Source organism: Sceloporus undulatus, chromosome 2 (genome assembly GCF_019175285.1).
Source record: "Sceloporus undulatus isolate JIND9_A2432 ecotype Alabama chromosome 2, SceUnd_v1.1, whole genome shotgun sequence".
In the NCBI taxonomy this organism is placed as follows: Eukaryota; Metazoa; Chordata; class Lepidosauria; order Squamata; family Phrynosomatidae; genus Sceloporus; species Sceloporus undulatus.
In genome coordinates, this window is record NC_056523.1 from 85,152,972 (window position 1) to 85,225,060 (window position 72,089).

At 40.3% G+C, this 72,089-nt stretch overlaps 3 protein-coding genes across 5 annotated transcripts in view; 1 reads left to right on the forward strand and 2 right to left on the reverse strand.

Moving 5' to 3' along the window:
* The window catches only part of CYFIP2 (cytoplasmic FMR1 interacting protein 2), a 101,972-nt gene extending 101,811 nt beyond the window's left edge, over nucleotides 1-161 (reverse strand). For all 3 annotated transcript variants that reach the window (XM_042451370.1, XM_042451371.1, XM_042451368.1), the window contains exon 1: nucleotides 41-161. The gene's annotated coding sequence lies outside the window, so the exon portion shown is untranslated. The remainder of the gene's footprint in view (nucleotides 1-40) is intronic.
* Nucleotides 162-6,139: 5,978 nt separating this feature from the next.
* Nucleotides 6,140-52,511, reverse strand: ITK (IL2 inducible T cell kinase). Its single transcript, XM_042452153.1, has 17 exons — nucleotides 52,344-52,511; nucleotides 43,211-43,315; nucleotides 36,754-36,835; nucleotides 33,900-34,028; nucleotides 32,412-32,452; nucleotides 31,517-31,668; nucleotides 30,387-30,452; nucleotides 29,668-29,722; nucleotides 28,134-28,213; nucleotides 26,213-26,349; nucleotides 24,800-24,874; nucleotides 16,480-16,651; nucleotides 14,909-15,125; nucleotides 13,487-13,551; nucleotides 12,137-12,255; nucleotides 9,944-10,101; nucleotides 6,140-6,652 (listed from the first exon to the last, which is right to left on the reverse strand). Exons 1-17 carry the CDS (start codon nucleotides 52,479-52,481, stop codon nucleotides 6,581-6,583), a joined length of 1,863 nt encoding a protein of 620 aa, XP_042308087.1. The 5' UTR covers nucleotides 52,482-52,511; the 3' UTR covers nucleotides 6,140-6,580.
* Nucleotides 52,512-59,121: 6,610 nt separating this feature from the next.
* On the forward strand, nucleotides 59,122-61,424 carry MED7 (mediator complex subunit 7). The gene is made up of 2 exons (XM_042455925.1): nucleotides 59,122-59,260; nucleotides 59,572-61,424. Exon 2 carries the CDS (start codon nucleotides 59,592-59,594, stop codon nucleotides 60,282-60,284), a length of 693 nt encoding a protein of 230 aa, XP_042311859.1. The 5' UTR covers nucleotides 59,122-59,260; nucleotides 59,572-59,591; the 3' UTR covers nucleotides 60,285-61,424.
* Nucleotides 61,425-72,089: the final 10,665 nt, after the last annotated feature.

The window sequence follows — 72,089 nt, forward strand, 5'->3', positions numbered from 1 at the left end:
GAGGGCCAGAGGGCTCCCTCCTCCTCCTCCTCCTCCTTACCTGCTGGTGGAGGCGGCCTCTGCGGCTGGGCTCCTGCGCCGGGATGCAGCGGGGAGGCCAGGGAGGGAGGGAGGCAGAAGAAGAGATGCTGCTGCTGCTGCTGCTGAAGCGCCGCCTCCGCCTCCCCTCCTCCTCCTCCCTTCTCTTCCTGAATGTGTTGGGGGGGGGGCTGTGTCTCCCTCCCTCACACACACACACACACACACACACACAGACGCTCCTCCGTGACAGTCAGGAAATGGCCGCAGCCTGCGCCTTGTGGGCTTCCTGGGCTCCCCTCCAGCAGAGAAGGGGAAGCTTGTTTCTATACACAAACTGCACACACACAGAGAGAGCAGATGTCAGGAGGAGGACAAGGCAGTGCCAAATGATGGAGGGCATCCGAGGGAAAGAGAGGACAGGACCAAAAGTCAGGTCCAACCACCTTCAGGGCAAAGCTAGGCTGCTCCGGGGCCCTGCTCCCAAGGGAGGGAGGGCCTCTGCGAATCTCTCCTGGAGAGGACAGGGCCTGGCCAGGGAAAGAGAGGCCATCTCCAAAGCCAAAAGGAAAGCTCCATACACTCCTATAAATAGGAATTCATGCTTCTGAAAAAGCCATGCTCAAAATGGAGGACATTTTGGGATTCCTCCTGGAAAGAAGGGTAAAATGGGGGGCAGGGGCATGTCCTGAAAAAGGAGGAGCTCTGGTCCCACCCCCATAAGTCCCCCTGGTGCCCTCTTGGGAGTTCTTGCTCTCTCGGGTGCCCCATGGGGAGCTCCACCTGTTCCACAGACAACAGCCCTGGAGCTTTAATCCAAAGAAAGACAGGCTCAGACCGATGAAAACGCCCCCCTCCCCCCATGAGAGAGAGAGAGAGAGAAGATGCCCCCTCATAGATGGGTGAGATGTCTGGGTTTGGGGTGGGGAATGGCCACAAAGCTTTGCACTTTGTACCTTTAAAACATGAGCTGAGTGAACAATATCATATGGCCTGGAGAAGAGAAGGTGAAGAGGTGGCATGACAGCCCTGTTTAAATATTTGAAGATGGGGCAAGCTTGGGTTGAGTGTTTTTTTTTCCTGCTGCTCCAGATAATAGGACTAAGAGCAATGGGTTTAAACTACAGGAAAAGAGATTCCAGATTAGGAGGAACTTCCCGACAGTAAGAGCTGTTCAACAGTAAAGTGTGGTGGAGTCTTCTTCTTTGGAGGCATTTAAGCACCGGCCGGATGGCCATCTGTCAGGAGTCCTTTGGTTGTGTTTTCCTGCATGGCATGGGGTTACATTGGATGGCCCTTGAGGTATCTACAGTTCTATGATTCTGGTCCACAAACATGAGGAAGAAAAATATAAGACTATCCATACTCTTGCAACAGTTAGATTAGATTACTACAAGCAGGTTGTATGAGGTTTGCCTTTAAAGTCAGGTTAGAATTATAGTTCAGCCAAGGGGTCATTCACACACTTTTTTTTTTAGCACGACTATGCAAATAATCTCACTCAGGCATTCCAGTTTTGCTGCTCACACTCTGGAACTGCATCTATCTCTGTGAGTTCAGTTGCTCACACATCTCAGAATTTGAATAAAGATGGAGTCAATATTGTCACACGAGAAAAATAGGGAGATTTAAACATAGATTATCCTGTGAAAATTGTGCAGTTGCAATGATTAACATTTTCACACACACCATGATTAAAGAGCCATTATCCTGGGAATAAACAGGAACAGGAAATTCACGGGATTTTCCCATAAATGATTTGTTGTTTATTGCCTCTTTATTCCTAGGATAATGGTACTTTAATTGCAATATGTGTGAAAATGTTAATTGTGATTGCACGGTTTTCACAGGATAATCGATGTTTAAACCCCTGATTTTTCCTGTGTCCAATGATGTGAATGTACCTGAAACACATTCAAGGCATGCCGTTTTATCCTGGTTTATCCTGGGTCTGTTTACATTGGTTAATCACACAGGTGAGAATGCAGGTATTTCAGAAAACTCCAGGAAAACCCCTGGCATCGATTATCCTGGGCTAAGTGTGTGGTTTCTTTTGGATAGGGCGGTGTACAGACCGCCTCTTTGGGGCAGCCTGCACCCGCCCCTTTCCCCAACAGATCATATGGGCCTCAGTTGCCACAGTGGCAGCCCTGAGGTCCCAATCTGCTGCTTTTCCAAGCTGTGGGGAAGCAGCAAAAGGCCGCTTCCCTGCGGCCTGGAAAGGGGTGTCCTTGGGGCTTCAAGCCCCAAGGACACCCCGACAGCAGCGGGGAAAAAGAGAAAGGGGCCGCTCGGCCCATTTCTCTTTTCTGTCACTGGCGCAGCTGTGTAAAGGCTGCACCAGTGACACAAACAAAGGAAGGAGCTCCCTTTTGGAGCTCCTTCTGGCGCTGCTGAAAGGGCGCCACAGGTGCCCTTCAGTGGCGGCAAGACATCACATCCGTGCTGCCTCATATGGAGGTGGTGCGGCTGTGACTTCGTAATGGCGGTGCCCATGTGAACAGGGTGCCGCCATTTTGTACGTACTCTGTACGTATTAGGGTTGCGGCCGTCTAAAAGAGATGCCCTCAGGCAACTCTAGTACGTACAGAGTACGTACAAAATGGCCCATCTATACAGGCCCAAACTTAAATCATGTGCATGTGAAATGCATGTGAAGAACAAAGATTTAACCCAGATTCTACTTGGGTTGTTTTCACCGTCTGAATTGCAGTTTTGCTAGGACTGACTGGTTAACCCATCTTGACAGTGCCATCAGCTTCCATTCTGTTTTGCAATTCACTTCCAAGTGGGTTGGCTTCAGATCCATATTTGCTCACATGGATGTATGTGTCCATCAAGATTGTGTGTTTCTATTCCATAGACTAGAAGATGAGCATGAATGGGTTCAAATCACAAGAAAAGAGATTATTCTTACACATTAGGAACAACCTTTTTAGTTTAAGAGCGGGAATGGAATGCCTCTGAGGGTAGTGGACTCCATCTTCGGTTATCTTTAAACAAAGGTTGGATGGGCATCTTTCAGGAGTGCTTTAGTTGTGTACAGTATTCCTGCATGGCAGGGGGTTGGATGAGATGGTATTTGCAGTCTCTTCCAACTCTTAAATTTCCACGATTCTATATAATCTGGAGGTCCTGCTGCTGCCCAGCCTCTGTCAGGTTCAACCATTATTAGGGAAAAGCCCATGGGTTGTAGTTCCATAATTTTTGCAATGCTCTCTACTATAGTTAATTTAAAAACGGCAGGATGCTTGGTAGCCATTAGATCTCCTATTTTGCATAAAGATGGGAATGGAAATAGAGAGTAGAAGGCATGGAGTACTGAAGCAGTTCATCTGATACAGAACACTGGCTCTTATCAAGTACCATTACAAGGCTTTGCATTTGTAATGTATTGCACACCATCTATCAACTTTAAGCATCTGGGGTTGCCCAGTAATAATAATAATAAATGAATTACATAGCACAGGAGGTTTTTGGTCCTTCTTTGCTTTCTTGTTTGTGTGACAGTGTATAGTCATTAACTGCATTCTTCTGTTTTATGAGATAACTTGTTATCAAGGTTTGGGTATGCAGGATTATCTCTTGTTGAGATTGGGTGGAATGTCATATTTACATCATGGACTCTACAATTTTATCAATACGAGAAGATACTAATATTGCCACATTTGATGTCTTATTGCTTGCACAACCAGGCTTTATGGCAATTTAAACCTCACATTATAGTACTCTGGGGATGGAGAATTAAATCTAAGAGTAACCTTGAAAAGATTTACAGTTTTTTCTTTATGCAGATGAATAATCCTATTAACTGTAATGGGTGTGCATTCTATCCCCCTTGTATGAAGCTAAATGTATTCACAGGGTAGGAGCCCTGAACATGTTGAATAATGCACTGGAATAAATGTCATGACATTTCTAGGCAACAGAGGTCATTTACTTCCCAATCTTTTGAGGACTACAATCAAGATCAGTGAACTTTTATGCCTCCATATCAGAAATGGAGAATATTTTCCAGTTTTTTCCACCCTGTGATGGTTGATTAAAGTATTAGTGGCATTTAAGAATGCATATTGTCATTACTGAGAGAAACAAAACTGATTATAAACACCTGGCAAGGCAGATTAGGAAATAATGCCCATACATCTATTGTTTGGTTACCAAAATTAAAAAAAAATGGGGGGGGGAGGGAATTTGGTTCACATCTTAGTGTTGTTACTGCCATTGATGTAAGTACAAGAAAGGGGGCTGTGCCACATAGCAAAATGAAGAAGTTTCCAACATAGTGTCACCATAAATATTCTTCCTTGGGGAAGGAATTTCAATATATAAATTACATTTGACTAGAATAAAAACATCTTAATGTCTTCTGATTTGCTCCAGAGTAAATTTTAAATTGTGCATCTGTATGTCTACTTCCAATCAGGTTCCTGAATTCAAAGAAGCATATGTCTCCACACAGTAATAAGAAGAATGTGATTATTACTATATAATATGGTTCCAACAGGAGAGAACACCCAGATACCTCTAAATGTCCTACCAATCCAATGATACCTTGAGGCTTGTACTTATGACAGTTTGCTCTCAAGTTAATTATCAAAGTTTGGGCCTTGATGCAGCTATAGTACAGTCTGTAGTAACTTAATAATAGCAATAATATGTGGTCCTGGATGGTTTAGGCACATCCAGCAATTTAAGCAAATGGAAGAGTGCAGTATTGTAATGTGGATGGACTAAGGACATTTATGCAAACAATAAATACAGACATCTGTTTATTGACATAGCTGTCCTGGCAGAACAAGCGTTTATTTTATTTTTTTAAATGAAGGTCATTCAGGAAGGTCAGTATCCTGTATATAAAAGATTGGCAAAACCTATATATTAAAACATTATATAAGGTTAGTATTTACATAAGAAGAAGATAAGAAAATGCCATCACTCCTAAGTTAACAGTCAATAACCTATAAATATTTTTTCTTATTCCCTATAAGTTTTCTGTATCTTATTATTTCATGGCACCCCTCTCTCTTATTTTACAACTTTAAAATGCTCTGTGAGGATATTAGATTTATGAAATACACACAGTTTATAAAACAAAATCACAGTAATAACACTTTACAAAAACATTCAATAAAAAAGCCATTCAATGACTCTAGTGGTTAAAAAGATGCGCTTTTTACATACACTCCTTTCATTGCTTGCCACAAGGTGAGTATATATAGAACCAGAGAGACCTCCTTTACCTGATCATTCTACAATGGGTGCTTCATAGCACATAACATCATCAGCATTATTCCTCCTACTGGCCATAAATTTTGGTTAAGTGTGAGAAGAGTAGTTTCTAGATGCTAGGATATTCTTTTCTGTATCTGGGTGTTCCAGGTAAAACAGAGAGTGACAGTCAGTTTGATTAATTATTTTTATACAAAGTACAGTTGTTGTTTTTAAAATACAGTAACATAATTTCTTTCTCCAGCAGCAAACTCTACTAAATGTTTAGAAAAATCTATCCCACACCTTTTACTGTGTCATGTAGAATTTGAAGATTCAAGATTCTTCTAATCATTCATTTTATATGCCAGGGTAGGCAGGACCAGTAAGAGCCAGCACGGTATAGTGGTTTGAGTGTTGGACTACGACTCTGGAGACCAAGATTTGAACCGCCACTCAGTCATGGAAATTCACTGGGTGGCCTTAGGCAAGTCACACTCTTTCAGTTTCAGAGGGTGGAAAAGGCAAAGCCCTTCTGAACAAATCTTGCCAAGAAAACCCCATAACAGATTTACCTTAGCATTGCCGTAAGTCAGAGATAACTTGAAGGCACACAGTAACAAAGGCAGTCCATTCATATTTTCCTCAATATTAGATGCAGTGACTTGCTCTCTGTTGTTATTCCATGCAATTTATTTTTAAAAGAAGATTACAGTGGACCCTTGTTATACGCTGGGGTTTGGTTCCAAGATTCCCCTGTGTATAACAAAATCCATGTATGCTCAAGTCCCATTAAATATAATGACGTAGCAAAATGGTGTCCCTAATAAAAAATGGAACATCAAGGTAAATTTATACTTTTTTGGAACATTTTCAAACTGTGTATGTTTGAATCCGTGTATAAAAAATCCGTGCATAAGAAGGGCCGACTATGTTTCAAATTTGCTATCAAAACAGTTGTTTACAAATAGCTGAGTAACTGAATTCAGTTTCAACTAAGTTTGATCAGTCAGAGTCACATTTTAGTTTCCATGATTATTGGACCTTCTTAAAGAAGCAGAAGGTCCCAGCTCTGCAAAGCAGTTGCAGCTGCTTTATCCTAAGTGCTGTTGTTGTTCCTGTCGCCATCACCTTGTGAAAGGAAAGATGGGCTTCTGAAATCTCAAGGAAGAGTTTGTCAGATTATAAAACACAATGTTGACTGCATCTTGCATCTTCTCGGCTTGCACATCTTACAAAAACAGCCAGGATCCCATCCTAATTGGCTACCGCTACAAAATTCAGATAGGAGATCCACCTGCTCAAGACTTGTATGAGAAAGATCATGTCTTCCATACCTTCTCAAACTCCTTTAAAGGTCAGATTCTGAGATTTCATTGAGCTGATACAGCAGGACCGAGAAGGGTGGTCTGTCCTCTTGCTTCTACAAGGAAAAAAGTGGGAAGATAAAAAAATTACTTTTGTGAAGCCACTTAGGAAGGTGATACTGAAACTTTTTAGCAAGGCTACAACAATATATGTTGCACATTCCATGATGAAAGGAATAGACTGAAGTTCTTAAGTAATTACAGTCAGGTCTGTCTCATATAACAAACAATTCCTTTTGGTAGCAATGAAAGCCTCTTCTCATCTTGCGGACTGATAAATGATATTTATTTATTTATTTTAAATAAACTTTTAAAACCATCTGGAAGTAAAAGCCTGAGTAAAATTATAATGGAAGAAGTTGCCCATTTTGACATAGGAAATCTGTTAGAAAGCTTTCTTTTTCATCCCCCCCCCATGTTAGAAGCACAAATATTTAATCCTGTCATGGAACATGATAACAAACTTTTTCTCTTAAAGAGGGTTAAATATAACTTTAAGCATAGGGTGGTGCAGACTGAAGAATAATGTTTACTCATTGAGAAATGATGGGCCTCATGGCCACTTCCCCTCCAAAACTAGTAATGAAAAGTTATTTTCATTCAGCCTTCTCCACTTACTGGGAAAATGTTGATAACCAAGACAAACTGGGAGTCAGTATGATTTTAGACAGAGAGAAAATAATTTTCCTACTTAAGCGAATAGGTACTGACATTATATATAATCCTTCCAATTTACTGCAAGTAAAAATATGTACAGGCTGAGTCTCTCTTATCTGAAATGCTTGGGACTGAAGTGTTTTGGATTTTGGAATACTTGTATTTGCATACACACACACACACACACACAGTGATATGAAGATCACTATGGAGACTTGGAGATGGGGCCCAAGTCTAAACACAAAATTCATTCATGTTTCATATACACCTTATACATAGTTCGAACGTAATATTTTAAAATAATTTTTGCATGAACCAAAGTTTTGTGTTCATTGAACCATCAGAAAGCAAAAATGTGCTACTATTTCAGACCCTTTTGTTTTTTGGAGTATTTTGGATTTGGGAATTTCAGATAAGGGAGACTCAACCTGTCTAATTAAAATGATCATATAATCTCCCCCCCCCCCCCCCCCTCTTTTCCCTTTCCCCCCCATTTCCCCTGTGATTTCCTTATATCTACTTCAGATTGGAGGCCCCTCTGGGATAAGGACCAATCAAACTTATCCCTTGTAAACAATTATGCAAAGAATGGAAATGCTACATTTTTGACCTACAGGTCCCAGTATTCCCCCATCAAAATGGCTGCAGGTTATGTTGTCTGTGTGATTCTATATGCTGTAGTTCAAAAACTATGTGTTCTAAATTCTGAAGTCAGCATGGCCTATAGCCACTTTGGTATCAATTACATAGAAAGAGAAGCTTAGTCAGACAGTTGTCTGAATGATTTTTTGTGGTTTTTTTGGGCTATGTGGCCATGTTCTAGAAGAGTTTCTTCCTGATGTTTCGCCAGCATCTGTGGCTGGCATCTTCAGAGATGCCAGTCACAGATGCTGGTAAAACCTCAGGAAGAAACTTTTCTAGAACATGGCCACATAGCCCGAAAAGCCCACAAAAATCTATGGATGCTGGCCATGAAAGCCTTCAACTTCACAGTTGTCTGAATGCATGGAAGATGAAAGTGTAGTAGGAATGAGGCCACATTCTGAAGCCCCTGCAGATCCTTCATCACAGGAGTATTGAAACCATGTTGGGATGGGCACAGTTACAATGTTCTATGCAGACCATGATGCTCATATCCTGATGTGTGGGATGCTTAGATTTCTGTTCATGCCTGCCTCCCTACAGCCTGTTTAGCTCTCTACACTGAGAGGCTGGATGTGTGTATGCGTATGTATGAAGAGGAAGTTTTGAACTGTAGGAATTAAGTAGATCTTGGAAAAATTACTTTTTGAGTTATATCTGTAACATTCCCCCCCCCCAAAAAAAACTTTCCCAAGTTCATAAAGTTGTGTATATATGCCTCTCCCCACAAGAAGGAGCTTGTGGAGTTATGGATCATGTAGTTTGAGAATGGTGCTGGTTCAAGTAAGCTCTGCCATGGGTCCAGGGATTCTGGATTCACAATTTTGGTACCACTTCTCTTCTGTTCCTCAGATAAGTAGCCTAAAGCAGCCAAGAGCTTTACTGCACAGAAACTGGAAAATCGGAAAATATGTGAACAGAGATGGAAACATCTTGAGATCTATGTTAGTTCTTATTCCCAAGAGGTCAGTTCCTATTTCCTAGGGTTTCATAAACTAGATACTGATATTTTCCTTGTGCTTCTGGATGTGTTAATAGTACATAGATGCTGTTCAAGATCTGAAACAAACTGTAGCTGAAGAGTTGTAACTTACAAGCTGCTGGGAACACCCACAAACTACCCAGAGCTGAGGTTTCCAGGCAGGTCACTGAGTATACACTTGACTTGAAAAAGCTCTGAAGGAATACCAGCTAATGCACCTTAAATAATGGATCAGATTACCTTCTGACTGCACCATGCCTCTGCTGTGAGCTGGCAATATTTTTAAAGGGAAACTTGGCATGAAGTCCTAGACTCAGCTGTCATTGGGCATTCCCAGAGTTTTCTAAGTTAAGAGGAGCTGAGGGCCTTTGGGAAACTGATGTGTACTGGTAAGTAAAGCAGAAAGAATTAGATCCCTCTCCTAATGGAGCATCTGGCCTTAGAAGCTAATTAGAAATTCCCCCCCCCCGGTTGAGGATGGATTGTTCCTCTGCAAATTGGGCACCAGGCAGGTTTAGAAAAAGTAGGATGTCTGAGGTCAGCTTCTCCTGAGCAGTCTTTGCATAAGCCATTCTCTTCTGCTTTAGAATCTCTGTGGAATGTGTTCAACGGCTGGGTCACAACAATATACTACTTGCCTGTATAATTTCCCTCCAATCTTTAGTATTCCATCCTTTGGAATAGTATGCCATCATGACATCCTTGGAGTTTCAGTGTCAGTGAGAATCCTGTCTTGCAAACCATCTTTCATATAATTTGGAGTTTATTTAATCTTCACACATTATTCAAAGGAGAAGCAGCTGGTGGCTCCTACGTCAGTGGGGCAGTGGATTCATTCCAGGTTTTAATCCAAATATTAAACAGTCTGTCCAAGGTGCTGAACTCTTTCCCTAAAAGAAATCAACACCTTGGAGAGCTTATTTTATGCTCACAGGAAAACCTGGAGTGGATTCATCCCCCCACTTCTATGGAAGACACCCAAGAGTAAATAGGTCACTGTTGTTTTGGATTCTCTTTTAGAAGTCCATGTCTAATCACCTTCTTGCAGTAAGTATGTTGTACTGACCTCACTCCAGCAACTTCTCATGAGCTTGTAAATAGTATTGGAAGACAGTCTGGGTTTATACAAACGAGCACCAGCACTGATGTCTTCTACCACTTCAGCATTGGTCTTGTTCTCATAAGGTATTTTGCCTTCACTGAATATCTCCCACATCAATACACCTGAAACAAAACAAGAAAGACATTGGGTAAGTCACACTCTTTCAGTATGAGAGAAAGGCTATGGCAAATCTCCTCCAAATAAATCTTGCCAAGGGAAACCTAGGAGAAGGTCACCTTAAATCAGAATTGAGTTGAAAGCACATAAGAACAACAACAAAGCATAGTCATGTTAATGCGATAATTGACCTTCTTTTGTGGAATTCTGAGGTTTGTAGTTTAATGGGGCCTAATAATAATAATAAATAATAGTTTATTTATATTTCCTGCTTTTCCCTGCAGATCGAAGCGGGATCACATCAGTAAAAATACAGCACAATACATAGATACATCAGTAAAACATTAAAATTACTATTAATCCAATAAAATAACAAATCATCATCTAATCATCCAGTAGTCATACCGTGATAATCAAGGGTGGAGCATTTCAATCTGGTAATCCTTATATATGATCGGGTGGGTACCTCTCCGGCTGAGAATTCTAAATGCCCCTTCCTAAACTACAAATCCCAGGATTCCACAGGAGGCAGCCATAGCAGTTAGAATGGAATAATAGAGCTATAACAGTGTAGTGTGATATTGTACTATGTCTCTTCATGATCCATTTCCTAATCTGTCGCCTAATGCTAAAGATGATTTTTCCAAAGAAACTGAAAGAGTTTCCTGTAGACATATCTATCTCCTGGTTCTTTGAGTAAGGAGACACTGTGTGCTTGCCACTGCCTGCCTATACATTCTGCTGTTTGGTGTTTATTTATCTATTAATATTCCACCTTTCTCCCTGCATAGGACTCAAGTTCTCTTCAAGTCATTTCTCTTTATACTGTTACCATTACTTTTGCAGCTGCTGCTACAATTACATCTATAATTACATTAGAATCAGAAAATGTTATCTGACACTTTGTGACTGATTCACCATTGATAGTCTCAGGTGAATGACATAAACTTTCTTGTGTTACTGAGTCCCCACCTTCACAGGAATCGAAAACCAAATTGGCTCTTTTTAAAACATTTGGGAAAAACAAAACACCAACCAGAAGGAAAATATGTTTCAGTTGGATTAAAATAAATCCTTGAACAGTTCTTGTTCTATATATGAATGAGAAGAATCTTCCAAACCAACAGGCATCAATTCGAAAACAATAAACAAAATGGAAACATTTCATTTTGATGCAGTAAAGCATTTTTTCCTCCTATGAAAGAAGTCATATGTGTTGTCAGACATTCCTGTCTCTGGGCTAAATCTATGTTCGTTTCTGTTATGCATTGGCAACCCATGATCCCAAGCACAGAGAGGCACCTCTTCCTGCAGTGGTAGGATAAAGCACCCCACTTTTGTGTGGTTGGTCCACTTTTGTCTGGTATTACTGAGTAATACTTGTTCTTAAAGCATTCTAAAAGCATTTGTACACTTAAGAAATGTACTCTCGGGACCCTTTTGGTTCTGAAGAAAATGCAGTATTAAAGTATTCTTCAGTTGCTCACTTGCAAATACAGGTTAGTTCTCATGCTGTCAGTATTTTCATCCATGTCACATGTTGGACTGTGACTCTGGAGAGCAGGATTATTCATGTAACCCACTGGGGACCTTAGGCAAGGCACATGCTCTCAACCTCAGGGGAAGGCAATGGCAAACCTCTGCTGAACAAATATTGCCAAGAAAACCCCATGATAGAGTTGCCTTAGGTTTGGAAACAACTTGATGGCATACAACAACAACAACAACAACAACAACAATGTACTAAAATAGTTTAATACTTCACAAAAAATTCTGTGATAATAATTCATGAAGAATGCTGACACCTGCAAACTTTCCCCTTGTTTATAGAAGACATTAAATCAAATATGGATTACTATTGGGTTTTTTTTTAAATAAAAATGTTTGAAATAGCTTTATTAAAAAAACTTCACAAAAAAGGCTATAGAGAAGAAGTGGAAACTTCTTATAGTAATATTACTAAAACTAGACTGTTTTTCAGACAAAGATGTTGAAGAACTGCATGAATTGTAGGGTTTTTTTAAAATTAAAAGCTCTTACCAAATGACCACACATCAGATTTGGTGCTATACCGGCTATAGGAAAACACCTCTGGTGCTGACCACCTGATGGGGAATTTGGTACCCATGGAGCTGGTATATTGGTCATCAAGAACATACCTAGAACAGACAAACATTATAAATCAGTATTCCAAATATCAAAGCTTTACACAGATACCACTGCTCATGGTGAAACACTACAAGTCTGTGACAAGATGTATTTCAAAAACTTACAGAAGTATTCATTTGATGTAGTGTGTTATGCTGACATAGAACAAATTGTTTCTTTATATGCAAGGTGCAAATGTAATCAGAATATGCATCAAAAAGTCTAACTAAATAGTCCACTGCTTCTGGTTCCTTGATATCTATCAATATAATTGTTTGAACAGTGTCATTTGCAGGAACCATAGCTGGGAAAGCTACATTTTTGGACTACAGCTGCCAGTGTCCCACAGCAATGATTGATACAGCTATGCTACCTGGAAGCCTAGGTATCTGTTATTCCACAAAGTATATTTTCCATGCTCTGCTGTTTACCTGGCTTAATACAGTGGGCAGTACTGTAACCTTATTTGTAAGAGAATATGATTTTATACTACACTACAGCCATGGCATTATCAGGTATTTACCACCTTTAGAAAAGCAAGAATTCCAAAATGTTTGTGGAAAAGGGAGAAAATCAGGCTGAGCTAGAGCCATGCTACTCCAAGTGGTGGTCACTGGAGAGTTTCCATGAAATAAAGAAATAGTTGTAGCCAATGACCACAAGCAGTGCTTGTCCCTGGTGTGATGTGGAAACAACTGCCAGTCCCCCATACCAGACAGCTTAAGAAGCAGTGAGCCACAAAATATAAGTGGAACATATTTAGCTCATCACTTGTAAAATCAGTTCTGGAAAATAGTAGATGAAGTTAAAAAAGGAAGTGGTTTACAGATGACATAGTGGATTTTTGTTTGTTTGTTTTAGAAGGCTGAATGTGGTATAACAAAGGTATCATTTCCTGTAGTATTCACATACATCTCATTATTGTCTCTGTGCACAACATTTATTGAGTTTTGATGTCAAAAGCTAAAAAAATCAGGCGGAAGATGGCAGTAGGGCAAAAGATATCTGTTGCTAAACCATAATGTGTCTAGCACCTTTGGTTGTCCTTTAAATAGCTCTAGTGGAAGGCAGGAGTTACAGGAAGTCACATTAAGAATGGAACAGACAAGTGCTCCAGATCAAATGCAGGTTTTTCTGCTACTATGAGCTTGGTATTCAGTGCACTTCAAAAGGAAGAAACAACATCAGTGGAATTCCAGCCATGGAATAAATGGTTAGTTATGCATACAAGGTTCAAATTACCGTGACATTCCAAAATCTGACACTTTGACAACTTGGAATTCTCCTACCAAACAATTCCTAGCAGCCTATGGAGAAGGGAGAAACAGAGGATATTAGTAAGGCTGAACAGAAACTATACATTTTTTAAAGAGGTATTTTTGGCTATGTTGAAAAATAAAAACAGGGCTCGTCTTTGGACACTTTTTCAATTATTAGCTGTGCAAATAACTATTTAGTCCTGCTCTCTCTTGCTTTCCTTACAGGCCCTGTCTTCATATAGCCCAATTTAATTACCTAGGGCAGTGTAATTACGCCACACTGTTCACTACATGGCCCCTGACTTTCAAGAGTCTGCAGATTTTCAGATGTGGGGAAAAGGCATACTCCCAGCATAACTGCATGATCACACTGAATATTTCCAGATGACATCGCACTCATCCAGGACTTATCCAGTGAAGTTCCAGGAATGGTTTGTTGCTAGAGCATTCCTGGATCTTCACCAGATAAGTCCTGGATGAGTGTGATGTGTCTGAAAAATCTTCAGCGCGATCATGTGATTAAGCCGGGAGTATGCCTTTTACTCCTGACTTTTTTCCTGAAAATCTGAAAATCTCCTATTGAATGGAATTCACCCAAGAAAGTTTGCTCACATGCTCTAGCAGAAGTGGGAATCATACAAGCCTCCAAATGTTGTTGAACTATAGTACCTACAATCCTTTGCCAGCACAGCAAATGGTGAAAAATATTGAGAACTACAGGCCAACAGTACCTGGAGGGCTGCATAATACCCAGCCTATGGCAATTTTGTTTTCCCTGACAAATATCACATAGGTTTCATTTATACTACACATTTATATCACTTTCATATCACTTTAACTGTTATGGCTATATAATATGGAATCCTGGGATTTGTAGTTTGGGGAGGCATTAGAGAACCTTCTGGCAGAGAATTCTGCATACCTCACAAAACAACTAATCCCAAGATTCCAAAGGATGGAGTTTTATGGCAGTTGAAGTGGTTGTGTGATGTGAAAGAGTCCATAGTGACATCTGATTTGATATCCCATTTGGTTTATGATTTACAAATGTCTGGGATGACCCACATATATGGCTGCAAAAAGTAGCAATCAAAAGGAGAAACTGGCATTAAAGCATCAATAGATATGAGAACAATGGCATTACAGGACAGAAAAACCCCCAAAAGATAAATATTTTATAAATGAAGAATTTTTTATGAAATACCTCATGCCAGGTCACAGCCATTACTTCCAGTTCAGTTACGGAGATGGAAAAATATTTGAGGCAGCCCAAATTATTCCAGACTTAAGGATTATAAAGTGTTGATCATTTGGCTTTCTTTCTATTTTTGTTTCCTTGTTTTGTTTTGTTTTTTGTGGAGCTAGTGGTTTATTTACAACAGACATAGACATGACCCTGACATACCAGGTCCCTGTGGATGACAGACGCCTGTTCCAGATAAGCCATCCCTTCACACACATCTTGGCACATTCCCAGGAGGTCTTCCTTTGAGAAGCTCCCCCGCTGCCTCTTGAGGAAATCAGACAGGCATCCATTCTCCATGAACTCAAACACTAGGCACATGGGAGCTTGTTGCATGCAGACCCCATGCAGCTGGACTAATTTGGGGTGAGACAGTTTCCTGTTGATATAGAAGAAAGCATCAGTGTTGTCATGTCTAGTCTTTTGGAGAAAATGATATAAGGGCTTGTTCTACAGGACATATAAGAAAGGAGCAAGAGAATGAATCTGAAAGAAGAAAGACAAACCCTGGAATGGTTCTATAAACACATTAAGGGAGAGGAGATTCTGAAGCTCCTGGAAAATTTCATAACACACTTTTCTCACCACACTTGAAAACCAAAATCAATTTCCCACTGCTTGGGCATATAAACAAAACTGTATTGCCATTTCCCCTGTTTTCCACCAATTAAAAGCCTTGGCAAACTTAAATTAGGAACTGGAGAAGTTTGTTTAAATCGCTCATGCAATTTCCCCAACATATCTAGTTCCTGAAAATATAAGAGCCAAACCCTACATTTATAACTGGCTATTTTAAAATTTTGAGGGTTTTACAAGAATCTTTTAGTTTCTGATCTTTAGAAATGTTAAGGCTACATTTTTTATCATTCCTTTGAGACCATGAGGGCTAGAAAAATACTACCTCAAAATGACAGCAAAAGTTTGTAGAACTCTCAAAAGAGTTTTTGAATCAAAAATCTTAAGGACTACAGCATTAAGCTGGACTAGACACTTAGCTCAATGGTAGAGCATCTGGTTTAGATGCACATCGTCTCAAATTTAGTCCCTGGAATCTCCATGGAAAATTCAGAAAGACTATCCTGGAGACACATGGTAGATGAGCCAGATGGAGCAAGATATGCCAGCTTTCTATGCTCTAACATTACTCTAAAGCAGGGAGTGGGCAATGTTCAGCCTGTGAGCCACACATGAGCCCCAGGCCCCCAAGAGGTAATTTCCCCCTATTTTTTAAAAGCTCCAAAGGCTCTCTGGGGTATGAAGTTCATTTCTTTCATGTTTGGAGCCCCCTTGAGCCTTCCAGGGACTAAGAAAATGTTTGATTATTTTAATCCTCAAAATGCCCTCTAGGGGCATGAGGGCATTTGCTCCATGTTTCTGCCCCTCTCCAACCACTGTAGTCACTACAGAAGTCTCTTTTGAAACAGGAGATGAACACGAAATGACTTCTGCTCACTTCTTGTTGGGCCTAAAAATGGCCTGTGAAGGCCCCAAAACTTGGTAAAAATGCCCCCATTTCCCCTCAAGAGTGGAGGCAAAAAATACTTTTTATTTATTTTCTATTCTTTATTTTATTTAATTTTTTTGGCAGACATGAGTCTGGTGGGTGGTGCAAACCTCCAAAGTTTCAGGGGGGACCAATGTGCTCCCCTGATGTCCGCAGGTTCCCACTCCTGCTCTATAGTTTCATCTCGGCATGAAGTTATAGACCTTGACATGTCATTTGTGCTTCTTACATCATGACTTGGGCCTCCTCAAGAAAGTCTTCTTCTGACATTGCTCCTGTGCGAATAGTCTTTATGGCCACTTTTATCTGATCAAGCCAATAGCCAAGATGCACCACTCCAAATTGGCCAACACCAATTTCTTGCTCAAAGGTTAGTTCTTGAGGGCTAATCATCCATTTTCCTAGGATATGGAAGAAGAAATACACTTTAAAAAACCAATTATTTCTCTGGGAAACAAAAAAAAATGCAGCAAGTGGCTTGTTACAATATCCTGTAAATATGGCAATATTTTAAAAATTGTTTTTGGTTGCATTTAGTTAGGAAAAGGGAAAAAGGATGGGGAAAGGGGATTTAGCAGCACCTTTAATATTTATTTCTACATTAATTATTGTAATTTCAAGTGTACTTGTTTATATCTACTGATGTGAAAGCATTTAATGAGGTGGATTATAATTCATGAAAGCTCATGCTGAAATAAATCAGTTAGCTTTAAGGGTGTTGTTAGTTCCTCCCCTGTTCCTTTTTCTGCTGCACAGGTATTAGACTAACACAGCTATTTCCTTGATAATGTATTTAATTATACAGTGGACCCTTGTTATACGCTGAAGTTTGGTTCCAAGATCCCCCATGAATAACAAAATTCGTGGATGCTCAAGTCCCATTAAATATAATGACATAGCAAAATGGTGTCCCTTATAAAAATGGAAAATCAAGGTTTGATATTTGAAATCTATATGCTTGAATCCATGTATAAAAAATCAGTGTATAAGAAGGGCCGACTGTATAGGCCCGGTACAAACGTCTTTTGTTGCTGCATAGAAGCGCTGCAGCAACCAAATTGCATGACGCTGCTGCACAGCAAAAAAGAAGCACTAAAAAGTGGCTCTTTTTTGCGCCTCCACAAGCAGCCTGCGGTGGCATGAACATTTCACTGCTGCACTGCTCCATTTGGATGCAGCACAGCAGTGGCATCATCGCTATGCGCACAATCTATATGGCACTGCACAGCAATGACACCCTAGTCACGTGCTAGGGTTGTGGGAAGTGTTGGCGCTCCGCTCCGAGGCAACCCTAGCACATGACGAGGGCGTCATTTAGGGCCCATTTGTACTGGGCCATAGTTAGGATACTCAGAATTATAATGGAGTGAGATTGATTCATGAAGTCATTTGAAACTCTCCAATCTGAAGCCCTAGTGTAACATCTAATTTGTGTAAAGGTTTTCAGGTTGTCCAAGATGTCATTATTCCTCTTGCAGATGATGGACCCCATTCTGAGATGAGACAACACTCTTTGGTTCTCTGAGACTAGAGAGATATTCAGATGGGCAAAAGTGACAGGAGCATAGTGCAATGCTCCTGTCAGTTTCACACAAATGTGCAGAGATTATTAGATGATGTCACATGATGTTGCAATAATCCCATCATTATCCCGTGGATAAAGAAGAGTTTTCCAGCAGCTTTTCATTCATGGAAAACTCCCGTCAATGAAAAGTGGCTGGCAAACTCCTCTTTTTTCACAGAATAATGACAAGATAATCTCCACCAATTGTGCTTAACTCCCATCCCTCCCAATTTAAACCCTTGTACTGTACATATATACATCAATTATACAATCAGAATGCCTGCCCTGCATTTCCCTTTTATTCCCAATTGATTCCATGGGTCTACTTTAGTTGGAACTGACAGGTCACTCTCTCTCAGCCTCATTAGAAGGCAATGGCAAACCTCCTCTGAAGAGAATGTAAGCAGGAAGAAAAGGGTCAGTTCAGTTCAGGTCAAAGGCAGGGCATGAACGGAGCTCACATCAGGCACCCCCCCCCTTTATATATATATATATTTAAATTATTTTTGGCAAAAAATGCACATGTTTTTTGCTTCATGTAGATATATACAGTAGATAGTGGCTAGCTGCTGGTTCACTTTCTTTTCATTTCCCCGCTTGCAGCAAAGGGGAAATGTAGCAAAGAGTACTTTGTAAAATAACTTTTTCTCCTTTGCGAATGAATGCTACAATTTGAATGTTACAAAAGTTTCTCTTTCCAATTGGTCAAATTGATACATGCTTTTTGCTACTGTCTCTAAGGAATTCAGGGGTAGCCTAAAGAATGCATGGCACTGCATCCTTTTCTGGCATTCCGAGGTCAGGAATTTATTATTATTATTATTATTATTATTATTATTATTATTATTATTACATGCGTATGAGCCATTCTGGGGTGGTAAGGAGGGGGGATACAGGATGCAGAGATGGAATTAGATTGCATTTTGGGGTTGAAAATGGAGCCAAGGGCAGATCATAACCTGCACTGACTCAAATGCCCACAACACACACACACACACACAGAGGAGGTTTTTAAATTTGACAAGTGGTGCCTGGTCCTTAAAAAAAAGGAGGAGGGAAGCTCACTGCCAATGCCCCATTGAGTGCTGGAAACGTCACCTATGACGATCGCTTGATTGACAGCAGGTGCCTTCATGTTAAACCCAATTTCCCCAAGAGGGCATTCGGGTTAAAATGCCCCTGATTTGTAGTGGGCACTTGCTTACAGAGAGATTCGGGAGGGCCCCCCCTGAATCTGCCCAGTTCCTTCCAGGGCAAATCCGCCAGTGGGAATGAGGCCTAAGTTACAATAGTTTAACACTGGTAACTTCTTATTAGACTACTGCAATGCACTCTATGTAGGGCTGCCTTTGAGGATGACTTAGAAGCTACTGCTAGTGCAAAACATGAAGAAATGACCCCACTGGCCTGTTTTTAAGGGGCAGTACAGACGAGAGTCTCTGTCCTGCCCCTGTAAGCCCTGTGTCTGTGCTGCAGCATCCCCATGCAGCAGAGATGCGCCAAAAAAAAAAAAAAAAGAGCAGCCTAGAGTGGCTTCTTTTTTGCGATGCCGGAAGCAGGAAGGGGCGCCGCCATGATGCCACTTCCTGCCAGTAACGTCTGGTTGCTGTACGCTGGCAACGGCATCATGGCTATCCCCATATGGATGGGAGGCCACCATGATGCATGATGCTGATGGTGAGGCTGGGGGACAGTTGCTCTCGTAAAAGTGAGTTGACATCTGGCATCCCTCAAGGCGCCATTCTGTCCCCCATGCTATTTAACATTTACATGAAGCCGCTGGGTCAGATCATCCGGAAACATGGAGTGCAGTGTTATCAGTATGCTGATGACACCCAGATCTATCTCTCTATGCTTCCGACTGATACAGTGACTAGGGAAGGCACCTCTCCTCTGGATGCCTGCCTGGAGTCAGTAATGGGCTGGATGAGGAAAAACAAACTCAAGCTGAATCTAGAGAAAACAGAGGTACTTGTGATAGGTACCCCAAGTCCTGGCAGGGGAATTTGTCATCCAGTCCTGGATGGGGTCACACTTCCCCTAAAGGACAAAGTCTGCAGTTTGGGAGTACTCTTGGACTCATCTCTACAGTTATCATCTCAAGTAGATGCGATGGCCAGGAGTGCTTGGTACCAGCTTCGGCTGATATGCCAACTGCGTCCCTGTCTGGACTGAAAGGAGCTTGAAATTGTAGTACATGCGCTGGTAACCTCTCGCTTGGATTTCTGTAACATGCTCTACATGGGGCTACCTTTGTACCAGGGTCGGAAGCTACAGTTAGTTCAAAATGCTGCAGCCAGACTGGTCGCTGGAACTTCCAGGTCAGACCACATAACGCCAGTACTAAGATCTCTACACTGGCTGCCTATTAGCTTCTGGGCATAATAAAAAGTGTTGGTTATTACCTATAAAGCCCTAAATGGCTTGGGCCTGAGTTACTTGAGGGAACGCCTCTCCCCATACAGTCTACCCTGCACTCTCAGAACATCAGAGAAAAACCTACTAGTACAGTGATGGCGAACCTTTCTTGGTTCGCGTGCCGGGGCGGGGCTTCTTCCCCTGGGGGCAGGGACTGTGTTCTGGGGGTGGGGCTTACACCCCAGGGGCGGGGACAGTGTGTCAGGGGGTGGGGCTTTCCGCTCTCCAGGGGCAGGGCTTCTCCCCCCACCTTTTCCTTGGTCTCCAGCTGGGGCCCCTTCTTCTTTCCTCCGCGCCTTCCCAGACCTACAGCAGCGCAGCCGTGAGTCTGGGAGGGCGAGCAGGGGAAGGAGAGGCCGGCACGGGGCCCCTTCTCCTTCCCTCCTCGCCTTCCCAGACCTACAGCAGCTCTGCCATGGGTCTGGAAGGGCGAGCGGGGGAAGGAGAAGCCAGCACGGGACCAAACTCATGGCAGCACTGCTGTGGGTCTGGGAGGGTGAGCGGGGGAAGGAGAAGCTGAGGAGAAGGAGGCTGGGCACGCGTCCCAACCCCCTTCTCTTCGGCCCTTTCCTCCGTGTGAAAGGGGGTGGAGGACCAATTAGGATGGCCCACCCTTGAAGGTTGATGGAACCCAAAAGGTTCCAAGAAGCCCTAGAGGGGTATATGGCTGGAACTGACGGCGATTCTGTTGATGCCCTGACAAACATCTGGGACACTGATCTCTCCAGGGCTATACACAGCATTGCTCCCAAGCGTCCTTTCCGGCCTGCTTCCAAAAAACAACCCTGGTATACGGAAGACCCCAGGGAAAGGAAGCAGGCTGTGCAACGACTAGAGCACAACTGGCGAAGACACCAGCACTTAGTTGACAAGGCACTCCTAGAGTCCCTTTTGAAGGCCTATGGAGTGGCAATAAGTGCAGCTAAACATTCTTTCTATGCTGCACGTATTGTGTCCACGGAGTCGTGTCCGGCAGAGCTGTTCAGGGTAGTGAGGGAGCTTACACATCTGCCCCCCTCCCTGAATCCTATTCTAGAGCCATCTAAAGCCTGCTGTGACAAATTTAACAACTTCTTTGCAGATAAAATCTCTCGGATAAGGGCTGATCTCGACACCAGTATTTCTTCAGAATCTATTAGAGAGGTGTCCAGAGCTTCCGTGGACCCTGTTAAACTGGATCACTTTGAGTTTGTTAGTACCGAGGAAGTGGACAAGATCCTTCGACGTGTTAAGAAGACGACGTGCTCTCACGATCCCTGCCCCTCATGGCTTTTGGCTCAGGGGGGGAATGCGGTGCTAACTATGTTGCACCACATAATTAACACATCTCTAAGAGAGGGACAATTTCCATCTAAATTGAAATTAGCAGTTGTGAAACCCCTGCTAAAAAAACCCTCCTTAGACCCCCTGATTTATAACAACTATCGGCCTGTATCGCCGCTGCCTTTCTTGGGAAAGGTGATCGAGAGACTGGTCGCTTTCCAGCTTCAATCGATCTTGGATGAAATGGATTTTCTAGACCCATTTCAAACCGGCTTCCAGGCGGGCTATGGAGTTGCGACTGCCATGGTCGCCTTAGTCGATGAACTCTGTCTGGGCATGGACAGGGGAAGCGTGTCCCTGTTAGTGCTTATGGACATTTCAGCAGCTTTCGATACCATTGACCATGGTATCCTTCTGGAACGCCTGAGGGAGTTAGGTATCGGGGGCACTGCACTCCAGTGGTTCCGCTCCTACCTCTCGAGTAGATTCCAGATGGTGCAGCTGGGGGACGTCTGCTCCGATAAGAGGGAACTGACATCTGGTGTCCCTCAAGGAGCTATTCTGTCCCCCACGTTATTTAACATTTAAATGAAACCGCTGGGAGAGATCATCCGGAGATATGGGGCGTGGTGTTATCAGTACGCTGATGACACCCAAATTTGTTTCTCTGTGACTCCGACTGATGCAGTGACTAGGGATGGCATCTCGCCTCTAAATGCCTGTTTGGAGTCGGCAATGGGCTGGATGAGGGAAAACTAACTCAGTCTGAATCCAGAGAAAACGGAAGTACTGGTGATTGGTTCCCCGGGTGGTGAGATTTGCCATCCTGTCCTGAACAGAGTCACGTTTCCCTTGAAGGACTCGGTTCGCAGCTTGGGAGTGCTTCTGGACTCGTCGCTCCAGCTGTCATCTCAGGTGGATGCGGCGGTCAGGAGTGCTTGTTATCAGCTTCGGCTGATACGCCAGCTGCGCCCCTACCTGGACTGGAGGGACCTTGAAACTGTAGTACATGCTCTGGTAACCTCTCGCTTGGATTTCTGCAATGCGCTCTACATGGGGCAACCCTTGTACCAAATCCGGAAGCTACAGTTAGTGCAAAATATGGCAGCGAGACTGGTCGCTGGGTGTTCCAGGTCAGACCACATAACACCTTAACACCTATCTTGAAAGATCTCCATTGGCTGCCAATTTGCTTCCGGGTGCAATACAAGGTGCTGGTAATGACCTATAAAGCCCTAAATGGCTTGGGCCCAGGGTACTTGGAGGACCGCCTATCCCCATATAATCCGCCCCGCACACTCAGGTTGGCAGGGAAGAACTTGCTGGAGGTCCCAACGGCACATTATGCGAGGACCTCACAACGGGCCTTTTCTATCTCAGCCCCTAGAATATGGAATAATCTCCCAGACGAGCTTCGCTCCACCACATCTTTAGATCTCTTTAAGAAGAATCTTAAGACCTTTTTCTTCTCCCAAGCCTTCCCTCCATGAGATGTCATTTTATGTTTTACCCCCTCTGTCGATGACCTGACCTTTCTATGTTATGGATTCCCCTCACTCAGCTGACCCTATTGTTGTTATTGTGATTGTTTTTAAAAGCTGTTTTAACTGTTTTATCTTGATGTATTTTTTATCTAAATCCATACGCCGCTTTGATCAAAGTTGGAAAAGCGGGATAAAAATAAACTTTTTATTATTATTTATTATTATTAAAGGGCTCCATGGAGCCCTTTCACGTGGAGGAAAGGGAAGCTGGGAGGGAAGACGGCTGGGAGGAGGAGCCAGATGCGCACGCCTCTGTCTCCTTCTCCCGGGGCCATTTTCTGGCTTCCCGCTCTCTCAGAGAGACAGTGGGAGGCCCGAAAATGGCAGGGAGGAGGTGGAACGGGCATGTGCCCGTTCCGCCTTCTCCCTTGCCCCATGCCTGGTGAAATGGCATCACGTGCCACCCTTGGCATGTGTGCCATAGGTTCACGATCACGGTACTAGTACATCCTAAGGTGAGATTGGTAGCAACTCACCAGAGAGCATTTACATCGACTGCACCAATGTACTGGAATAAACTTCCAGAAGAGCTTCGTATGACCTTTACATTGGATGCCTTTAAAAAGGCTCTAAAGGTCCACCTCTTCCAATTAGCTTTCCCTTTGGACTTTTTATAGAGAATGTCTCCTCTGATAGAAAAGGTTAATTGCGATCGATAGATCCATGTTTGTTTTTATACGCTGTTGGTTTTATTAGTTTTATTGAAAGATATTTTATGATGTATAATTTTTACAGATCTGTGAACTGCTTTGATTGTTTCGGAAGAGCAGTATAGAAATAAAGTATTATTATTATATTATGCCAGCACCTGTACATATTAAGGTTTGGGAGCATGCGGTGACCCTAATATCGGTGCCACCATGCTACAAAGCGCCCTTGTATACCAGGCCTAAGTCTCTTCTGATATTATATGCCTTCATGAAGTAGGATTCAATGACCCCATTCCCAGTTTAAAAACAATAAGGAACTTTATCGCACAACGTTATAATAACGTTCCGGGAACCAAATGAGAATGGAACATAGTGAAGTTTACTGCACAGTATGGGTCCCATTGAGTTCTCATTCTGAGCTCAGATGTTCCAACAGCGTTCCAGGGTGAGAACGTTCTGTCATGAAATGTTTTCGAAACTCTATGGAACGTTACAGGTTCTGATAGGATAAAGTTAAAGGAGTTTTGTTGCATGTTAAAAATTGCTGCAGGCCAATTTTTGAAATGTTAAAACGTATGAACCAATACATTTGTTATTGTTTTAAGGTGTCATAATTTTTTTTTTTGTTTTTTTGCAGTAAAACATAGACAATGTTCAGTTATTTGGCCAATTTGTTGTTGAGTGTCTTACAGTTTGGAATCGTATCATGCAGTCAATTGGATTATTTGACTCAGTACACCAAGTGAAATCAATATAATTTATGAAAAAATATGGTCAAATCAATATAGCCAGGTAAAGGATAGAAAGAATATTTGAATATATATATATATATATATATATATATATATATGTATGTTGAAAAACATGTTTCTCAAGTGTCAGGTGATTATGACAAGGAGAATCCTACATCAGTGTGAATCTTTGATTTTATGTAGAATGTTATATTACACAAAATCTGAATGTGGTTATTTGGCACAAAATAAGACCTGAACTGCTAATAGTTTTCAAAAGCACTTTCTTCCAGTGAGAAAAAATTACTAAAAATATTCATTGCTTCCCTCGAGAATGAAATCATCAAAGAAATTACATCTATAAATCAGGTCTATTTACCATAGCTTAGCCCAGCAGTAGCAGGAGCCTTTGCTCTCCAGCAGGAAACAGCATACCGCAAACGAGTAACAAGACCTACATGAGGGAGAAAAAACATAAAAAACTGAAGGAAAGAGGCAAGGAGAGTGGGAAGTTTAGGAACACTGGGAAAATAGATGAGTCATGAAGCCAAGACCACATGGAGACCAAGGATGTTGATTATGACCATTTCACATACTGATTTGAAATAACTACCCATATCTTTGTCTGTATCTAAAATAGAATTGAACTCTGTTATTCAGACAACAATCATTTGTTCTTCTTGCGGTATGGTGTACCTCCAAGTCATTTCCAACATATGGTGGTCCTGGCCTAAGGTGACCCTATCATAGGTTTTTCTTGGCAAGATTTGCTCAGAAGGGGTTTGCCATTGCCTTCCTCTAAGGCTGAGGGAGGGTGACTTGCCCAAAGCCACCCACTGAGTTTCCATGGCTGAGTGGGAATTCGAACTCTAGTTTCTCAGTCCAATACCCAGATTAATACACCACACACATTTCTTTTACTCATCTGATAACCCAAGGAAGACTGAGGGAGTTCTATGACTATAAAACTACATAATGAACATGCCCATCTACCTGAAATATCTGGGTGATATTTATTAACAAGTACATGTATTTTTACACACACACATACTAGCCATTATGTTACAATATTTAGGTGGTGCAGTAAATTACTAAATAAATATAAAATAAAATAAAATTATAGCATTCAATTAAAATTAAAGTCAAGACTCTTCAGCATATCTAGTGATTAACAACAAGATTAATAACAAGTGGTACAAACTGCTATTCCAGATCAAGGATACTACTACAGGGAAACCTTCCTCCTGGTGACTGACAGACAAGCACCTGCAGGTTATGACACAGGCCCAAAGCACATGGGCCAAATAAAGTGCCTTCTGGGCATTTGGGGGGGTGTGGTGTATAAACAATGCATGCCCCCAAACTGCCAGGAAGTTGCTCCAAGACTGCCTAAGGCAGCCCAAAGCTGGCTCGAAAAGGAGCAGCAAAAAGCCACTCCTGCCAGTGGCCCACTTGGGATAGTGGCAGCGGATGGCTTCAGAACCACAGCGTACAATTGCCACGGTCCTGGAGTAATTGGGGCTTGAGTGGCCTCTGATTGCTTCTTTCCTCCATCTGCTTGACCCTACAGTTAGGGGGATCTCTAGGATTGATATGGTGTTACATTTCCAATTATACTATAATTGTAATCACATAAGCAATAGCAAGGTTACATTTGATATTAGATCCTAAGATCTATTTTTATTATTTTCCTTTCTTTCTTTTCTATCCTAAGATTCCTTCTAAAGTATTATTTAAATTAGTTCAAAATGATCTCCCTTTTGTACTTGCTTTCTTTTCTGCCAGGACTTACCTGCTGCATTGTACTGGTGATAATTGATCAGTTCTGGGATACAGTTAAAAACATGCTTCTCTGCTAGGTAGTATCTCTTGGGATTGTCACTTGTCTCCTTGATGTGATAATGCTTTATAACTGGGCTATTGTCATTGCTAAAAGAAAAAGAGGATAATAATATACTGTGTTCAAAAGTAGTTTTGTTGTTATTTGCCGTCAAATAGGCTTCAACATATGGTGACCCTGTCAATGAGAAACTGCAAGATGCCATCGTCACACATAGCCCTGCTCAGTCTTGCAAAATCAGGGCCATAGTTTTCTCCATTGAATCAACCCATTCAGAATGTAGTTTTCCTCTTTTCTCATTGCCTCCCACTTTTCCTAGTATTATAATTGTTTCCAAGGAGTTGTCTCATGATACATCTGAAGTATGTCAGTCTCAATTTAGACATTCTGGCTCCTAGGGAGAGTTCAAGCTTGATTCATTCTCAGACCCATTTATGTCTCTTTCTGGAGGTCCACAGTATTCATTGAACTCTCCTGCAGCACCATATTTCAAATAAGTTGATTCTCTTCCTGTCAGGTTTCCTCACTGTCCAGCTTTCATAACCATACACAGAAATTGGAAATACGATGACATGGGGCATTTATAGTCAAAACAGCTTAGAGATTCCAATTCTGAGGCGGGATAGACTAAGTAGCTGATATGATCAAGCCTCTATGAAAATAAGATAAAAATTCCAATATGTAATAAAAATATTGACTCCTTTGTGTCTCTTCAGTCATCAGAAATGTTTACGAGAGGTCTGAAGACAGACAATTATTTTTCAGTATCCAAAATTTTGATGATGCCTGGCCCCACTCTCCCTTTCTAGTATATTTTTGCTCTTCTGCTCCACCTGCTCCCCAGTATGTGGGAATCAGTACTTTCATAGCTCCTGGCAGAGGTTTATCTATATACTACTGCCACATTTATTACTACACTTCCCCAGCTTTCATGCTGCAATCATTTTATTTTTCATTCAAATCATTAAAGATTTTATAGCTATCAGGCCAAATAGCAGAATTCTTAAAAATTGGTATATTTTTATATGTAGTGCCAAATAGCCTGGAGAAATTTGTAATTTTGGAAGAATTGACAGTTCCTTTGTGTGGATGTAAAGTAGGGCTGATATAAGGGAGCAAATAAAAATAGTAATGCAGTTTAACACAATTACATATCTTTTGGCCTTACAGCCAGCATTGTACAGTATAGTGGTCTGAGCATTAGACTATGATGCTGAAAACCAGGATTCAAACCCAACTCACTCTCAGAGAATGGCAAAGGCAACCCCCTCTGAACAACTCTTGCCAAGAAAAAACCCTTGATAGGGTTGCTATAAGTCAGAAACAACTTTGAGACACAACAACAAACAAGATAAGATGATAATGCTCAGTAAAGTGGAATGCTATAAGAAAAGAGGAAGATTATATTACAGGTGGGTTGATTTGCTTAAGGAAACTATGGTCCTGAGCCCTTAGTTTGTAAGACCTGAGCAGGGCACTTAATGGCAGGGGCTCTTGGAGAGCTCTCATTCACAGGAACACTATAAATTGAAGATGAACTGAATAATAACAAGCCACATTAATGAATTAAATTTATTAATTTGCAACTGCAAATGTGTCAAAAGTATGTCAAAATATTATCTTTGTTAGTGTTGAGTGCCTTCAAGTCATTACCAACTTATTACGACAGTAAAGTGAACCTTCCACAGGGTTTTCAGGGGCTGAGAGTGTGTGACTTGCTCAAGGTCACACAGTGGGCTGCTATGCCCCAGTGGGGAATTGAACTCTGATCTGCAAAACCATAGTCCAGTGCTCAAACCACTATAACATGCTGGCTCTCAGTATTATCTTTCACAACTGATATACTACAAAATTCTACTAAGTATTAATTTACCTCAAAGCTTTTGTGAAAACAGAGACGGTATATGTGCCAGGCTGCCGTGAATCTCTTACCATGAAGGCGCCTTCTTTGTCCTGCAAACAGATGAGTTAAAACAGAATTGATCAAAATAATTAGAATTATTAGTTATTAGAAAATGAGTTCATAGGCTAAGTTTCTACAAGGAGTAATTTTCAGGTCCCTAAATTCCTATGAAGCTATTTATGTGTATGTAATAATTTGAGCACTGAATTAAGATGAGAACTTGTGCTGGAGGGAAGGGAAGAGGGTGAAGAAGCACACACCAGCCTGCTTATAAATAGGCGATAGTTTTATTATTAACACAAGTAGATTGGGCAACAGAAAGGCAGGGACAATGAAAACATGCATGGCAGTGCCATCACCCTGCTACCTTGAACACAACTCAATGTCATCTGATTTTGGAAACTAAGCAGAGTGCAACCATCATAGTACTTGGATGAGAAACTACCAAGGAAGGTCCAGGAATCTACATGGAAGGCTAGGAAAGAATCCTGCCTGAAACTACGAAGAGCTGCTGCCAAGCAATGTTGATAGTACTGTGTCAGATGTTACCATGATTCTGATTCTATGGAAGGCTGCTTCATATTTTCCTGAGAAGCTTTTAAAAACTCAACAAGGTTGTCTTGTCATAAGGATTTTTAGTGTCACTGATCTGCAGTGTCTTGAAACCTCAGTACAAAGGGCCCTTGGTATCTGCTGGGGTTTGTTTTCAGGACCCCCTGTAGATGCCAAAATCTCTGGATGTGCAGGTCCCATTAAATACAATGGTGCAACCAGTGGGAGCAATACTGTGTGAGAGGATATGGACAGGGTCTTCTCTACTGTGGTGCCCCAGTTGTGAAATGCTATCTGCCAGGGGGCTTGAGTCGTGTCATTCTTGGTTATTATCTGTTGCCAGCTTAAAAAGTGTTTTTTTATTTACTCACTTTGTGCAAAGCACAAATATGGCTATACTGATTTTTTAAAAATGGGGATTGAATATAAACGGTACATATTCCGTACTAAAGACCGCATCGAGTGTATGGCCCACACAATGAGTGGGCCCTCTGACCAACTGGGATACGCCCATATTTGTCATGGATTCCATGAACTCCTGAGCCACACCTATAAGATTTAATAGATTGGTCTTGAGTGGGATGTTGAAGTCGCCCAAAATTTTATGCTTCCTGGAGGGGTTCCAAGAGTTATGGTCCAAATTCTTTTCTAAATTCTGGCTAAGAATAAGGTATTTAATTCTCCTTGGTATGTAGAGAGATCTTGTAACACCTTTGAGACTAACTGAAAGAAATTGGCAGCATGAGCTTTCGTAGACTTCAGTCTACTTCCTCAGATACATTTGAAAGCCAGGCACAGACATGTATATATAGCTGAAAGGTGTACAACACAAACAAAGAAGTGTTATAAATTTGGATAGCAGTGTTCCACTATGTAATAATTTTCCAATACATTGAAAACAACCAAAGCAGAAAAAAGTTCCAAGTAAAATAAAAAATAACCATCTTCTTACCTCTTCTTTGAGCAATGTTTCTGCTTTGTTTCTGCTGATACTCTTATTGTACCACCTGCAGTTATCAAAGACTTGATGTTAGGCTATCCAACTTTAGTTTTAAAACCCTTGACATTAGTGTTAATGGGCAAACATCTCCTAACTGAATGGAAAAGTAAAGAATGTTGTGCATATGCATAAAATGGACATGCCTCCATGAATTGTTGATTTGTGAAGAACAAACTAAAAAACTAAAAATTAATTATTACAAATAAATAGAATTCTGCATTTTCAATTCATGAGGAAACTACAGGGTGTAATATTGTTTTTAATACCCTCCCCAATGCAATTCATTCATCAACTAAATATTGCTTGAAAACATTTTCTGTTCAACCAGTAACATTTCACCCATTAATTTTGTTAATTAACTACTTGTCATTTTTTCCCTCCAAACAGAATCTGAAATTATTTGCAGCTATTCAAATATTAACATGAAGGAGGTAGAGAGGAACTGCTGGACCTCTTACCCGTTCCCTCCACCACTCCCTTCTCCTTCTGTGTCATGTCTTTTTAGATTGTAAGCTTGAGGGCAGGGAACCGTCTAACTAAAAAGATTGTTTGTACAGCGCTGTGTAAATTTACAGCGCTTCATAAATAAAGGTTAATAATAATAATAATAATTAATAATATTCTTGTCAGTGATAATGCTGCATCTAAAGTAGTAAAACAAACTATCTTACTCATATATTTGCAGATTTTCTGATGATTTTTCTACCACATAGCTGCTTGGCACATATCCTTCATGACTGTTAAAAATAAGATGCCTTATTAGTATATAAGAATATCAAGCATTTCCCCCAAAAAGTGACTTCATTTTTTTTAAAAAAATAAAATCTAGAATAGCAGATTATTTAACAAAAAAAGATTGACAGGTTGGTGGCATCAGCTATTACAGGATAGAGAAGATAAACTTGCAAGCCATGTTTACTGTCTCCAAGAATAAATTACAAGTTGAAATTTGATTTAAACATATATGTGTGCATATACTTGAACCACTTTTGGGTTGTTCTACTTCAAGAACAGTTTTAGAGCAGACAACAAAGTAAAGTGAGTAAGAAACTGTTCAGTGTGATGATCTTGGGCTTATGACTTAGCTAATAACCTGTGGAGTGGCATGGCAAGGGAGGGACACATCACTTTTTTCTTCATCATGCCACTCCAGAAAAGAAGTCAAGCATGCAAGCTTCACTCTCTGGCCCACCTGGGGCAACTATATTAAGCCTCAGCAGTATTCTTCCAGCATTCAGGCTTGGACTACCTTCCTGTTGTCCTGTTGCTCAATACTGCTTTGTGTTAGTTCATGTATGTCATTAGAGTTTTATCACCATTTTAGCTGTCTGGAATGGGGCTGGATCTAGCATGGAAGGAAACAGAGCCTACATGCCCTTCACCAGTTTTCACCCAAAGCAGCTTGGGGGTAATATAAAAGATCTTGAGGAGCAGGCAACCAGGTTCTGGCCCAGTTCAGGCTGGCTGCATTCCCAAGTCACATGGAAACTACACTGTGGCTTCTGCCCAACTAGATTCTACAGCTGTAATTCTAGGGTATCTCGCAGGCAGAAAGATCATGGGGGCTGTTGTCTCTCAGACAACAAGTGGGATATCCTATCTTTGTACCTGTACCTCATTCTAGGCCAGTACAACATATCAGTAAGAAATAAACTTGTTGCTGTTTCATTTGTGCATGTTGACTCCCTCTGTTCAAAGTAGCACATTTCTGATGGTACCACACATTGTGTCAGTATTTTATATTTTATGATGACTGAAATTAAAAACAGAATAGTTAGTCAATGAAATTGTATATACCTACCCATTCTTATCTTGAACCAGCCACCAGTGGACTTCAGAATTATCTATGATATAATATTCTTCATTGCATCTTAACGTCAACTCCTGTGAATTCTGGGCAGTGTAATCATAAATGGCAATTACTGGAGATTCTTTGGAGTCCAGAAATAATTTCTGTGAAAAAATAATAATGAAAAAAAAAACCCAAATAAGATCAAATGGTATCATCAACAACTACTTATCATAATGTCTATATATTATCTCTAAATTCATGGTAGTAAATTTCTATGCATCTCTGTCGCAGCTGGTAGTTTCCATGTCAGTGGCACACTCTGGGCTTTAATATGCACTTAAAAGAAGTTATCCATGGTGCTGTGCCCTATTCCAAAAATAGATTCAACAGTTTAAGTAGACTAAATCTCAACTGCATGGCACACCCCAACCCAGCTCTTTGCCGGCATAAAAAACAGTGGGAAAATGCCACCACTACAGCTTTGCAGCGCTCCTGAGGCATGCTGCATATAAATGCCGCATCGTCAGAGAGCAGCAAAGCTGCCCGCCATGTGGCATGCTCTGATGCCGTGCCCAAGCCGGTGCAAAGGGGCAGTTTCTTTCGCCCCTAAGTTCCAATATTATAAAATATACTCAAAAGCCCAAAAGGGAATGGTAGCATTGTGTGATAACCCTGAATTAGGTATAGTGAAATATTAAACATCATGTAGTTTTGAATATTGGCAATGCAGAGCTTAGAAAAGTTACTTTTTGGATTAACTCCCACCTCCCCCAGAATCCAGCCAGCAAGGCCAATAGTAATAATTGCTGGGGAATTCTGTAATACCCAAAAATAACTTTTCTGAGCTATGCAATAATGTTATGTCCCATCTGTATACACAAACCCCCCATTTCTATGTGCTCACCCAGTTATCATCTGGAGTTGGAGGAAGAGGTTTCTTGGAGACTGCAAAACATAACATAATGCAACAACAGTGTTACATATGTCCACACCAAATTAAGAAAACTGTGAGGTTTACTATAAATGTGGGTATTTTCAAATAATCACTGGATGCCTATGTTTTCAGGAGAACTGGCTTGTTGTAAACTCTGAAACTATCAAATAACCTTTATCACACCTTCAATGGCCTTGAGTCTGGAGAGGGGGAAAATAATAATGTTAAGTAATAATGTTAAGCAAGACACTGCATGCAGCCAGACCCAAATGTGCTTAGAGTTACCGGTAGATTCTTCCGAAAACAACATGTAATAAATGCTCACTTGAACCCACCCAAAATAGTTTGCTTTCATCTAATTAACCATTCCTAAATTCTAAATATGTATGCTACCTGTCATTTATGCCTGCTTTTTTGTTTTTGGTTTTTTCTCAGAACTCCTTCTCTGGATCTATGCTTGCTTCATTACAACAGGAAGGATACATTTGTGTAGTGTTGTGATTAAATTTGATTACAACTCCTAGAATTCCTTTTCTAGCACAGCCAGGAACCATATAGGCCAGTGATGGTGAGCCTTTTAGAGACTGATGGGCTCTACACACGGGCACTTTGTGCCAGACTGTAGGTGTGGTGAGGGCTGACCATACGGATGCTCCAAACCCTGACCATGCTGCCTGGGTGTCATCTTGGCCTGTGCCTATCTACACAACGCGTGACATGATGGTACTCATCATGAGCATTGCCTAAACAGTGCTGCACACAAGGGGTGTCATCATGGTGCTCAAGCGAGCCTATGGCGCCCTTTCCAGGATGCAAAAAAAGCTCCTTTTCAGGGTTTCTTTTTGCTCCTTTGGTGTGCGGTTGCCCCTGAGTGCCCAAAATGAAAGATGTTCCCACACTGGGTGTTACCTGGTTCTGAGGGGTGGAAACTCTGGGGGGGGGGGGCAGGAGTTCTGGGGGGGGGCAGACATCCGGAGGTGGGATTTCCCCGGAGACAGCTCAACACCCAGGAGGGCAGGGGGAAGAGGAGGAACATGTGCGTGCCCTCCACATGCCCTCATAAATGGCTTGACATGCCAGAGAGGGCACGTGTACCTTAAGGTCACCACCACAGATATAGGCCAAGGATTCTGGGAGATATAATCTAGAAAAATGTTTCAAATTCTGATCATTCCCTGCATATAGACCACAACTTGCATAGCAGTGCTGTACTGGACAAGTCTCTACAGCTGGAACCTATGTTGTTGCATTCTTATTGGTCTTCCACTACACTGCCCTTCACCCTCTGTTTGCAGGCAGGCCAGCAATTAAACATAAGGGTGTATGATCCCCTCCCTTTACAGATATATCAAAGGCTATTAAAATATTTCAGGGCACTTGTTGGACCTCTCATATAATTGAAGATAGATTACATCAGACATGAAGGAGGGATGAAGACTTCTGGAATGAATTTCCTACCAGTCTTGGCTGGAACATACTCCACACAGCCTGTCACGAGCTTTTCTGACTGAGCACAGCATCTCCATCTTCCATCTATCCAGAAATTGGGGTGAAATCTTGTCACCAGAATGTTATTGTTTCTGATTTCTGAAACGGTTGGATGGAAAAGGTTTTTTTTAAAACCACATATGTCATTAACCCAGTTTATGGCAGCCAACAATATTTGCAGCATGGGTGGGAAACTGTGCAAGGGACAGGAAGTAGGGGTGAGGTTGGCAAAATGAGATCATTATCCTCAATAAGAATTCTGCCCTCCAATGAAATGTTCCTTCAGTCCCCAAACTTCTAGCATTGCAGTAATTCAAAACTTCAGTTGATCATTTAGAAATATAGTCTAGTCATCCTAAGAAAAGGGGGCAGGCAAAGGTGCCAAAGGAATGCAAACACGACAAATATAAAGAGTTCTAAGTGTGAATGAACATCAGTGTCTCACTCTCTGCAGTGCTAGAAATTTGGTAAAGTTCATTGGAGGGCAAAATTCTTATTTAGGGTGCAATGCCCTCATTTGCCCTTCCAATAGCTACAGCCCTGAGACAGGCCATTTCCTCCTTGTAATACCCCACCCTTTACTATAACATCAGTCTTTGTATGACCAGAGGCCACACAATATCTTTTTCAGTTTCAATTTTCATCTTAAAACTCAAATGGTTTAGGGTTTTGCAGTGTCAATGGAAGGCAAAAGGGCCTAAATTGTCACATTTTTGTGCTGCTTTCAAGGAGGGGGGTGAGGTTAGTAAGCTTTGTCCAAAAATTAACTGGGGAAAATTAAAAATGTGTTTGGGAGAGCTTTGGTAGGATCACTGGGGAGTTTCATGTGCTGTGAAATGGGGATACAGTGGTCACACACAACTCAAGGACCTCACTTTCCCCACCCCATGAGGGGTGGGCAACTATAGAAGGCCAAGGGGGCACATTAACCCCACAAGGCACTTTGGAGGTCCACACCCACCCACCCATTCCTCATAAAACAAACAAACAAACAAATAAATATGCCTCCATATGTTCTCTAGGGGCCATTTTAAACCCAGGAGAGGCCTTTTTAACAATAGGAATTGAGCAGAAGTAGTTTCCTGTTCACTTCTTGGTTCAAAAATGGCCTCTATTGGCCCAAATTGGCCCACGGAGCTCATAAAATGAGGAGAAAATATGCCCCTCATCATCTAGGAGATTTGTCAACCTGTCCTGGATGGGGTCACACTTCCCCTAAAGGATGAAGTTCGCAGTTTGGGGGTTCTTCTGCATCCATCTCTACAATTATCATCTCAAGTAGATGCGATGGCCAGAAGTGCCTGGTACCAACTTCGGTTGATACGTCCCTACCTGGACTGAAAGGACCTTGAAGCAGTGGTACTTGCACCGGTAATCTCTCATCTTGATTTCTGTAACGTGCTCTACATGGGGCTACCTTTGTATCAAGTTCGAAAACTTCAATTGGTACTAAATGTGGCAGCCAGATTCGTCACCGGTACACCTAAGTCTGACCATATAACACCAGTTTTAAGATCTCTTCACTGGCTCCCGATTAGTTTCCAGGCACAGTACAAAGTGTTGGTTATTACCTTTAAAGCCCCACATGGCTTGGGCCTAATTACTTGAAGGAATGCCTCTCCCTACACAATCCGCCCTGCGCTCTCAGAACAACAGAGAAGAATCTATTGGATTACCCAAGGACCAGATTAAGATCTACTTCCCAGAGGGCATTCACTGTGGTGGCTCCCAAATTGTGGAATGGCTTGCCAGAGGAGATCTGTCTTATTACCACCTTAGATGCCTTCAAGAAGGCATTTAAGATGGATCTCTTCCAGTGAGCCTATCCCCCAGACCTGCTATAACAGCTTTAAGAAGACACTCCACTCGGAACATGTATGGGGAATCAGATATTGATATTGCACATGTATAGGTTTTTGATGTGTTTTAAATTTTTCTTTTTATTTTAAGAATGTATTTTAACTAATTATAATTTTATACTTGTGTTGTTCTCCCACTTCAATCTGCAGGGACAGGCAGGAGATATATGTATATATATAATTATATTATTAGGAGCATTTCAGGAAAAATATATTTTAAAAAAATGTTTCCAAAAGTTGTTTCTGACCCCTGGTTGGCCCAGGAGGGCTCTAAACATGGTGGAAATGCCCTCCACACCACATAGGATGCATTTGAGGGCATGTGAGGGACTCAGAAGCAAAGCATTTTTGACCCCTTTGGAGCCCTGCAGGGCTGATGTGCCCCCCTGAACTTCTATAGTTGCCTACCCCTCATGGGATGGGGAAAGTGAGGTCCTGTTGTGTGTGACCACTGTATCCCTATTTTACATCCCACGAAGCTCCCCAGTGATCCCCCCAAAGCTCTCCCAAACACATTAATTTTTCCCAGTTAATTTTTGTCTACCCCTGCTTTACACACACATGAAGATGTGATGAATAACAGCACCATAGTGCTTCCTAATATAAATTGCTAATGAACTGGGAGCTGAACTGAGAAAGTGTGATAAAAAAAATGAAAGAATTAGCTGTATCTGCCACATGAAGAACTTCATATCTCTTCTTGTTACATTAAAACCTCAGGTCACCCAATGAAACAAAATCAATCCTATTCCTACCTGGCATTTTCCCTCTCCAGGACACTCCTTATATTGGGCCACTGTCCCATTGCCAGTGCATGGAGTAGGAGCACCATCTTATCCTTTGCCTTAGACAGCAAAACACATTGGCCATATCTCGTTAATGACATGTCTATTTGTATCTTTGTTATTGTGACAATGATCTTGGAATTAAATGTTGCATTGAGGAACTATACTGTGATCAGTTACCTTCTTTCAGAGTCAGTACCCATTTTTGACAGCTTGCTTGGTTGGGAGCAAACACATACAGGAGGTAGCTGTCATGAAAAATCTATGGCAGAAAAAACACACAATTAGAATATATTTTAGGTCAAAGAAGAGTTGCCAATTTTCTGTGTAGTTTCCCTGTTGTAATTCTAGAAGCAAAAATGTAGCCCCAGTATATTCACTGTCAAATTATCTCAGATTCCATGGCTTCAATACATCATGCAAAGTGAACAGATCTGCAGGTAGTTTCTTGTTCTGTAAAAGCTACTCTGCTTCTGTATGGGAAAGACAGAGAGCTCTAAAGAATACAAAAGACCCATGCCCTTATTTATGGAGGGGTCCTCTCTCAATCGCCTACAATTTCAAGCTGAATTCCACAGACAGAAGCTTGCTCCACCAGCTGAAATTCATAAGATGCTAATTATCTATTTGGAGTTGTACTCATGGCATGACACAGAGAAGAAGCATTAATTGCTTTTCACTGAGAGATCCATAATCTACTGCAGTTTATTTTATTGACACGTATGAGGATCAAGTTTCTTTGGAGGTTTTTAAACAGAGGCTGGATGGCCATCTGTCGAAGGTGCTTTGATTGTGAGTTCCTGCATGGCAGAAAGGGGTTGGACTGGATGGCCCTTCCAAGGCATTGCATAATTGTCGCTTGCTACTTGGTTTTCTTTTGTTGTCTGTTTATCAAACCATTTCCTGTATTGCTATGTACTGTATATGCATTATCCTACTTGAGAGTATGTATTTTCCCTGGAAAATGATTAACCATCCATTATGAAGCCAAGCCCTCCCTCCAGTCCATCTGCCTTGGTCCAGGCCTCAGAGATAGAGAGGAACTGCTGGACCTCTTACCCTTTCCTTCCACCACTCCCTTCTTCTTCTGTGTCATGTCTTTTTAGATTGTAAGCCCAAGGGCAGGGGACCGTCTAATTAAAAAGATTGTATGTACAGCGCTGTGTAAATTTACAGCGCTTCATAAATAAAGGTTAATAATAATAATAATAATAATAATAATAATTGTGGACTCTTCCAATTCTATGGACTTTTTCACACGGGGCAATTTGGAAGGTTAAAGGAACGTCAATACGGGGTCATCCATGGGATTTCACATTATTTCGCAAGAGAATATAAAACAACATCGCATGCAACCCAAATGCAATCACGAGTCATTTCGGGAATAGCTAAATTTGGAAAAACAAAAAATTTCACTGCAAATTCGCAGTCAATTTGCATTCGCGTATGAAATGCACCTCCAGTTCAGCCATGGGATTCCCCCTGTTACAAACAAACTACAATTCCTATGATTCTCTATTGCGATTTTCTTTCCTGTATTCCTCCTTCTTCTTAAAGGGATATATACACATAGACCCCTCTTGCGCAGCTGCTCTCCTCCTCTAATGAGGGATCAGCTGGTGGGAGAAGCCAGAGGGAGAGGATGTTTTTTAATTCCTCCTGAAGAGGAGGGAGAAATGGAGGACATGTCCTGGAAAAGGAGGGCATCTGGGAGTTTCAGCCCTCACTGGAATCAGGCAGGTTTATGGAGCAGTCCCCTCCTTTTTCTTTCTATACTGCATGTGTGTATGTGTGTGTTTGTGTGTGCTTTTATGGGAGTTTGCAAAGGGAAACCTCAGGTTTCCTTCCTCTGAAAAAGCTTCTGGGACAATCGGCAATCAAAAAGTCTATATTACTCAAACTAACTTTTTAATATCAAAATATCCCAATTATTCAAAATGACAGGATATTTAAACCATGAGAAACGGAAATTTCTAAATTTATATGGGGTGGGGGGTGGGGACCAAAAATAAAATGGAAAGTGATGAAAGATTCAAAAGATAGAGGTGGATTTGGCATCCCAGATTTAAAATTGTATTATTATGCATGCGCTTTTATTTGGATTATAGATTGGATAACACTTACAGATAAAAAAAGTATTAAATTTGGAGGGGTTTAATAAAATATTTGGTTGGCACAGGTATTTATGGTATAAAAGAATAACTGTTAATAAAGAATTTGAAAATCATGCAATTAGAAAATCTTTACTATTAGTATGGAACAAAGTTAAAAATAAATTCTATAGACAAATACCAACTTGGGTCTCCCCACAGGAGGCATGGAAAATTGAGATAGTGTCAAACACAGGAATAGCATTAAAATATTCGGATTTATTTAATTGGGATGATCAAATACCAAAAATAAAAACCATAGCAGAATTAAAGGAGAAGAATTATAACTGTTCATGGTTCCCATATTAGACAACTAAAAGAAAGATTTAAGATAGATTTAAGGACTGAAGGCATCATAAATTCAGAAAATGAATTAGATAAAATCATTTTTAAATTAAACAAATCCAAAATATCGAAGTTATATTCATTATTTCTAGAAAGAGAATTAGAAGATGAAATTGTAAAAGAATCTACGATAAAATGGGAAAGGAATATAGAGTATCCTATAAAATTAGAAAGTTGGGAAAGATATGGCATCACGATATTAAATTCACGGCATCCATGGATATAAAGGAAAACATATTTAAGATGACACACCGGTGGTATCTCTCACCAAGCAAATTAGCTAAAAAGAAGAAAAAGGGAAAAGGTAACTGTTGGAAATGTAATAAAAGGATTGGATCCCTATACCATGTGGGGGACTTGTAAAAAAGCAAATATTTTTTGGAGGAAAGTACATAACATTATTCAAAAAATACTAGATACACAAATTAAGTTTAAACCAGATATCTTTTTATTAAATATATTGGAGGGTAAAGAAGAAAGGAAGCATTTAAAAATCTTATCATATCTGATCACGGCTGCTAGAATATCATTTGCAAAAAAGTGGAAAAACAAAGAAGCTCCTCTGATAGATGATTGGTTAAAAAATCTTTAGAAATGCTAGAAATGGACAGACTAACCAATATTATAAGAGGGAATTGGATTGAGAAAACAAATAATGATTGGGAAAATTTCATAAACTTTTGTAAAGACCATTGGTCATAAATCAGACATCTCAATAACGTAATGTGGTACAAGGTTACGGAAACTGAACTATAAACAACAAAACCAATAATATCTACATTTTAATATTTTTTGTAGCATACACGGAATACTAGAGATGTATATTAACATTATGCTCATATTAATCATTGTTGGTAGCATAGATAGCTCACTCTGAAAGGACAAGATAATGAAATGAGAAGAATGGTATAAGATTTCTCAATGTATAATTCTACATCTATCATAAAATGTAGTTCTCATAGTAGACAATCATGCTTAAAAGGATGACAAATGAAACAGAATGAAAACATGCATTGGCTTTTGATCAAAAACTATATACAAAGGTAAATTGTATCCCTATTTAAACACAAGTCGGATAATGTAGAAAACAGCAGAAAAAGAAATCTGCTCAAGGCAAAGAAAAACTATAAAGAAATGGCTCAACTGTTTGCCAAACGAAACAAAGCTATTATAGTAGGGTATGTGGGGGGTGAGGGTTCCTAATTTTTCTTCTTTTTTTCTTCTTTCTTTGTTTGCGTATAAAGTTAAAAATGATACTGGGTTGTAGAATGAAAGTTCAGTAAGCAGACTGAATTTTATTATGTTATAACATGAATCAGCAATATGTTCAAGATTATAAAATGATGTGATATGTAATATTTACAACCAATAAAAATAATTTTTTAAAAAATGAAAAAGTTTCTGGGACAAAGAGGATTTTCCTCCCGGTTTCTCATTCCCTCTCTGGAGCATGTGTGTGTCTGCACTTGTGGAAGTGACAATCTGGAGCATGCACAAAAAAAAAAAAAAAATTATTTCCAAGCTAGTAAGGGGATTTGTCCTCATCCATCTGAAACCCAAATTTACATTCAACCCATTTTCTTGCCTAAGTAATGTGTTTTAACCCCTTGTGCTCTCTGTGTGATAACCATTAGCAAATTGGCTTGCTTTTCCAGGATGCCTGCATTTTAAACATTTTCGGGATAGAAGCGCATAGGTCCCCATGTAAAAAAGTCCTATGATTCCATTTGAAGTATGGTCTAGTAAAGGAAACCAGGGTAGGCAGGTAGGTTCACCAACAAGAAGAAACTGAATCGCTTATACATTTCAGAATCACTGCAGTCCTACTCAGCTGCTAGAGTACCTCAACTACAACTAATTTTTAGCCTTCAAAATTTATTTTTTATTGTAAGTCACACTGGCCCGTTACAAACGGGCCTTTTAGCACGGACTCAGTCCGTACTAGGGTTAGGAAGGTGCAGTGCTTCCGCACCCCCCTAACCCTAGTACAGACTGAGTCCATACAAAATGGCGGCGCCCCATCTACATGGGGGCCGCCATGACGACGTCACGACCGTGCCGCCTCTATATGGGGCGGTGCGGACGTGATGTCGTCGCTCCGCGCCAGGGCGCTTAGTGCGCCCTTTGCGTGGAGCAGGAAGGAGCTCCGTTTCGGATCTCCTTCCTGGTTTGCGTCACTGGGCGCAGCCTTCACACACAGCCTTTCTCCTCCCCACCCCAAGGACACCCCTTTCCAGGCAGCCTGAAAAGCGGCGGATCGGGGCCTCAGCGGCTGCCATTCTGACCACTGAGGCCCCGATACCCCGGGGAAAGGGGCGGGTACAGGCCGCCACTTTTCGGCGGTCTGTAACCTGCCCCTGTGACTTTTATTTAAAGAGTGGTCTATCACCAGGCTCAGTCTCTCTCTTTCCTTATCTTTCTTCCTATCTCTCTCTCTCTTTCTCTCTCTATCTGTGATCAAAGTTAAATGAGGAACAAAGGGTTAATACTCATGCCCTTGCTATGGTCTTCCTCAGTCCTAATCTACTTCTACTCTCCAATATTTATTTTACAATGTTAGCCACACAAGAGGTAAAGGCCCTAATAATATTAGTGCATCTTGTTTGGCTCTCACAACTCTATCCCAAGGAGAAAAGGGGAGCCATTGCAGGAAAAAAAACATGGCAAATGCTGGAAAGGTTGAACACTCCTTCTCTGTATTTATACCCTGCCTTTTCTATGAAAGTGGACGCAATGCAGTTTTACCTCTCTAAATCAAATCTCTTCTTCCCTGTATTTTGCATTTTGGTGAGAAAGGCAGGATTGAACATCCCATGTTTGGAACTAAACATGTAATTCTGTATTCAGTGCAAAATTAGACATGATAAGGCAGTCATGTCTGTTTTATGCATGTCTCTCTGCTTGTCAGACCACATCCAGTACTGCAGCTAAGCTGGAGAAAAACCACTGAGCAGTTTTTCTACTTAGGTATACGACATGCGTATTTGAAGGCTAGAGATCATTCCCTTCCCCTTCTCACTACCTTTCTGTAACATGTAATCTGCCTGTACTCATCCCTGCCATCTGTGTGACAGATACACCTGTGTGCAGGGCTATTTTGTCACATCTAGATTGGCCCTCAGAAGATGTTTGTTAATCTATAGCAGAGTATTTTGTTATCTCCTTCCTTCCTGTATTGCCAGAAGAACTTATCATTGTATTCAATCCTATTAAATTAATTTCTCTGGAAAGAAAAGTAACCCTGGCACACAACTGGTAAATGTAGCCAAAAAGATGGCCTATGAAGAGGCATCAAGCCAGCACCAGACCTTGAATAAACCTTAATACCAAAATAGGCTGGAAAATTAAGGGGCTATTTGATATTCCCCCATTGTATTATGTCAGCAATTATGTCAACAAAACTACAGATCTGAATAATCCAATTAAACCACATCACGTTTTCTCTACAAAACCTATCAGCGTGATGTGTTGATGTACCTCAATGTATGAAAATAAAAACAGACAAAAAAATATTTACAGAGATCCCGAACATCTTATGGTAAATTATGACAGAGTTATCAGCACATCGTATAATATCATTCAGTTCACTGAAACAACACACTTAATATTGGGCTATAGATAAATCTACATTCACTTGTTTTGAAAGAAAATGGTTACATGCACGGTTTTCAGTTAAAATGATGCATTAATAAGGGCCTCAGCCACAGATGCATAAATCACAAAAGACCACCACAAATGTAAATATTAAAGTATATAATAAGAACTATAAATGAAAATAATTTTTGCAGTCAATATGGATAATAAATGAACAGGAATATATAAGAAAATGCAGAAAATGCACTAAACAGTATGCCACAATTGACAACCAAAAGGAAAATACGGATAGAACAGTACCAAAAGTAGTATTACAAAAACTTCAAGAAAATCAAAAAACAAAAAGCGATCCAAGGACATAATGTGACAATGGAAATAAGAACCAGATTATTAAAATTTATAACAATATACAAACATACAAAATCTAATCTGTCTCTTAAAAGAACAAACAAACTCTACAGGCAACTTACTGGTGTGTAGAGAAACACAAAGTATGCAATCTTTGGCTAGTGCTTTGGATGTTGTTGATGAGAATGACTTTTACTTACCTGGAAAGGATATTTGTAGTGACATGGAATGGTAATATCACTTTTCACAGTTTCTACGCATTTAATCTTGGACAGTTCAATTGAGCCTTTTAAAATTCTTTTTTTCTGAGAAAAGAAAACAAGCACAGAATCCAGTTAATGGCTGCTGTTTAGTTAAACTTGCTACCCAATGATATAGAATAGGAGCTAATGATGGATCTCCCTCATGCTGGGGTAAAGAATAATGGGCAAGACAAGGGTTAAGGCTTCCCTATGTACTGTGCAATCCTTAGAAACATACAAAATACATAGAAAGGAGGGATTGGTGGCTGGCCGGTGATATTTTAAAAGAGATGTCTAAGAAGCTGAACTTCATCACAAAACGTGACTTGAAGGCACATACATACATATACACATACACATACACCAGTACAGGACAGCCAACATACTATTTTCAGTTTTGCCCACTTTATTCATAAAGACAATAAATTACTACTAGCTTACATGCCACAGAACTAACTAAAAAAGAAAAGACTAAAAACTTTACAGTGGGAAGCCACAGGTAGTTATCTGCCGATTTAAAAAAAATACTCAACATGTTATTGAAACTAATGGTAGGAGTTTTGTGCAGGTTTACAGAAATAGGTAATGTTTCCATGTTTCTGTAGTACAGTACTATTACTGGCAACATTGGCTGGATGGCCATCTGTTGGGGATGCTTTGATTGAGAGTTCCTGCATGGCAAAATGGGGTTGGACTGGATGGACCTTGCGGTCTCTTCCAACTCTGATTCTATGATTCATTGCATATTGTTGTATGCAATAATGTACCATTTAATAAACATTATTATAACATTTATCTTTTGTTGTTGTTTTCTTGCAAAAGTTGCTTTTCCCTGGCAAAAGGAGCAGGTGGGTAGATGAGTTCTATCAGCAATGAAAGGAGAGAAGGAATATTCAGAAGAATATTATGACCTTACTGGCAATAAATATCTATTCATCTGTGAATTCGAAGGCTTTCATGGCTAGCATCCATAGTTTTTCGTGTTTTTTTTTTGGGGGGGGGGGGGCTATGTGGCCATGTTCTAGAAGAGTATATTCCTAATATACATGGCCACATAGCCTGAAAAACCCATGAAAAACTATTTATTCATCTATTTGTTGTTTTTTTCAGTGTCATCTGAAATCTTTTAAAAATATGAAATAGTATCTCAAAGGAGGCTGGGAGTTTTATTTTGCTACGTCTGGGTACTTCCACAATAGTATTTATTGACGACTCACCTTGATATCAGTAATGCCAGTGAAGAGATTGTTGGCTGTTTTGTTTATAGTTAGGGGTTTGGTGGTTTTTAAAGGTCCAGAATCCAGTGAAATGTATGTTCGTAAAGTTATTTCAAGAGCATTTGACTGAGCAGCAGCGACAAACAACATGGAAGTTCCAGCAATGTAGGAGTTTATCAGACAAAGGAAATTGGAAGTATAATCCAATGGCAATCTGAACGCAATCAAGGGGTTTAACATTATTGCATGATAGACTACCACACGCAATTTCAGGCAATGGGAAGTCAGTCTGAACGCAATCATGGGGTTTCATGTTATTGTGTAAGAGGTGATCACACACAATTTCGGGGAATAGCAAGCTATTTTCAGGCAGTGGGAAGTCAGTTCGAACACAATTCGAATTCACATAAATTCACTGAATTAGCGAATTCATGGGAATGCGTTCTGGCCCCACTTACTTTTCATTTGAAATTAAGAGAAATTCCTCCCGTGTGATAAATTCCGTAGTTGTTGTTATTGCTGTTGCTGTTGTTGTTATTGCACTTCTGAACAGTGTGTGCTTGTCAGTGGAGTGAACACATTTGATAATTCTTAATGCAGACTTTAATCTGCTATGTCTTCATCAGAACTAGCACATATTTTTTGCAAGGGCAAAATATACTGTAACACATCTCCATTTGATTTTTTTTAATAGATACACTTTTTTACAACCATGTGTGACAAGAAAATGATAATTCTGTTAACTTCATTTAACATTCTGAGGACCTGATTAAATTAAAGTTCTCATGGTTGACACTGAGGTCGTTATATTAATGTCCATTTTTGGCATGCAGTAGTCTATTTACAATGAAGCATTATAAAGGAAATGAAGAACTGATGACAGCTGGATTGTCAGAAATACCTCTATAATTACTGGATGCATTCTGAATTGTATCTTAAAATTAACCTTTTTACTGAGAATTGTTCTGATCCTCTCAGATGTAACATCTTCCTATAGTACCTGTTCCTAATAATCATGCTGAAGTTTTCATGATAGGAGGGGGGAGGTCAAGTCATCTTAGTGTTTGAATGGTACTGTAATCAAATCTGTTTGTTAAGCTTGTGGTTTCAACATCAGTGTGCTATATTCCTACATTAATGTGATCTTATGATACTCACAAGCAATGCTTACAACAAGTTAAAAAGACATTAGAAGAAAACATGAACTTGCTTCTACTGCTTGTCTACTACTTCTTAATGGTGCACTGAAACACAAAAACAACAGATGTCATTGCTGCTGGGTATTTCTCTAACTGATTTCATTGGCAGAAGCTGTGTGGAAATACACCTTGGATGACATCATACTCCATGCTGTTCTGTAGCACACATTACAACAAAGAGAGGTCAATGAGACATTGGGAAGCAGCATTCCAAAGGCTGCACTCACACTGCAGAAATAATCCAGTTTGACACCACCTTAACTGCCAAGGCTCAATGCTATGGATTCTGGGATTTGTAGTTTTGTGAGATCTTTAGCCTTCTCTGTCAGAGAGTTCTTGTGCCACAACAAACTACAGTGCCCAGAATCCCATAACACTGAGCCATGGTAGTTAAAGTGGTGTCAAACTGGATTATTTCTGCAGTGTGGATGCAGCACGTCTCATGTGACATCTAATTCTGCACAAGACACAGAACGAGGCAGTCTTCTAGTAACTTTCAGTCAGTATCAACAATAAATAGCAGTATCAAATCCAGTTATTCTGTGTCTACATGTCTAAACATCAGCACTGTGCATGACAGGTTGAGTATTCCTAATCCCAAATTCATAATGCTCGAAAACTGATTCCTCATGTGTTGTGATGAACCAGATAAAACAAAAGTCTTAGAATCATAGAATCATAGAGTTGGAAGAGACCGCAAGGACCATCCAGTCCTACCCCCTGCCATGCAGGAAATCTCAATCAAAGTATCCCCGACAGATGGCCATCCAGCCTCTGTTTAAAGACCTCCAAGGAGGGAGACTCCACTACACTCTGAGGAAGTGTGTTCTACTGTTGGATAGCCCTTACTGTCAGGAGGTTCCTCCTAATGTTGAAAATCTTGAAAATATTAATAAACTTTGTGTGTTTTGTGTGTGCAAGTCACCTGTTGACTTATGGTGCATGAATTTCAGAGGGTTTTCTTACACAAGAAATTCTCAGAGGTGGTTTTAAATTTGAAGAGGCTCATATGGGAGACTAGAGCCCTTCAGATAAATTAGAATTAAGGCAAGGTAGTATTTACAAGCTCCAAAGTAAACACAAATTTTGAAAATATTAATAAACTTTATTAATCTCAATAGAAGCTACCATACTCTTACCATTAATAAACATTAGAATATTGATATTGTTGCATTATGTTCATCTATTCTCTTATGTTAAGAAGGAAGGACCTGTTCAAACAGTTTGTCACAGGAGAATATTATCAGTATCTACAGAACTGCAAACTTCATGAAGGCAAGCTTGATCAAGACTTTGCAAACCAGAATTCTAAACTCTGGCACAGAAAGCTCTTTCTCCTCTTATGTTTGGTACGCAATGGCCATTAACATTAATAAAAGGCTTGTACATACATTGAGGAAAGAATGGACCCTAGAAAGTCGAGCAACAGTAAGGATCTGTGTCTTCTGAATTTCATTACACAGTGCACAATGAGAGGCCATATTTCCCTGAAGTAAAGCGGTCATAATAGATATGTGTTTCCACCTCGCCTCTCCACATACATCCATCAGCATATTACAGTATAATCGGTTTCCTTATTAAAACATGCAAATTACAGCTACAGACAAAACTCTTTTTGCTCAAAATTGATCTCATATATACTGACGTCTGTGTCCTAACTACGCATAGACCAGTAGTCTGGGAGACAATGAGAATCTGTCCATGAACAAAGATTTGCATGTGAACTACAAATGTACAAGTAACTCAAGCTGTTTTACTTTGTTTTTATCATTAACCTCATGCTGCTTTTCTAAAAATTGCACTCAGAATCTATCACAGCAATACATTCTAAAAGTGTGTGTGTGCACACCTTCAAGTAAATAAATAAATAAATTATTATTATTATTATTATTATTATTATTACGTTGCCTGTCAAGTTACGGCAACCTCATTAATTTCATAGCGTTTTCTTCAGCAATTGTATTTGTGCAACTGGAACAGCAATAACAGCAAATAATGGCAAATCAAACCAGACCATTTTCTGTAGTTATGCATCCTAAGAGATTATGTACAGAAAACAGGTAAATGTAGAGATTACAATATGTTGTTAATCCACAACTGTCCACTGATGTACCTAGATAACATCATCAAATGTATCTGAGGAAGCAGACTAAAAGATCCAAAGTATACTGCAGAAATAATCCTTTAACCGCCCTGGCTCAATGCTAGGGAATTTGGGGAACTGTAATTTTGGGAGGCATTTAGCCTTCCTGCCAGAGAGCTTTGGGCCACAATAACTGCATTTCCCAAGATTTCCTAGCACTGAGCTGGGACAGTTAAAGTGGGGTCAAACTGGATTATTCCTGCATGGGAATTCAAACGGAAAGAAGAAACCCTTAAAGTGAACAAAATTTGGCTACCAGTCCTGAGGAACAGCAAAAATAAAGACTCAGCAAAGGCAAATGGGAAATTATTCAGAGTCAGGGGCTTTCCCAGCAGATAATGATCACCAATTAACAGACACTGATCCTCTTTTGCATTACCTCCTAGCCTGAGGCGGCGGCCATCAGCACAGAACAATACACATGCAAATCACTCCTGCATCCCAGGTCACACAGATATATAGACCCACTTTTTCCAGGCAAAGCATTCTCTGAAGATGCCAGCCACAGATGCTGGTGAAACATCAGGAGAAACTTTTCTAGAACATGGCCACCACAGCCCAAAAAACCCACAAAAAACTATGGATGCCGGCCATGAAAGCCTTCCTGCAGTGAGTTTTTGGACCTAAATCTACAAAATCTTAGGCTACAATTTCTTTCGCTCAGTTAGTCACAAAGGTGCTACAGAATATCTTTGAATCCTGATATTCCAGATTAACATATGAGAATCTATGTTTCTCAATTCTATCATCAAGTTCTGAAGAGAATATCAAGTTTCCACTTCCTAAAGGACAGACTAGACAAGATGCAGGATACTTTTCACTGCGTTTCCTAATATTTTAATTTTAACTTTTAAGCTATTGTGGTAGGAATGGGAGCCCCACACTTGAGCAGAACAGCACTGTTGAGGGAAGTAGTCTGATACACATGCTCCCACCCTGGCAATTTCATAGTGAAGAACATCTTTGTGGGGCAAATAGCAGTGCTGTGTGTGTGTGTGATTTTGGTTAGCAATTGGCATTTGATCCTGATCTGGATTGGAAGAACATTCCAGAATGGGACCCAACTGGTGAGTTGGTTGCTTATGACATACATATGCTTCCCCATAAACACATGTTCTGGATGGGCTGGTTAACTTGCAATAAAAGAAAAATCATATACAAATGACAAAAACATAAAATCTAAAGAAAAGCATCGAAAACAGCAGCAGAAAAAAGTTTAGTTGTACTTTTTAATTTAAGGTTATTACTCTGGAAAAGTGACTTAGCATGTTGTTTGGCCATAAATCACTCCTTCTATTCTACACTAGATCTCATACCAAAAGCTGTGAAACAATCAGTTCTGACATATAAAAACATATGTTTATGTTTTCTACTGCAGGATCCACAGCTTCAGAAGAGAATTTAGGGAAATGTGGGGAATGTATTGAAAAAAAACTTCTTCCTAGCATGGTTGCCCTAATTCCATCCAATCCTCTTCTATGGCTATTTGTAAATTAAATTAAAAATCACAGATCTCTTAGACCTGAACTGATGATGATTATATTCTTGCTCTGTATGTTCAAATAAGACTCCATAAGTTTAATCTGTAGTACACATTGGCAAACGTATCCCTTGTACATACACACCACAAGTACGTATTCAAAACCTTGTCAGAGAGGTGTTCATTTCAGGACCTTAATGGAATATTCCACTCATGTCTCACAACTTTTTGGTTTTTCTAGATTTTTCACCCCATGATTTATAAGATACACAGCAGCTTGACACCAATGAAATACAATTATGTTAGTGGTGCAACATAACACCATATTTGAATCCTACACTGCACACATCACTGAAACTAATCTAAATTCTGTGTAGCGGGTGGTGGGGCTCTATTTCAGAAACTCTGCCTGCTTTGAGATGAAAGGCCCCCAGCATTACCAGTCAAAAGGCATTGGGCTGTTTTTCTGTCTTTTTCCATTTATGAGACTTTCTATGGAAAGAAAAAAGAAGAAGGAATGAGAAAACTTGAGAGGGCTACACATGGAAGGCATAATCATCTGGACCCTACAGAGGCAGGATGAGTGTTTGATAAAATCTTCATTGGGACACTCTTTCTGCCCCTTTTAGAGCTTGGGGCAAGTGAAAAAGAATGCAGCATTTCTGCTGAATCTCACCTCACCGGCTCAGACACACCTTTGTCCAACATTCTGCCCTTCCTGCTGCAAAACAGATGGGAGATACAGTCGGCCCTTCTTATACACGGATTTTTTATACATGGATTCAAGCATCCACAGTTTGAAAATGTTTTAAAAAAGTATAAATTTCAAATATCAAACCTTGATTTTCCATTTTTTATAAGGGACACCATTTTGCTATGTCATTACTGTATATTTAATGGGACTTGAGCATCCATGGATTTTGTTATCCATGAGGGATCTTAGAACCAAACCCCAGCGTATAACAAGGGTCCGCTGGGGTAGGCTGTAACACTGCTGCACATGCTGTGCTGATTTTCTCATGTAAGTTCTTGGAAATCATAGATGCATCTAGGTAGTATTTTTGTGGTGTGGTCACCCTGCTTCATTCACACAATTTTATGAGCACCTAAACAGCACCATTTCCTATTGGTAATTCTCCTGTGTTCTCCCACCATCTCTTCAACTTTTATTTTTATTTATTTATTGCTCTATTAAGGATGAGGAAATGGAATAGCCACAAAACGCCTTTGAGCAGATAGAACTAGGAACTACAACAGTGATATTCAGGCAAATCATGTACAGTCTCAAGAACCGAATGGATAATCTTATTGATACCACTGTGACAGTGTCTGAACATCAAGAGTTGGCACCACATACCTTGGACATTAGACAGTACATGTCCAGTTGAAGCAAAGGAAAGGGTAGCTATTCCTCCTGTCATGATCATATATACCAACCTATATACAAAGCTTGGGAAAGAGAGTTCCCTAAACTCCATGGAGAGTTTTGATAGTTGTAGTACTAAGCGGAAGCATCCACTCTCCATGATAAAGACAAAGAAATCTAACTCTGCCAACCTCACCCTCGACTGACCTATCTTCCTGCGATAATTATTCAAGTTTTTGCAAGAAAGCTCAAGAGTGTCAGACAACTGAAACAAGATCAAAACAGTTATGAAAGGCACAAACATACTGTACACCCAACTTGTCAATATTAAAACATCAGAGAGGAAACCTCAGTCAAAGCACAATTCAACAATTGCCATCAAACTCCTTAAAACACATACACACACACACGAGTGTTTAGCACACAGTGAAAGTTATCCATACAGGGAGTTGGCCAATAGGACTTTTCTTGGCAGAAATTGTAAATAAATATAGGTAAGTTTCCCCCCCCCCTATAGTACTTAATAGACCAGCACAAACCATATTGATCCATTTACAGCATCCTAATCCCTTAGATAATAGTCTGTTTCATCCACAATGCAACTTTGTCTATATGATGTTTGTATTTGGGTGTGTGCCTGTCTGTGTAAGACAGATGCTCTGTCGAACTCTGTGGGACTTGGCTCAATTTCCTTTTCTTCAAAGCCATAAAAGATAAAGGACTCTGATAAAGCTTTCAGCTTGTCCTTAAAATACTGCCCTCAAGAATCCTTCACTATGGTTACCAAACCACTAAGAACCAACATTCCCATCATACATACTTTAATCTGCTCACCTTTCTCAGCATTTATAATACAACCCCATACAATATAGCCAAGGGAGGCAGGGCTGCAACTGCTCTGAAACAATTCTCTTGTAAAAAGAACAAACATCATTGTACCTTTCTATAAGCCACATTACCACAACACCCTAAATACATTTGAGCTTGTATGGTTTTGCAAGCTAAGAGGGCTTGGCTTGTACTTGAATGGAAGACCACCAGGAAAATATCAGAGGTCTCCAGCTTTTCTAAGAAAGAATTCTGCATGAAACCCTGGATTGCTGATACTAATCAGAGTTGAAAATACTAATAGTGGACCCATGATCTTCGTATGAGGTACATTCCTGTATAAAAATCCCCTTAATGCAAGGGAGAAAGTGTAGATTCGCACCTAAGACAGTCAGCCTTCAATACCCACATATTCTATATCCATGGATGCTGAATCCATCGATTCCATCGTCCACAGCTTGAAAATATTTAAAAATATATATATATTCCAGAAAGCAAAACTTGATTTTACCATTTTATAAAAGGGACACCATTTTACTATGCCACTATATTTAATGGGAATTGACCACAGGGGGTCTTGGGACCAAAGCCCAGCAAATAACAAGGGCTTTTACTGCAGCTATACAGTCTACCAGACAGCCAAGAGCAAGTGACTTTCATATATCCTATCTCACAGGATAGCCATCAGGCACAGTATAAGGCACACTGCATATTCAAGAGTAAAAAGAACCTCAACTCTAAATCCTGGATCTGCAGAGATAATCCATGGGAGCCAAAACTCTGCCCACTTTGTCCCAATAACATTCCTTACCCTTTGATAATAAAGTCTGAAAACAATATGGGAGTTAGCACACATACCCCAGGACGATGTTCAAAATACGTCAGCCTTGATTTTGTTAAAACAAAGACTCGAACTTTAAAGTTGGAGGGAGAGGTCCTTCGTTTTTGCTGGGACTTTTTGATAAGTTCTTCTTCAAGCAGAACACAGTTGTTCATTGTCCAACAAGTAATTGCCTTACTCAAAGACCGAAAAGCATTTGCCTTACTACCTGAATACCACACATGAGCTCAGGAAAGACAAACCAGGAGACAAGACAGGGTGGACTTTTACAAAAGTGTGTTCAAAAAGCAGCGTAGGTGCTTTATCTTTCCATCTGTCATCCAGGCAGTGCAGTTTAGCTAGCTTCCTTTCTGGTGTAAAAAACCATAACCACATCCTTTTAAACACTGTTGTATAAAAAAAAATACATGCTATGTTATAGTATATGATAAATGTTCACATAGAGCAAAAATGCTGAAAGTATTATTTTTATTATTTTTTATTTTTTATTTTCTTATATCCCTTCTTTCTCCCAATATAGGGACTCAAGGCAGTGCACACAGCAAATTTAAACAATATACAAGTAGAATAAATGTGTAAATGTACAGCGCTTTATAAATAAAGGTTAATAATAATAATAATAATAAAACTGAACAGTAATTCCAGCACCTGATTATAAGGAAAAGCTGAAAGACATAGTATGTAGCTTATAAGTGCAGTCTTAAAACAAATCCATAGTTAATGCAAACATACATCTGCAGGAATATCCTCCAGGACAGCGGTAGGAGTCATGCCGTCCTCCAGATTTTGTTTGACTGTAACTTCCAGCATTTCTTACCACTAGATATGCTGGCTAGGGCTATTGGGAGCTGCAAACCCACAACATTTATTTGGGCAGCCTTATGATTCCCATCCCTTCTCTAGAAAGTAGGGCAGGTACTTATTTTCCTTTGATAAAAAGACTGCCAGTTAAATAACTCAAATCACTTGTCATTTTTCATTCACTGATTTCAAATGAAATAAATGTACCTCTGATACAATTCGCTATGAAAACAGAAAGGGTGTGTTTTTATAACTGCAGAAAATCTCTACCATTCCAACAGAGACTGACATTTCATCACCACTGGATGGGGGGAATATATCAGCATTTAATTAATTCTACAAATATATAAAAATGAGGGCTGAGGATTGTTATTAAAGATATGAATTAGGACCTTCTATATTTCTCCATTTCTTTTAGCTTCCCAAACAAATGTTTGTGAAATCCACCTGGCTCTACTCATGAAGATTAGTATTTCCTTTATCCAAAGCCCAAAGTACTTAAAGGTCACCTAATGCAGTGGTTCTCAAACTTGGATACTCCAAATATTTTGCAGTTCAGGTCCCACAATCTCCAGTCTGTATGGGCAACGATTAGGGATTCCGAAGGGTGGTCCAAAACATCTAGAAGGCAGAAGAGTGAGACAGCTGATGTGGTGAAGCATTTTATTATTAGATAGAAGTAATATTCCACTTGGCTAATATACAACAATTTTGTTATGTGCCTTAAATTGATTTAGACTTATGGTAAGTCTAACATAGGCCTGATACAGACAGCCAAAATAAAACTGCTTCGAGTCACTTTGAAGGTATACTGTTTCAATGACACATGCATCCTAAGAGTCCAGAAGCCACACCAAAGCCATGCTCCAGTCCTAAGGACTGGAGTGCAGCTTTGGTACAGGTTCCAGACTCTTAGGACGCATGCATAATTGAAACCCCATACCTCCAAAGTGACTCGAAGCAGCTTTATTTTGGCTGTCTGTATAGGGCCACAGTGTGTTCATGGAAAGATTTATTCAGATGTTTTGCCATTGCCTTCTTATTAGGCTGAGAGAGTATGAACCGTCTAACTAAAAAGATTGCATGTACAGCGCTGTGTAAATTTACAGCGCTTCATAAATAAAGGTTAATAACAATAATAATAACTTGCCCAGAGTGGCCAGTGGGTTTAAATGGCCCAGCAGGGATTTGAACCCTGATGTTCCAGGGACCTAATCCCCCACTATCACTACAAAATGTTGGCTCAACATACAGCAGTTATTTAGCTTATAACAATTACTTTTCTGGGGGGAAGCCTACTAAACCCAGATAGTCTTGATTCTGAATAATAGGATCAGGCAGCATATTATATACTTCCCTGCTTTTGTTCAGCATTTTTTCAATTTCAAATTTTCTCTCTCCCAGCTCCCAATTTTTAAAGAGGTTTAGTTGCAATGAAAACATGACTCTCTGTGTCCAGTTGTAGTTCTATTTTACTCCTTAGGACCCTAATATAACAAATGATGGTTCCCCCAAAGGGCAGTAACTATTGTTGCTCTCTCAGCATGCCCTTTTTGTTTTGTTTTTAACTGAAGAAGAATTTTGGAGAATTTGAGAGTAAGGACAATCACAAATTAATAGACCTCAAAATTAACTAGAGTTCTTAATTCACATCACCAGGGGCCATCCCTAGACCTCTTGCTTTGGCCTGGAATCTCAAGGCCAGCGGCATCCTGAAATGTCCATATTCCTGATGGTAAGAAATGTTTGTGTGTTAACATGCGTTGGAGGTTTTTTTTTTTAAAACAGAGGCTGGATGGCCATATATCAGCGGTGTTTTGATTGTGTTTTCCTGCATGGTAGGGGATTGGACTGGATGGCCCTTGGGGTCTCTTTCAACTCTATGATTCTGTCTGTCCCAGTTTTCATCTCTGAAATGTTGGAAGATATGGGCCTTCCAACCTATTCAAAAGGTGAACTGCTGCTCCTGTGAGCTTTCCAAAGAGGAAGCTTCCAGGAGAAAAAAAGCAGTCTCAAAGACCACAAAAACAGTTCTGGGAAGCCACATGCAGTGCCAGGGCCACACTTTGCCCACCACTGCCTTAGGAAAGTATCTGCGATTCCTATTTAAATCTAGAAATAGGTTTTAGTAACTCTTAGGTCTGAGATTTTAAAGGGAGAGTCATTGTTCTGTTATCTCAACATGCCCTGTGAGTTGAGTACAACATAGGATTTTATGTTTGTTTATTGCATGAAGTATAGTCTAAACAAATTAAATCTTCGCAGTACCTCCTCTTTTTCATTTCAAGACAAACTGCAAATGTAGGCTTTTCATGATATCTATCATTGGTCTCCCCCCCCCCCCCCCCCCCTTTTCATGCTCTTGTTTTGGCGTTTAACATCCAGATTGCAGAAGCGTTCTGAATTCAAAACATTTTTGACGTTTTAGTTGGCCTGAATATAATACTGGTTGTTGAAATTGGGAATCAGCTCATTTTTATTACTGAACGAGTTTGGAAATGTTCCTTTCATGAAGACTTAAGTGTCCCTAACATTCTCTTGATTGTGCTCATGGGAATGTATATGAAAAATATGTAGTTTATATGTTTCTATCCCAGTTCCTAGTAATAATAATAATAATAATAATGATTCTCCTTAAAATCTTGAAATTAATTCACATCCTTTACCACTTCTTGTACAAAATGTCAAGCATAATAGGCCAATCCAGCCCACATCACAACCATTTAAAGTGTTCTAGACTGATTATCCTTGAGGATAAGAGATGGAGTGGAATCATTACTTAAAATTTCAGATGGATGGTGACTGCTTACAACTTATAACTGTGGACAATATCACTGCTAAAACCCCAAACTATTTCCTCTTTCCATCCTTGGAGGTAATAAAAAAGACCAGAGGTGTCAAGGGAAAACACATTTGTTGAAATAGAAGATGCTATTTTCTGGGTAGCCCCTTCTTGCCTTGTGCAGAGGCACCATGACCACATATATACCCAGCTTGGGGTTTGATTCCAGGACCCCCTATGGATACCAAAGTCCATGGATGCTCAATTTCCATTATATGTAATGACATAGTAAAATCATTTCCGTTATATAAAATGGCAAAAGCAAGATTCATGTTTTTAATATATATATATATATGAATATTTTAAAGCCGTGAATGCTTAAATTTGTGGGGAAAAATATCCGTGGATACGTAGGGCTGACTGTAATACTAATGGTAGGATTTTTTTTGTAGCATTCACTTGTAATTTTTTTACTGCTAGAATTTATGGACTAGATCTATGTGCCTCTGTACCAGGGCATATTTACCATCTGCTTTCTTTGTTGGGGATTCTGTTGCCATCATTCCTAAAGGGTGAGGGATTGTGAGGCTCCCTTGTGCCTCTCACGGTCTCCAAATTAACTGTTCACACTCAGACCTGTACATAGGAGCATCACGCTTGCATCCCTATGACAGAGCTATTGTCCCTTCTGCTCCCTGCATGTTCCTGATGCCATTTATGATTGTCTACCAGGGCATTAACTAAACCAATGCTATTTAGCACTTGCTAAGCACCCTAATATGGACAAACAAAATGTGCAAAATCTGTAATGAAAAATCATCACTCAGACGGATTTTCCTTCTGGTTTACATTGAAAAGTGGCAAAGGATTTTTTTTAAGTTTCATACTTAAGGCAAAGGATCATTTGATAGGCTGTGGGATAACGGTGACTGGTCTCTCAAAACCTTTTGATTTTATAACCACAGATTGGTGAGTGTTAATTTGATCTGAAAAGTGGCATTTGAAATTAGTCTGGTTTATGCTTTCCTCACACTTTCTAAGAGACCCACCCCCACCCCAGAAACAAAAATGAGGCACAAAATTATCCATTTTTTAGGCACATCAAAGGCACATAGGCATACATGGAGGTTTCCCAATTTTCAATTTCATCCACATCAATTCCATTTCACAAAACCAAGAGGAAAAGATCACAAGACAAGAACATTGCTGCTCTCTGCTGCCTAAGAGAGGCATAACATGAAAGCATTACTTGATTATGTTAAGACAATAAGGGAACCTAATAAAATTTCATTTTCACATACAGCCATCCCTTGTTATCCTCTAGGAATCCATTCAGGACCCCCTCCGTGGATAGGAAAAAATGCGAGACCTCAAGTCCTATTCTTTCCTATAGTTGTGTGTGTGGAACAGCCATTTAAAACAATTGGACTTATTGTCCACAGAAGCTCAAATCTGCAGGTGGCAAGTCTGCTCATAAGAAGAATAAATATTTAGCATTATAAACTCCCTTGAGCAAGACCTAGTCAGAAACATTTTTCCTACTACTATTACATTACCATATATCTTCTATGTATTTTATGAAAGACATACTGTGTTAGGAACAATAGACAATATCTTATTTTTTTAAAATAAAAATTTGATGTTCTGGGGAAAATAATAATACTGTATTGCACAAAACCAATATGACCCAGTAGGCTATCGCTTAATTTAGAAAGACAAAAATCTTGCAGTTTACTTCCTCAGATGTCACCCAAAGCATCTTTCTTTCAATTAGGAGTTTCTCACACTAGGGAGATCCTGAAAAATGGAATTTAGAAGACATTTAAAGCAAAAACAAACCCGCAAATGCGTGAAGTTTATCACACAACGTCACAGTTAAAGTGAAATAAACGCAAGGTTAAACCGGAGTTAAAGCAGAGAAAAACAGCAGCTTTTTACTTTTGGAGCATCCCTAAAGTAAAAAGCTGCAGTTTTTCTCTGCTTTACGTCTGGTTTAACTTCGCGTTATTTCTCTTTGGAGATTGTTATGTGTGATAAACTTCCCACATTTGCGGTTTAAAAAAATTTCGAATCTAGTTTAAATCCTGTTTTTTAGTGGGATCTTCCTAGTGTGATAAACAAAGGTGCTCCAAGATCTAAGTACCATCCCTGGCTGCAACTCCCCCATTTTGTCAGGGGCAGTCCTGATTGCTCCTCTGTCATTCTCCTTTTTGAACTGGTTTTAAAGTGGCCTAGTTTTGGCATTGTGGTTTGAGCGTTAAGCCCAGGGTGATGTGCAGAGATCCTCCCTGTAACCTTAAGCAAATCTTTCTAGAGGTGGATCCATACTGCAGAGTTATGGCTGCACGACATCGCTTTAACTGCCATGGCTGTACCCCACACAATCCTGGGATGTGTAGTTTGGTGAGGCACTAGGCACACTAGGCTGAATACCTCACCAAACTACAATTCCCAGGATTCTGTGGCATAGAGCAATGGCAGTTAAAGCGGTGTCAAACTGATTTAATTCTTCAGTGTGGATACACTTTGTATCTGTACCTCTCAGAGAAAGGCTGGTCCAAAACACACTGAGGCCGCCTTAACTGCCTTGGCTCAATGCTAGGGAATTCTGGGAGTCGTAGTTTTGTGAGACATTTTATTAGCCTTCTTTGTCAGAGAGAGCTCTGGTGCCACAGTAAACTACAGTTCCCAGGATTCTTTAAAATTGAGCCAAGACAGTTAAAGCGGTTTCAAACTGGATTGTTTCTGCAGTGTGTTTTGGACCTAAGGCTGTATCTCCTCTGCAAACATGATCCGGTTTGACACCACTTTTAACTGCAGTGCTATGGCATTCTGGGAACTGTAATTCTGTGAGACCTTTAGCTTTCCCTGCCAGGGAGCTCTGGTGCCACAAACAATTACAAATCCCAGGATTCCATAGCATGGAGCCAGGGCAGTTAAAGCGGCACTAATATGGATCATTCCTGCGGTGCGGATACAGCCTGAGAGAAAACGATAGAAACCATAGAGGCGGAGGAGAGGAGTAAAACAAAGCTCCTGATTGGCATCGACATCAGCCAATCAGAGAGCGCCTCCTCTTCCTGTGGCTGCGGGGGAGGGAAGGAGGCTGGCTTCCCTCCATTTTGCCCTCCTTTTCGCCAACACCACCTTTACGTCGCGCCGCCGTGAACCAATAGGAAAAATTGGAGCGTGCCGGAAGTGCGTCATCAGTTGCCGGGGAAAGAAAGGAAGACGGCTAGGGCGGCCGCCGCTGTCGTCGTTGTGGCGAGAGCGTGTCTGCGAGGGGTTTTTCCTGCGCGATCGACTCGGGATAGAAGCGAGATCAAGGAGAGGGACGGGAGCTCGTAGCGGGTGTGTGTGTGACCAGTTCTGTGAGCCCCAGGCTGCATCCACACTGGAGAAATAACCCGGTTTGATACCGCTTTAACTTGTCTGGCTCTTTGCTATGGAATTCTGGGAGTTGGAGTTTGTTGTGGGGCCCAGAGCGGAGCCCCACAACAAACTCCAACAAACTCCAACTCCCAGAATTCCATAGCCAAGAGCTAGACAACAAGTTAAAGCGGTATCAAACTGGGTTATTTCTCCAGTGTGTACTATAGTGTTATGTCTACGTTTGCTGTAAATCTGTTCTTCTTAATCTGTATTGTAATGTCTTGTCCTAGGGATTTGGTCGTCTGCTGCGATGGGTGAACCTCAGCAAGTGAGTGCCCTCCCTCCGCCTCCGATGCAGTACATTAAAGAGTATACTGATGAGAACATCCGCAAAGGTCTCGCTCCCAAGCCTCCGCCGCCGATTAAAGATAGCTACATGATGTTTGGAAACCAGTTCCAATGTGACGACCTCATTATCCGGCCTTTGGAAAGCCAAGGTATTGAACGGCTGCATCCCATGCAGTTCGATCATAAGAAGGAACTGAGGAAGCTCAACATGTCTATTCTGATCAACTTCTTGGACCTCTTGGATATATTGATAAGAAGCCCAGGCAGCATAAAACGGGAAGAGAAGCTAGAAGACTTAAAACTGCTTTTTGTCCATGTGCATCATCTTATAAACGAATATCGCCCCCACCAAGCAAGGGAGACGCTGAGAGTCATGATGGAAGTGCAGAAGCGCCAGCGCCTGGAAACTGCTGAGAGGTTTCAGAAGCATTTGGAGCGGGTTGTTGAAATGATCCAGAACTGCCTGGCCTCTCTGCCTGACGATTTACCTCACTCAGACGACGCAATGAGGATAAAAACCGAACCCATGGACCTTGAGGATGGCATAAACTGCATTGGACAGAATGAGCAGCAGAGAACTTGCTCTAGTGTCAAAAAGGATCAGATTTTGGATAAAGATGCTACCATCAGCGGCATTATTGATGAAATGACATGAAGAAGAAAGGGCTGTTTGAGATTCTCTTTGTGTCACAAAGAGTTCTCAACTGAAACTAAAGCATTTGGTAGATTTTGAACCCCCCCCCCCCCAAAAAAAAAAGCTTACTTTTGATGCTGATTCTTAATCATGGAACACATTCTGTAAGAGTTAGTAAACTTTGTTTGACAGAGTTGGCTTTAAAGAAAAGTTAATAGACAATTTCTGTTCTATAATATGTTACCTTTATAATTGGACTGCCCAAACCGTACTGATACTCATTTTACTTGGGTGTATAACAGCTTCTTGAAGGAATATGAATGTATGCTGGTTTGTAAAAGAAATAATGCTTAAAACCCACCTGGCTGTGAAGATCAATGTGCTCCTTAAATAGCTGTCTGGAACTAAACCAACCTTGCATGTTATAGGATGAACCCTGCTCTCTTCCTTTGACTGCAGTGCAAGGTTTTGCTGTGCTGTAAAGCAGTGAGCTTGTAGCTTGGCTTGCTTTTAGAGCTAGTGGGCTGATTTAAGCATAATCATGGTGGGTTGAACTCTGGTGGCTTGGCACTAGTAGTGGAAAGTAATATTCATGGAAGATAGGGCATCTGGTTCTCAGTGGTCATCGACACCTTCACCTACTGCATCCCTTTGTGATATGTCCCATACCAAACCGTTTGGGTGTGGAAATTGGGCACCCTTGCATGCATCAGTGTAAGTACCTTCTGTTAGTGTGCTTACAGAAGTAAGTGTTAAAACAACCGAACCTTGCAGGTAGAAAGTGGGACAGTAAAATATCAGCCACAAATGGGTGGCAGTCATTTGGTTGTATTTAGTTTGTGTGTAAATGGGTGGCTTTCTTTGTGGGCTTGGAAGAGAATGACATTTCCCCCCCCATCAAGATGGATCCCTGCTTCATTCTGTACAATAGCTCCTGGCTTCTATGGGCCTTTTGTAGTTTTGTCACCAGAATTATATGACTCTTGTATATATATTTTTTCTAGCCTGCTTTGTGTTTTTATCCTGTATATTGGATTCAGTGTTGTTTTGCTTTTTTTGATTGGCCTTTACTATTGTTGTATCATGAATTTAGGAAACCTTGTTTTTTCACTTGAGGGAAAGAATTTGGAGTGGGCTTGTATTAAACATATTTCTACAAACTTCAGTGTGTATGCTGTCTTCTGATTTGCCATCCTTCTGCCACTAAAGATTAATTAATACTTGCAAATCATTACTACAGTGATCTTTTTCCTCTGAAGTGGCAAAAACAGAAAACCAGACACATAGCACGGAAAACTTATAGCTGATTTTCTCCTAAATTTGGTAAAAACATCCAAGCAAAAAAATTTGTCCTGGTTCTCCCATGACATACTATTGACACCATATGAAATCTTTTTAGTAAGATCATAATTGTTGTGCATTAAAGTAAGTGTGCTGTGCCTTAGATAGTAGTATAGTGTGTATATGTGTATATGTATACTTGCATACAAAGGTAATCTAAAAACTACAGCCCTAGTGTCAAACACATTTACAAACAACAGTAGGTATAGGGGTACACCTGTGAAACTTCAGAAAATAAGTAAAAAGAATATGGAAGGGATCTGACCTCTGCTTTCAATGTTTTCTCCCTTTGTCTTTCTCAAAGGCAGGATACAGACCGCCCCTTTGGGGTGGCCTGCACCCGCCCCTTTCCCCGACAGATTGAGGCCTGAGCTGCCACAGTGGCAGCCTCTGAGATCCCGATCCGCCGCTTTTCCAGGCCTCGGGGAAGTGGCAAAACACCACTTCCCCGCGGCCTGGAAAGGGGTGTCCTTGGGGCTTCATGCCCCAAGGACACCCCGGCAGTGGCGGGGAGACAGAGAAAGGGGCCACTCGGCTCCTTTCTCCTTTGTATCGCTGGTGCAGCCGTGTAAAGTCTGCGCGAGCGATACACAGCACAAAAGGAGCTCTGTTTCGGAGCTCTTTCTGGTGCTGCTGAAAGGGCGCTACAGGCACCCTGCAGCGGCACCAGGCGCACCGTTTGGACGCACCATGGCCGTTACGTCAAAATGGTGGCGCCCATGTAGACAGGGCGCTGCCATTTTGACATCCCGGCGACGTACTAGGGTTTCGGGGCGTATATAAGCAATGCCCAGAGGCAACCTTAGCATGTTGCCAGGACGTGCTAAAAGGCCCATCTGTACAGGGCCAAAGTTTGTTTCTGGTGTTCACTTCCTTTCTATAACTGTAAAGAGTCTTGTTAACAGCTTTTGAGATAACAAATCCATGGCATAAGCCTCCAAATAACCATTCCACATCATCAGATGCAGATTTAAACTGAAGTTATTAAATGTATGCTCCTATATTTATGAGTTAACAGTGTGATGTGGCAGCTAACAAGGCCAATACGATTTTAGGCTGCATCAATAGAAGTATAGTGTCTAGATCCAGGGAAGCAATAGTGCCACTCTATTCTGCTCTGGTCAGGCCCCACCTGGAATATTGTGTCCAGTTCTGGGCGCCACAATTCAAATAGGACATTGAGAAACTTGAGCGTGTCCAAAGGAGAACGACTAAAATGGTGAAAGGTCTGGAAACTGTGCCCTATGAGGAACGACTTGGAGAGCTGGGGATGTTTAGCCTGGAGAAGAGAAGGTTAAGAGGTGATATGATAGCCCTGTGTAAATATTTGAATGGATGTCATATTGAGGAGGGAGCAAGCTTGTTTTCTGCTGATCCAGAGACTAGGACCCGGAGCAATGGATGCAAGCTGCAGGAAAAGAGATTCCACTTCAACATTAGGAGGAACTTCCTGACAGTAAGGGCTGTTCGACAGAGGAACAAACTCCCTCAAAGTGTAGTGGAGTCTCCTTCCTTAGAGGTTTTCAAACAGAGGCTGGATGGCCATCTGTCGGGGATGCTTTGATTGTGAATTCCTGCATGGCAGGGGGTTGGACTGGATGGCCCTAGTGGTCTCTTCCAACTCTACGATTCTATGATTCTGTACATTAGTAGAAAGAAAAAAATGAAGAAAAATCCTTAAAATCACAAGAACTGTTAATGAAAGCTTAACTTTCTCAGCAGGAGATGTACAGTATATTATTGTACAATTTAACTTTTCATGTCTTCTTTACTATGGACATTTTTGTTGCTTCATTCCTACGCAGCTATTTTGGTTTTTGCAGTTATTAGCCTGATAGAAACAGTTATAGGACAAAATGCTTCAAGAGAAACAATTCACTGTTTTCAATTTTTATAATCGCACAATTTAAAAACTTGTTACTATAACTTACATGTCTAAGTACACTAAAGGCTTCAGAACCTGTCTGATCATGGAAACTAAGCAGGGTCAGCCCTGGTTAGGACTTGGATGGAAGACTACCAACGAATACCAGGTGTTGTAGGCTATATTTCAGAGGAAGGAACTAGCAGAACCACGTTTTGAGTATTCCTTGCCTAAACAAAAACCCTATGGAATTCATGGAGTTGCCATAAGCCAATGGGAACTTGAGCGCACACATACACACAAAAGTAACTTAATAACCAAAAGCTTGTTTTTATTACACAAAGGTCTATGACCTTTTGAATGGTAAGCTGTTGATTAACAGGGATAAAGAAATGAACTGAGATGAGGTGGGAGTACAGCTCTGGAAATTTATATATAATAATATAACTGGTGGTGCACTAACATCCAAATTCCACAAAATGGTGATCCTTTTTTAGGCCAACCTTCATGCACAAAATACACATTGCAAGCTTTTGAAGTTCCAATGACTTCTTCATTAGGCAGAAGTATTAAAAATCATACAGAAGAAATAAAAAGAAATATGATCTTAGAGGCACAGGCCTACATTCTGTAAAGATGTTCACAGTTCCGGCAGGCCTTTCCAGATTAACCATCCCGGCCCAGGTTCCCAGGTTCCCTGATTCCCTCATTCCTCCCGTGGCCCCATCTTAGAGATGGTTGAGGATCAACAGAGGGATATCAGGGTTTTTAGTTTTAATTGCTGTTTTTATCCTTGATATTGTATTTTTAATATGTTATACTATTTAATACTGTCTTAAGGGGGGGAGGGATAAAGTGTTTTTAATAGTCATATTTTATATTTTACTGTTGTTAACCGCCCGGATTGGTTTGCCAGAGGGCGGTATACAAATAAATATTATTATTATTATTATTATTATTATTATTATTGTTAAGATGGTACAGAGGGATATTCACGTAGGCAGGTCTCTCCTATGGTCATGTGGGTTCTGGAAGGCAGAATCATAAAGTCCAGGGAATAATATTTAAAGTCCATTAGGAATACATAAAAAAATTCAATATCTAGACTGTCTTTGTCTTGTGAGGCTACCAGGCTCCTTTATTAGGCAGAGAACACTGAAGTTCTCAAGCAGCCTCCATCTTGTTGCATTAGGAAAATGTTTAGATGCTGTTTAGGTAAAATATGCCAAATGCAGCCCCAGGTTTGTTTGTTTTTTTTTGTTTTTAAAGTTTTACCTTTATTGGAGTTAGAAACCTCAAAGAGTAAAGTCCCAGTCCCTTGGCTTCTTTAGGATTTCCCTGTTGTGGCTAAAATATGGTTATTTTTACATCCATAAAACATATCCAGGGGTAGCTGTGTTTCCATACAGCAAAATACAGTAACATCCAAAATCCACAAAACAGTGATACTGTGAGTAGCTTATATGAATATCCCTCCATACCATCATAATTGTTTTCAGCAATAACATCTTTATAGAATGTAGGCCTGTGACACACACACATATATAACACCTTTACCTGATGAAGCCAGTGGAGTTTCAGAGGCTTGCAACATTTATTTGTGCATTTTTGGTTGGCCTGTGGATTTTGGATATTGTACTTTGTGGTATAGTTAACACAGTTCATTGTTAAACACCCTCACGTGGATCTGACTCATGGCAACTGTATGGATGAGACATCTCCAAGAATCTGCTCAGGTCTTGCAAACTCACTTGTGCTGTTGTTAGTAGACTCTATACATCTAGTGTGTGGCCTTCCTCTCTTTCTGTTTCCTTCCACCTTTCCTAGCATTATTGTTTTTTCCAATGAATCGTGCCTTCTCATGATGTGTCTGAAGTATGACAGCTTCAGTTTTGTCACCTTGCCTTCCAGGGAGACTTCAGGCTTGATCTGTTTTAGGACCCATTTGTTTGTCTTCTTGGCTGGAATCCTCAGCACTCTTCTCCAGCACCACATCTCGATACATAACTGGTGGTGAGAGATCTAAACAAGTGTCTCCCCAGAGAATGGCCACAATGAATGAAGTCATGGAAAAGGAGAAAATTACACACTGCCCATGTTTGCTCCAAGAAAAGAAACATTAGCTGAAGATGGGTGAACAAATGGCAAGATTGAATATAGTATGAGAGGCAGGAAAATGACAAATTCAGGATAACTTGGTGAATTAGATAAAACTCATTACCAATTGGTTTTGACTAGATTTATACAGGTATTAAATGTAATCCCAGTAATCTGTAAGGAAGACAGTAATACAATTATCCCTACATTTACAGTGAAGAAGGAGTGAGCAAATATAGGTTGCTTAATATTGAATAGGAGCCAAAATAGAAATAGCAGGGACTTGACTCGGAGCTTTATTTGATTACACTTTGTAATTTAGAGGATGGGATTTGATTAATAAAAGTTTGCTGAAGTGAACAGGGAATTCTCTCATTTTGGAAAGCAGCCACCATTACTTTGCCAGCCTGTGAACAAAGAAAGAAAATGGGAATCAGTAAAGAGTTTTTCTGCTCCCCATCCCATTCCTGAGAAGGGCGGAATAATCCATCATCATTTAATTTTTCCAATTGTCTGACAGTGGAAGAACTTCTGCAGAAACTTGTTGCTTAGAAAATATTTAAGGAAGCAGCTCTGTCGCCTGACTTCCTTTTTATGAATGGGGAAACTTTTTTTTACATGCATTTTATTATTGACGCTATTATTATTATTATAGCTTAATCTGGAATAAAAACAATAAATTTACTGTTAATAAACAAATGGCTTTGGTGTTTAAAAAGTCCCATCACTAAACGTATTTCCAAATTTATCTGACATTAGTGCAATATTTAGTCTTGATTGCTGCAAATCCCACTTGTGGTTTATTTGGATTGAGACAAGAATTTGTAGGCCCTTTGAATATTGTTGGACTGCATCTCCTATGAGCTCTAGCCAGTAAAAGCAATGATGAGGCATGCTGGATATTGTTATCCAACACCTGCAGGGCCATATATTTTCTTGCCTTGATTGAAATTTTTTATCATGATGAGGTTTTGGAGTTCTTTAAAGCATCTAACTTCATTCACAGAAATTCACATTACTTCCACAGTAGAGTTTTTTGTACAATAGAGCTTCTCAGTTTTGGCTTCCAGAAATTGGAAAGAAAAAAAAACACCTTCCAGCATACTTTGCTTCAGGAGTAACATTTAAAAAAAATGCCAATAATGCTGAAAGGATGAAAGCCTGCCAACCTGCAACTTGTATTAGCTGGCTTGGGGAAAACGTTCTAACCCTTCATCATCATGCCTGCTTCTCCTTACTCTAGGTAGCAAATACAGCAAAGGGGTAAGTATTGCTTCTTTCTAGAAATGATGGTTGGCTATCAATCCTAGTCAAAATTGATACAAAACTGTGAAAATCATATTGTAATATAATCATAGCTTCCCAACACGGGAAGAAATTCTCAAGGTCAGTGTCTAGGAGATGCTGTGTGAGTAAATATTTAACTTCTCCTGCCACTAACTACTTATGATACACATTGTAAAGGTAAAGGTAAAGGTAAAGGTTTCCCCTTGATATGAATGTCTAGTCTTAACTAACTGTATGGGGCAGTGCTCATCTCCATTACTAAGCCAAAGAGACAGTGTTGTCCAAGGACTGCACTGGTCATCATGTGGCCAACAGGACTGCACTGAACACTATTACCTTCCCACCAAAGTGGTACCTATTTATCTACTTGTGTTTGCATGCTTTCGAACTGCTAGGTGTCAGAAGCTGGAACTAATGACAGGAGCTCACTTCATCACGCAACACTTGGGCCTTGAACTGCCATCCTTTTGACCTTCCGATCTAGTCCTGCTTCATTCCCTGAAGACATGAACTTCTGTTAACAGCTAGTGAAGATGGCAGGAGCCCTTGATGACTTGATGACAGATTCATGCGCTCAAAGAATACAGTATGTGTACATCATAAACATCTACAGGTTCCACCATTTTGGCTTCTGAGGCTCTTCATTTGAATATTAACATTTAAACCAAGAGTGGGTTTAAACCAGCTCAGCTTCCATTGTCATGATCTGGTATAGCCAATGGTAAGGAATGCTATACATTGTGATCCAATCTATGGAGGGTTGTGCTTTCAGCACCCCTGCTCTAAAACTCATGTGTTATAAAACCAACTTTGGTGGTATGACAGGGGCCTTTTGAGATGAATTTCTGAAGACTGTCCTTGTGTCTATCCCTCAGTAAATTAAAACATGTTTATGTGGACAGGAGGAACCGATGGGGATGCACTTTTAATGCTGAGTTGAGCTGTTTTTAAGGTGTACATATCCTTTTAATGAAGTCTAATGTTTTTAATCTTTAATAGTTCAACATTATAAATTGTTTTTAAATAACTTTTTATTTATACTTCTCTGTATGTTTTAATCTGTATTTTTAAAATGTTAGCTGCCTTGAGACCCATTACTGGAAAAAAGTCAGGATATGAATATCATCATCATCATCATCATCATCATCATCATCATCATCATCATCATGTCATTACTGTGAAACCTTTTTATATTTTAATATAGACCTCACAGTGTTCACCACATATGACCTCCAAACAGACTAGAATACACTGAATTAACCACAAGAAGAGGAAAGGTTGAGTAGAGGTACTTGTCAGTATGCAGTACAATAGATGTTATGAGTGATGTACATAACAAACCACAAAATCAGACATCTTTTAGAAATGAGTATTCTATGAAATAAACACTCACAATAAGCAGCAGGCAATGCTCACTTGTTCAGCCTATGCCACATCACTTTTTTTGTCCCTGAAATAGATCCTACTACTGGTATTTTGGGTAACCTATATTAATTATAAATAATAGTGTAAAGCCATTGCTTCAGATTTGTAATTATATTATCTAAAGATTAGATGCTTTGTATTATGTTTAATATGGTATTATTACTGATATATATATATATATATATATATATATATATATATATATATATATATATATATATATCAATCATGGCACCTTTGGGAAGGTAGTATGAAAATGCTATAAATATACCTCCAGGGGTATATGTATAGGAAGTGACTGTGATTGTGATTTCTGGGGCAATATCTTAAAACTGAATTACTAACTTAAGTATGGTAAAAAGGAAATTCCATTGGATTATATATGAATAGGATTGAGATGTCTGAGTTATTTTTTAAAAAATGGGGAGGAAGAACATGTATGCCATCTTCAGAACAACAACAACAAAAAAAGATGGGATAAAAACATAATTAAAAATAATGAATGAACATCATTTCTGAGCTCATAGAAAGCTAAGATAGCATTACTTCAGTATCAGTGCTTTGCCATAGACTTTTGTTTAATACTGTTGCATCAACTCTTTCTGATAATATTCAATACTTTTTTCAATAAGATGGGTAACTAATGTTGACTCTTCAATATCTGTGATGTCTTGGGATTAAAACTAAGGTCAATATCTTAAGTTCATTTTTAAAACAATCTATGTTCTTATGATAGCCTATTGATGTACTGTTTCTGCAACACAATGGCACTTGCTAGAAATTTAGAATGCAAGTCTGAGAGAGATTTCATATATAAACTAATAAAGAAACAAAGCAGGGTGCCGATAAGCCCAAATGACCTTTGGATTCCCTTTGGTTTATTTAGTTTATTAATTCAGTTTGGTTGGGGAGATATTTGTTCTGTGTTCTATTTAATATTTGTTTTTTAAAATTAAATCCAGTTTCTTGCAGTAAAGCATCAAAGGTGGCTAACAGCAAGTGCAGTTTTAAAAGCAAGCAAACAAACAAACATAAAAAACACAAAACTTATAAAGATTTTACAGATGGGATCTATCCAAAAATAACCAGGACTTTTTGTGACTTCTTATTTATTTGCTAGTAACATTACAATTTATTAATATGTTGATAATTTATAATATTGATGAAGTTTCTGATGTATTTTTGTTGGTATTACATTCAAGACATATTATTATTATTATTATTATTATTATTATTATTATTATTTTATATAGCACTGTAGATTTGCACAGCGCTGTACATAAAACAATAAGCATATAGGAGAAAGCCTGCCTATGGTGTACAATCTAAGAGATAATAGGATAATACATATAAAATACATAGCGCTACAGGAAATAGTTCAATAAACCAGGGAACAAAAGAACATCACATAACAAATGATACTCACGCAATGCCTGGGAACACTTCTCTGAACAGGATGGTCTTCAGCTCCGTTTTGAAGCTGGTTAATGAAGTGATGACCCTTGCTTGCGGGGGAAGAAGGTTCCAGGAGTGAGGGGCAGCAAGTGAAAAGGGGTGAATCCGAGATGGGGCAGAGGAAATCCTGGGCTGAGACAGCAGACCTTGACTACCAGAACGGAGGGCCCTAGTGGGAAGGTCAGGAGAAATAAGGTCTGATAAGTAGGGAGGGGCCAGCCCATGGAGGGCTTTAAATGTCGACAGCAGGAGCTTATACTGAATACGGAAAGGGAGGGGGAGCCAGTGAAGGAACGCCAATAAAGGAGAGATATGGTCAGAACGGTGGGCGGATGTGATAAAGTGTGCAGCTGAATGCTGGACAGAAATTAAAGGACGGAGGTGAGAAAGAGGAAGCCCATCCAGGAGGATGTTACAGTAATCAAGTTTTGAGACCACTAGGGCATGGACCAGAATCTTGGCAGTAGAGGCGGAGAGATAAGGTCGGATTTTGGCAATGTTGTATAAAAAGAATCTACATGCCTTGGCTGTGGTCTGGATCTGAAGGATACACGACAGAGAAGAATCAAAGATAAAACCAAGAGTGTGGGCTTGCTGGACTGGTTGAATAGAAATGTTGTCCACAGAGACAGAAAAGGAGTGCTGAAGGGTGGACTTAGGAGGAAAGACAAGAAGCTCCGTCTTGGACATGTTGAGCTTCAAACGCCGATGGCGCATCCACTGTGAGACAGCTGTGAGACAAGACGAAACTTGCTATTCAAGCCTTGGAGAAAGGTCGGGGGTGAAAAGATACAACTGGGTGTCATCGGCGTACAGATGGTAGGAAAAACCAAAAGAGCTAACGAGTTTACCTAAGGACAGTGTGTAGAGAGAAAACAGAAGGGGACCCAGAACAGAGCCCTGGGGAACTCCAACAGATAAGGGAACAGGAGAAGAAGTCTGACCTCCTGCAACTACTGCAAAAGATCTGTCTGACAAATAAGATCTAAACCAGTCAAGAACAGAGTCTGAGAACCCAAGGTTAGAGAGTATGTCAACTAGGAGACAGTGATCAACGGTGTCAAAGGCTGCAGACAAATCAAGAAGGATGAGAACAGAGTAAAAGCCATTAGCCTTGGCCTGTAAAAGGTCATTTGAGATCTTAGTGAGAGCTGTCTCTGTAGAATGCCGTGGGCGGAAACCAGACTGAAAGGGATCGAGGATGGAGTTGGCTTCAAGAAACTTAAGACAGCGAGAATAAACAACCCATTCCAAAACCTTAGAAAGAAAGGGAAGAAGAGAAATCGGACGATAGCTAGACAAAGAGGAGGGGTCAAGAGAAGGTTTTTTCAGAATTGGGGAAATGAGAGCATGTTTGAAGTCCGAAGGGAAGGAGCCTGTAGAGAGAGAGAGATTGAAGATATGGAGAAGCAAGGGCAGAAGAGAGGGAGCTATGGAAATTAGAAGACGAGTAGGAATTGGATCAAGAGAACAAGTTGCAGGTTTGGAAGAGTTCAGAAGTGTAGAGAGTTCATCCAAAGAAGCAGGAGGAAACATAGAAAATTTTTTAGGCGAGGGCGATAGAAGATTATGAGCAGAAGAAGAATCGGGAGGGACTATCTCAGTGTGGATAGTGGTAATCTTTGAGATGAAATAATTAGCAAAGTCGTTAGGAGAGAATGGTGAAGAGACAGGAGGAGAGGGAGGTTTAAACAAAGTGTTGAAGCTGGAGAACAAATGCTGCGGGCGCCTCTCATTGGCGGAGATAAATGATTTGTAATAATTTTGTTTTGCCATAGAGAGGGCGCATGAGAAGGAAGAAAGAACAAATTTGTAATGAATAAAGTCAGCCCACTGTTTGGACTTTCTCCAAAGACGTTCGGCCGCTCTAGAGCAGGACCGGAGAAACTTAATGAGGGGGGTAAGCCAGGGCTGAGGCCTAGTCTTAGAGGAAGAAGTGCGTACAGAGACAGGGGCAAAATGGTCAAGAGTCGAGGAAAGAGTGGAGTTAAATAAAGACATTGCTGAACCAGCAGAATCCCCAAGATTTAGGGAAGAGAGAGATGAATCCAGGGTCTGACCAAGACTGAAGATCACGAAAATAGAGTTGAAGAGTATGGCGAGGAGGTGGAGTATAAGTAAAAGCAAAGGAGATTAAATGATGGTCAGATAGTGGAAAGTCAAGTGCCAGGTAGTCAGAAATGATGCAGTTTGCAGCAAGAACTAGGTCAAGACACTGACCAAGAGAATGAGTTGAAGAGTTGGAGTGTGGTTGGAGGCCAAAAGAAGCTAGGAGAGAGTTGAAGCGAGATGTTGTAGGGTTATTGGAATCATCAACGTGGATATTAAAGTCACCTAGGATCAAAGTGGGGACTGAA

Excerpts from the sequence above, each read along its gene's own strand:
- ITK (XM_042452153.1), bottom strand. The coding sequence starts at position 52,481 with ATGAACAACTGTGTTCTGCTTGAAGAAGAACTTATCAAAAAGTCCCAG. Across the intron at positions 26,350-28,133 it reads GTTTTCACAAAAGCTTTGAG|CAATGACAATAGCCCAGTTA; the intron begins GTAAATTAATAC and ends TTTTTCTTTTAG. Across the intron at positions 13,552-14,908 it reads CTGTCATCCACAGGGACCTG|GCTGCTAGGAATTGTTTGGT; the intron begins GTATGTCAGGGT and ends CCTTCTCCATAG.
- MED7 (XM_042455925.1), top strand. The coding sequence starts at position 59,592 with ATGGGTGAACCTCAGCAAGTGAGTGCCCTCCCTCCGCCTCCGATGCAG.